We start from the raw sequence: 66,774 nt of genomic DNA on the forward strand, positions 1-66,774 counted from the left end.
CACCCTTGGTGACGTTCGAAGTCTTTGGGCCGACTTAGCTGCCATTCCTGTCAAATCGTTAAGAATGCGAAGTCTAACCCTACTGGCTGCGATCTGGTGGGTGGTCTGGAGGGACAGAAACAACTCCGTTTTTCAGACAACTACGCTCGATGCGGCCCGCTCTCTGGAACGTGTTAATCTTCTTACGAACGACTGGACCGTGCTGACATGAAGCGACATTAGGCTTACTCTTCCTTTTCACCCTCTCCTCACATCTTTTTTTCCTCTTTGACCTGTTATATGTTTTTCTCTCGAAGGCCCAGGCTGCTTTCATCTCTGTACGCTCAATTCATTTTACTTAATGAATGAAGCAGGTAGCTCGCTACCTATTTTTCAAAAAAAAAAGAAAACTGTATAATATAAAATGTCCCAAAACATCTATACTCTGTGAATTTACGCATGGAAAAAATGTAGATGAAATCGGACTCGAGAAACATTAACGTACTCCGGCATGTGACTACTGAGAGAATGATTCGGAGTTCTTAGATTTCCTGCTTTAGGACCAGCTTTTGCATGGAAATTAACACCTCTGATGAGCTAGAAGCAGGAGCCGCAACTTTTATCAATCATACCATTCAGGTTTGCTTGGCTGTGGTGTATCAATTATTTGTCCCGTGAAAGATAACATTTTTCGGAGAATATTTCTAGCGTGATTTATATATCTCGTCAACATAAACTCGTAGATTATTTTTTCGCAGTTTAAATTTTTTAAAAATAAATAGTTATTCTATATAGTGTCTGAGCATGAGATTTTAAGTTTTAATCTAAATTATCAGACTCCTAATTCAATTTAATTTATATGAATAGATTAATTAGAAGAGTGGCGGGTGGAGTGCAAGGAGGAGGGCAAAGCGCCGCCATGGCAAGCTAATGGCCTCTCTTGAGCTCCCCACATGGCACCATGTGATCTCTAACAATCCTAGATTTTCTTTTAGTTGAGCCTGATCATCGTATATTTGTAAGGGCTCTCACAATTGTTTAAGGCCAAGCCCTTAAGATTAATGAAGATTTATTATTTAGGAGAGGAAGATAACAAAAGGTAGGACACATAGTATAGTATATGTAATTAAATTCACACTAAAGCATGTTCTACCAACACAATATAACTTTTGTTATAGTTTACAACAGCAAAGACGTACGAACAACCGACAACACCTTTAAGCAATTGGGAGTTAATTTGCGTAATTTTTTTTGTAATAAAGTGTTGCTTAATTTGCATGTGTAGCTAATTAAGGATCAATATGTAGGCATGTAGATGTAGATACCCCCTTCTTCTTGTCCTTACCTTTTGACCACTGCGAGAGGAATCCTTGCATGTTACTTTACGCCCCCACAGTGTACTCCCGGTAATTACGGATTGAATGCATAATCAAGTAGTTACAAATACCTAATTTATAATGGCACCTAAAGTTAGTTGGATTGTGTGCAATAGCAAATTAAGGTTGGTGGGGGAAATTCATATTTTACAAATGGGTCCTCATCAAACTAGGATTATTCGGGCGGTGTTGTTCCATGAAATAATGACAACTTTTTCAGTGTTAGTCCCAGAAAGTTTACCATAAACTTCAAATTAGAATTATTTTTTTTGTGTCAGAAGTCTGATTGAAGTTTTCATAGACAAAGATACAATCATACGGAGTGCAGATTTTTTTTTTCTTTTTTTTTTTTATATAAATGTATGACTATTGCTGCTTTAGTGAAAAGTTGTTTCACAAATCAAGCTAAAAAATGGGCACCAAGTTAAATTAGTTGGGTTCACTTTGCTACCTAATCAACTTAATCCATTCCATAAAAGGTTTGGACTTAATCCCATCTCAGCGAGCCTATATCTAATTATTCCTTCGTTTGCTTTGTCGACCAAGCAAAGAGGCTTGTTATCAGGATGGGCTGGGAACATAGTCCCAATCCACATTTGATTTTCTTTGAAGAAAATGGGCTTGGCCCAGTTAAGGTAAGGATACATTTGCCCATAATTATTAATTCAAATCAATCAACTCTCTTTTATTTGAAACAAAAAAAAAGAAAGGGTCTCGAGTAACACACGAAAGAAACACAAACAAAATCAAGGTTACAACTAATAAACAACACAAAAAAGAAAAAAAAAAGGGGGAAAAAAAGGAAAAGAAAAGAAAAATAGAAACCAGCTCAAATGAAGTGATTCTTTGGCTTGATCTCACAGTCATCCATTAGTGCACCAAGAAAGACACCCAAGCTATTCGAACCGCGCAATTTGTGCCGAGATCAACATTTCGGAAGGTCGGACGGTGGAGGAGGCAGCTTCTGGCTCGGAAGCCGCCCGTCGTTGACCACCCACGCCATGGTCAAACCCCAGCTCAGGTGCACATCCAGGTGGCAATGCATGAGCCACACACCTGTCACGTGACATCAGCGTCCGAACATTTAACTTTTTAGAACGTATGGAGAAATTAATTATATTTATTTAATAAAATAAAGGGGAATCAAATTAAATTTTCATTTACAATTATCTTTTATATATACATATTTTAACACAAGTTTTACAGTATTACAGTATTGCAAGAATATACATGTAATTAGTTTCACCAAGTACGTACTTACCCGGGTTATCGGCACGGAATCGGATGGCGACCCACCCGGCGGAGGGCACACCAACGGTGTTCCTCTGAACCGGGTCAACCAGATTGAACCGGATCGGATCATTCTCCGGGTCGTAATTCCCGAACCCTTGACCCACCACATAAAAGTTGTGCCCGTGCAGGTGCAAGGGGTGGCTCTCCGCACCTTGGATACTCGTCCCCTGCATCACCAACTCCACACTTGTATTGTATGGAAGCATTACAGTTTTTGTACCGAATGTTACGAATGTATTATTCGGGAGAGTTCCGGTATAATTGAACTCGTGCCAGGGCTCGTACGGGAGATCTGTTGTAAATACCCCCATAGTTTTCATGGAGTAATGTGCTTGCAAAAGTGCAGTGGTGGGAAGCACGAAGGAGATGTTGTTGATCGATGCTGCGAATTTTGTACCATTTGGACCCTGACATGTGTGGTTTCTGGGGCAGGGACTCGTCCCGAGCCCGACTGCAAAGAAGAACCGTCGGTCGACTTCACGTGGCACCACTGGTGGGTTCAAGCTACGGAATTTGGCCGTAAAATTTGAAACCGTTTGCGTGTCGTTGAATAAGGGCAAAGTGGGTTTCACAAGGGGGAGGTTTTTGTTGTAGGGTTGGTATTCGAGGAGGGCGGAGACGGTGGTGTTGTCGAATGTGCCAGGACGGGCGGTGGTGTAGGGGGAAGCGGAAATGAGGAAGGCGGACGCAGCAGGCACAGAAGGGGCAGCGGAGAGGAGGACGTTAGTGGTTTGGCCAGGGGAGACGAGGAGGGTGGAGGTCGAGAAGGGCTTGACGTAGTTGGCATCGGCTTCGACAACGGTAAGGGTGTGGTTGGCTATGCTGAAGAAGAGCTCATCGTTGAGTGCAGCGTTGATGATGCGGAGGAGGTACGTTCGACCGGGCTTCACCCTCAGTTTGAAGGTATCTTGCCAATATCACAACATACAAACATTTATGTTAGTTATGAACATATATTTAAACTTATTATGTTTTAGATTAGAATTATCTTCATAGTATTAAGTATGTTTTCCTTTTCTTTTATGGTATATAATTCGGCTAAGTAAGTGAGATTTATACCTTTTGCTGAACAGTTGTACGTAGGACCAGGTAGTCCATTAACTGTATAGGCATCAGAGACATTTGGGCCTGCACCAGTTTGAAGGGCTTGGGCAACTACTGCTTCAGGATCCGCATTGAACCACTCTCCTGTAATTTGAAACAAATATTATCATCACTTTTGTTTTTATATAGTTCGACATTAATTAATGTTGTTATATTCAGTAACAGATGCATTATATTAAATCAGAATTTAAGTCTTTTTAACCTGTTATTATTATTATTATTGTATGCAATTATTTCTGTTGCTTCTGTGGTTACTTTGGACCCACAAAACTACACATGCAGGTAACAAAATCCTTAATGAAACAAAGTAGGATCTCAAAAAGTAGTAAAATTAATTTGTCATTACCCAGCATGATGGGAACTTCCTTATAAGGCTGGGGAAATGGGTAACTAACACCAAGCTTAGGAAGGATAATGAGGGGTCCATATAGAGTGACCCTTAACCATGACGCATGAGCGTGCCACCACAGTGTGCCTCTTTGCCCCACAATCGTGAAGTTATACACGTAGCTTCGGCCGGTTTGGATCGGGCACTGGGTCACGTACGACGGACCATCGGCCCATTGACTCCGTAGCTGTCGAATTCCGTGCCTGTACGTTCGTTTTCGTGCGCATCGGTTAAAACTGATTAAAGTAAAAGAGAGAAATAACCAGCGAGAGTGAAGGATTTTGTTGCTAAAGGATGAGAAAGAGTTCATACCAGTGGAAGGTGACATTGTCCTTGATGTGGTTGACGACCTTCACTATGATCCGATCGCCTTCTCTCACGATGATCTTGGGCCCTGGGAATTGCCCATTCACCGTCGGGATGCTCTTCGTTCGGCAGAGTCGCGTCACGTTCTGCAACCTTATCTGCATGCACGAAGAATGTATCGCCAATTCATGACATCACGTTACTTAATTTACTAGACATTTTCATTCAAAACTACTGAATTGTTCGATAATTTTGTCAAAAAGCACTTTCACAGAAATTTCAGCCAAGTCAAACAGGCGTACATCGAACGTGTAGTGATGCGTAACACTAGCGGAAGCCGCGGTCTCCGGCATTACCAACACAACAATGAGAGCAAAGAGGAGGGGTCGAGTGAGAAATGATGAGCCGTGGAGTGAATTAGTTGCCATGGCCAGATTATTTTTGTCGCTTGGTATTTTTCACAAATGTTGCGACGGTGAGATTGCATTGTGAGTTGGAATCTATTTATTAGGCCATGATGGGTGGTAGGTCAAATGTATGTATAGGGTACCATTGAGTTTGATTTGGTTTGATATAAATTAGGTGGGATTAGTATATTGATTAATTATTATTGCTTTATCTTGGGGATGGATTGATCGTTGGGTCGAGCAGAAGTTTGGAGTGCTGGGAAAGAAAAGTTATTTATTTATTTGTATGATGTGACCATATTGCCCTTGGCCACTTCACGATTTGGAATGTTGGTAACTTGCTATTTTTGGAAAGGAGCTCTTACCTTCTAAGGGTGGATTTAATCTTTTTAAGAAATTCGTCTGAGGTAATATTTAGTTCGAGAATTTTTCAAACCATGAGGCTCTTTGCATTTTGAGAGGATGATACGGATGCCAATCAACGTTTCTGCCGTATTACCCAATACAACATATCTGTCCTATCGAGCGGGTAGCATACTATCTATCTCTTTCTCAAAAAAAAAAAAAAAAAACATATCTATCCTATTGGGCGGTTGCATGATGCGTAGTAAGAGAAAGTTTGGAGACTCAATCTAAACCGTTCATCTGTCTTTGGATGAGATTGTGATTTATTTATTTATATCTAAAGCAAACTATCTTTTTGGACTCATAGTTTGAAGGTGCAATGTAAGCCATTCATATCTCTGGAATGGCATTAATATGTTTTATTAGTGGCCTTAGTATCACTTGCTCATATAACAATGATTAGTTGATTACTAAGAAACACTGAGCCTATTGATTAATTGTTATTGCTTCCGTACAAGCAGTTATATTGAATCACCTTAATTGGATTGTCTTGTATGATCAGGTTTGGATCTAAAACCTCTTCCTTTTTATGCTTATAATTACTCAATTTAACTGACCGTTTCTAACGCAAGTGGCAAAAGACTTGGTGATTGATATTTGAGTCGCAAGTTCGAATTTTAATTGATTCACATTTTCAGCTAAGTGCAATTACTCAACCTAAACTATCTTTCGTTTTGCTTAGAGATCAACATTTGTGACTTTGAGAAGCAGCGGTCAAGTATTACAAAAACTAAGAGGCAAAAGAGATCTAGCGTAAACTCCAACTCCAACTGTAGAATCTTTGTTTAAAATTTTTACTTCGGTTATACAAATAAAAAGTTGGATAACTTTTGTATGATATATATGTTAAATATAAAAATGTTTAAGCACCGTTCCCTAATAACTTAAACTTTTAGAGTACAACGGTAGTTTCACAATATATACTTAATATACTACTGTTAGAAAACAAAATATTTCCGAGAACACAATAGCAGGTTAGTTAAGTGTGTTGAGCCCATTTACACGAACAATAAAAATATCAGATAATTATCATTCACAAAAGAAAATTCTTTTGAGTTGTTTTTAACTTTAGGAGCCAAAAGGATGGAATTGTAATTAAGCATCGAGGGGAGGATAATTTGATTTTGCTTAGAATCCTACGATTGTTGCAGTGTGAACTTAGGTGCTTTTAGGAACTCGGACGTGGGGGCCCAACTCTTCGACCAATGGCATCTTCTTGTCCTCTAATTCGCCCCACATGGATCAATAACATCATTTTATTTTAGTTTATTTTACCTTGGTAACGAAGTTACACCTATTGTTTAAGGTTAGTTATTAGTTAACCACCCATCTCTAAATTTTCATTGGTTCTAGTGTTTGACACTCATTGCTTAGAACCAAATTTTTTTTTGAGGAGAATTGCTTAGAACCAAATTAAACTAATTTTTTGTTGATTTTTCATAGAGGGAATTCAAAATACATAATCATATTCGGAGGTGAAATATCTTTTTCTAGAATGATCGATATGTGATTGCATTAATAAGTAACTCAGTTTAGCTTTGTTGTTTGGAATAAGAAATGCCTTTGATCCTTGGTAAAAATTCTAGTAATAAAGGCAAAGATGGTTCTTGGAATTAAAAATGGTAGCTCACATATAGTGTCAATTCAATCTGATTTAATTTCCGCTGTGGTTCAATTTATATGAACTGGATTCAAGTCAAATCGATCCTGAACTAGTTGAATGAGTCGGGAGTATAGGTTCGATCAGAGTTGATTAATAGCGTTTCGATCCAGATTAAAGCAAGATAGAGTGAAACCTTGCTTTAGCATTGGTTGTGATTGGATATGTTTTGATTTTGTTGGTTGTGATGTGGACGCACGCATAACATCTAATAAGGTGTAAGCTAGCATCTTCTTGGAGTTGTTGAGCCTTATCATTGCTTACTAGATTCTTAACAAACCACCCAAAGGAGCTGGTAAACCTATTTCCCATATTTAACGCAGCATTTGATTTTACTATTTCCTATATTTAACATATATAGCATTTGATTAAGGGCCAAAAAGTTACTTTAGAAAGTGACTGGAGAACAAATGGTAGTTCTGATGGAGTTCTGACCCCACGCAACCCTACGGGAGATGACATATCTGCTTAGAACATTCAATCTAAACTGTAAACTTTGAATATAATAGCATATACACTGACAATTGCTTTGATACTGCATTGTTAGAATTTTCACATGTAATGATCGCTATTAAAATATCCTACAATATATCAATACTTTAGTTATACAACTATTATTCTACGTAAAGTTATTTTCATATGTAAATTTCTAATAAATTTGGAGTATAGGATTGCGCTAAAACAAAGATGAAGAATTTTTTATGCCAAAAATTTTCAAATGAGGTCTTGGAGGGAAGGGTTTAAGAGGAGTATTAATTAGTTTTATAAATGAGGATACGCTTCCACATCATGCCGTGGAAGATACTAGTTTATTTTTAACAAATAGCGGGGATTTTTTTTTGAGAAAAGGTAGCAAGCTACCTGCTTCATTCATTAAGCAAAATAAATTAGGCATACAGGGTGGAAGCAGCTAAGGCCTCGGAAGCAGGAGAGAAGAGTAAAAAGAGAAGTAAAAAGAAAAAAGAAAAAAGAAAAGGAGCAAAGAGAGGTAGGTGCGAGTCATAGAAGATCATTCCAAGATTTTGCAAGCAGTTTGGTACGTTCAAGAGCCCGGGTTACATTTGGGGACGTCCCTTGGAAAATAATATTGTTTCTTTCAGTCCAGATAACCCACCAAATTGCCGCCAATAATAACGGGCCCTTAGATTTCATTGCTGAGGCATGAGAGGTAGATGTAGTAGCCCAGAGGTCGCTCACATCCCCCGAGCCCGTAATGGAAACCTCGGATTTTGCCACTGTGAGGAGGAGGTATCAAAATAGCGGGGATTTGTGGAGTTTAACGATCGAGAGTCGGCATTCGAAGGATGTTGCTATTGTTTCTCGTTGAACTCGGTGCCGACTTTTATAACTTCTTCTAATTAACAAAAATGATGCAAAGACTTTAGAGATAAAGGATCTGATAATAAATTCTGACTATTTCAAAAAAAAAGAAGAAGAGAAAAGTAATCAAATTGTATCAATTGTTTAGAGTGCATTCACGTATCATAAAATACAAGAAAAAAAAAGATGGCCCCAGTTAAGCGGGGGATGATGATAACTCTTCACTTGGTTTCTCTTCTTGAAACTCTAGCTTGAACCGATTGTCATTTGTCGGTTCACTCCGGAATGGCCGCTCACCGAGTATACGGAGGAGGTCCTCTTGATGGATTACTTCCTTCTCGAGCAATAGTTCCGCGACTTGGGCGATATGATCCTTGTGCTCCTCAACAAGTTGAATTGTTCTCTCGTATGCACGACCGACAAATATTCTGACCTCACTGTCTATTAGGGCCGCGGTTTTGTTGCTATAGGGTTTGGTCGGCTCATAATCTTCTCTCTGCGGGAAAGAAAGGAGTCCGACTTTGTTGCTGAAGCCGTAGACGGCGACCTGGGAATAAGCCATCTTGGTCACTTTCTCTAAGTCGTCCTGGGCACCGGTCGATATCTTCCCTAGTAAAATCTGAAGATAAATGCAGTATAATATCATTGCTCTAAATCCAATGTGCCACAAAATAATACAATTCGTTGCGAAAAAAAATAAAATAAAATGATACACAGTTGTCTGAGGGAAAGAAGAAAATTAGCACCACATATGTGGATAGACAAAATAGATACAGGAACTCTGGTGTAATAGCAGAGACTGAGTGTCCTGCAGCAAGCCAATAAGCGGGGGAAAAGATAACATAGACTTGCTCAGTGAGAGGTCATTCTTCTATAAGTTTACAGCGGCGGAGGATAAAATGTTGACAAAGAATTGGCCGAGTGTAAAGGAAGCAAATGAAAGTATGGCCGCAAGAAGTTTTCACTGACGGCATCAAAAGTTTTTGCGTTATGTTCTCTCACTGTCAAGGCAGGTGTTTTTTTAATCTATGCAGAAAGGTAAAATTAGATGCCAAAAGGTCTGTAAAATCATGCAAACAGTTGAAATTTCCACATGTAACTCATGATATCATGCAAAAGGTTTTTGAGTTTTTATTATTTGTTTAGTTAGAAACTACAAGAAGTAGGCGTACCTCTTCAGCCGCACGGCCACCTAAAGTCATACAAGTCCTGTCGAAGAGTTGCTCTTCAGTAAGCAGAAGATTCTCGTTGGGAACATACTGAGCAAAGCCCAGAGCTGCCGTTCCACGAGGAATAATTGTAACTTTGAGAAGGGGGTCTGCATGCTCCAAAAACCATCCCACGACGGCATGGCCTGATTCATGGTAGGCAACAGTGCGTCGCTCTAACTTGCTAATAACCTGAAAGAGGAAAACAAAAGACATAAATAGCAACAGAGGTGAACTAAAAGGTACACAGTTGAAGGGGCTGTTACATATATATCCTTGCTAAAACATATATTTACATATAAACTCCTATACGACTTGAATTTTCATACATACCATGCAAAAGGACGGATTCTTACCCCCCAAAAAAAAAAAAAATTGCCCCATAAAATTGGGATCATCCACTTCATGCAAGGAAGTAACTTCTTTATTAGAAAGGCATTTTAACAGAGAGACGTTTCTGTAAGTTAAAGGGTACAAATATAAAAGATTCATTCAGTTTGTGTTCGTGGATCGACAAGTGCGCTTGCCTGCATGTTTGTGCATTAGTTTGTGTCCGTGAAGAAAAGTTCGCAGGGCAATGTACATAAGTAGCTATATAAAACAACAAGAAGGGTAAGTATTGTTTTAGTCAATCGATTTGGCGTCAATGAAGTTCCGACCAACTTCAGGATCAAATGAATAATAAGACTATAGTTTGTCAACCATCATCTCTATAAGCAAATACAACGGGCATATATGAATAATGTTGGAGTGTGAGGGTATATGTCGGTCGTTATGCATCAGAGTTATGACAGAGGATATAGCTAATGGTGCTGAAATCAAAGTTACCTTATTTTTCTTCTCCAAGCCACCAATAACCCTATCAATAGCAGCCTCGAAATGCCGCATTGTGACCGAAGTTTCATCACTTCTTGCGGCAATCAAAGCTGCTTCGTTGCACATATTGGCAATATCAGCTCCAGCAAATCCTGGCGTAAGGACGGCTAATCTTTGAGAATAAAAGGAGGGGTCAAGATCCAGCTTAATCTTCTTCAGATAAATGCCGAATATCTGTTCACGGCCTTTTACATCCGGCTTATCAACCACTATCATACGATTGAATCGACCAGGCCTTAACAAAGCCTTATCCAAGATATCGGGTCTATTTGTGCCGGCAAGAACAACGACCCCTGTAGTTGTACAAAACCCATCCATCTCTACAAGGAGCTGATTTAGAGTGCTTTCACGTTCATCATTCACCCAAGCAGAATTTCCATGATTCCTCGCACGACCAATCGCATCAATTTCATCAATGAAAATAATACTGGGTGCGCATTTTCTAGCTTTTTTAAATAATTTCCTTACTCGGGAAGCGCCGACACCCACATACACTTGCACAAAGTCTGACCCGGATATGGATAAAAAGGGTACCCCAGACTCTGCCGCAGTGGCTTTCGCAAGGAGCGTCTTTCCCGTGCCAGGGGGTCCCGAGAGAAGAGCACCTTTCGGAATTTTGGCCCCCAACTCATCGTATTTCCGTGGATTCTTAAGGAAATGTACAAATTCCATGATTTCTTGTTTTGCTTCATCGCACCCAGCTATGTCGTTAAAATATACCTGCATGACATAAAAAATGTTAACTAAAGGCACAACACAAAATTTTCTCATGTGAGAAAAAGAATAAAAACAGCGGTTAAACGTAGATATACTCCCTCCAATATCCGGAATAGCGACTTCAAATTTTTACTTGAAAGCTTTAGTCCAAGAACTTTCTCAACCTATGCAGTCGCATTCCAGGCCGCTAAAAATAAAATTTACCTTTTTAACAGTGTTGCAGTTACATTGTACCAAATAGTCATTTTACAGGAGCAAAGTGATCATTCTATAGGAACAGCTATTTTTTATTTTTATTTTTTTTTCGTCTGTCCAGAATGGTATTGCAACATGTGAGAAAGTTCAGGGTAAAATGATTAAGCTGAGAAACCAACTCACATAACAGGAAAAGAACAGGGGCTATCCATAAAAATTTCCCTAAAAACAACAAAGAAATAAGACATTAAGAGACGAAAAAGGCAACCTTATTTTTGAAGTTCTTATCCATCTTTGTCACATCGGCCATTATTATATTGTTAAATGTACTGAAAATTCCCCATTCAGTCACATCAATATCCAGCAGTTGCATTCGGTTTAATATAAGGTCGAATATAAGAAGTCCAACGATAGCAGCTCGGACAAAGCTGTTCAGTAGTTGATACGAAGTTTTCTCAGATGGATAAATAACAGGGACATAATCATGCGGATCAATTCGCAAAGCTTCTTGGGCTCTCTCCAACCTTTCCTCGAAAGATTCGGGATTTCTGATGTTAAAATGGAACTTCAATTTACTAGGTGCTGGTCTAGTAGGAACAGTTCTCGAGTCACTTGTAGTATCATTATTTTGGGTTTGACTCGCCGCCTGTGGTGAACTCTTGATATAAACTTTTGCAACTGATTTATCGGAAACAACGATGCGATCAACTAAACCAGGTTCCAACAGCTTATTCTTGAACTCTTGAAAACTAATCTGGAAAAGGCAGCAAAAGCAAATTGAAATATGCAAATAACTATGTGAAACAGTTTCATTACATTGATGAAACATAAAGCGCAAAATAGAGCAACAATAATAGTTCCAGTATTGCATTAAAAAACTTTACCAGCACATCAAATATCAACAGATCATTAAAAAAGACATATAGTAAAATTACATCGGCAGTATCATAGGCGATCACAGTTGATGATAAAAACCTTATCCGACATCTTATCCAAATATAATAGTATACAAACAGTTAAAAATAATAATTTAAGCACTTCATTAATTCTTTGTTTATAGCAAATTTCATTATTTAAAATAGAAGAAATCAGACCTCCTGAGTTGCCGAGAATAGATCAAAAAGCAAACCACAAAGGCGGATTAATGTGAGCACAAAAAGGACTTTATGTAACAGCCTCATCGCGTTCCCCCGGAAACTTGCTTGATCGTCTGTACTTGAATCTTCTGCAAAGCAGAATGAAATCAGTACGCATACAATGTGAAATTCTTTATTCCCCTCAGAGGATTGGTTGCCTATGACCAAAATATAATGCCACTGGGGAGATCTTCTTAATGAAAAATTATAATTTTGGTGCGGCACCTATTTAGTGATGCAGGACATATCAAAAGTACCCAATTCATCTTATACAAAGGAACCTTTTAAAAGGGTTTACACTCTCTGAGAATACCAAAAAAGGGGTTGAAACCGGGATTGAATGTTGCAGAATTTAACAAAAAAAAAAACATAGAAACTTGAGGAAAGAAGAACTTGCCGATTGCGACAAACTCCGAAACGCCAATACTGTTTCATCAAAGTTTCATACAGGCTGCGCTATTTATTTATAGTTTCCAAATCCTAATCCTACTCATCATAATAATCCCTTAATTTCAGAGATTTTATCTTTAAACAAATTTAAGATATATATATATATATATATATATATATATATATATATATATATATATATATATATATATTATAAAATCAATATTCTAATTCAAAACAAGCTTTTAATTATTATTCTTAATAAATTTTAATACTGCGCAACATGCGAAGAAACTTTAAATTACGTTTCGAATCCGACTTATATATATTCCTACTCGCTCTCGGAATCGGCTTCTGATCCTACGGATAGTATAGTAGATGATAAACGAAAACAAGTTGATAATTTTCATGCAAATACCAGATGTTTATCTAAATTAAACCAGAGTTTGAGAGCAAAAACCTCGCATCGCCCTCGGAATAAGTGTTAATTGCTCCTACGGAGGCCAAATTGCTTGTGAGAAACCCCGACGTATACATACGCTTACCCTAAACAAAGCAAAATTTTAAAATTTGCGACATGAAACGCATTACGCGAAGGATGAGAAGAAGGAGAAAAGGGGAATTAATGGGGAAACAGATGAAAACTTACGTTTTGGGATCGAGGATTAGAGGATCCCGAGAGAGAGCGCGCGAGTTGGGAGAAGCTCATGGTGATCAAATGATCGATCCTGAACGAGGAACTCGAAACAGAGGGAGAGTAAGCGGGGAATAAGCCTGTGCGTGATTTGGGCCGAACCGGTTCTGATTTTGGGCTTTCGACATTTTGGACCGCGGTCCAACAAATTATGTCTCTATTGCGGCCCAAATTTAACGGGCTGTCGACACGTTCAGCATTAAGGAAAATTTTCAAATATCACCCTGTGGTTTTGTGTTTTTTCATTTTCATACTCTATACTTTAAAATATATTATCTTAGTATTCTATAATTTTATTTTTCGCTTTTCATTATTTCGTACGATAAGTTAAAACTATATGGTATTAAAGTGAAAATTCTGTAAACCATAAAATACTAAAGTGAATATTCGATAAATCATAGATGCGGTATTTAAAGTTTTTTGTATATGATTTAATGGAGAGTTAGCTAAAGTGTTGACAGAAGAAAAAATAAAATAAAATTACAGGGTACTAAAGTGAGAAAACGCGAAACTGTAGAGGTGTTATTTGAAGTTTGTCCTTTATTTAAATCACCTCTTTTCACATGTGATTTACGTATTGTGAATCATTTCAAGGATTTTCAAATTACTAAATCACCTCTTTATTTAAATCACCTCTTTTCACATGTGACTTAAATCATTTCAAGGATTTTCAAGGTGTTATTTGAAGTTTGTCCTTTATTTAAATCACCTATTTTCACATGTGATTTACGTATTGTAAATTTGGTTTTAAGACTATTAAAGTTGAATTTGAAGGATTGTTCCATAATAGAATAAATTCAGAAAATAATTTCTCACAACTGAGAACATAAAAATAAAAGAAGATCAGTGGAGATAGCAAAGAAGAAGAAATTAACTTTTATATATATATATATTCAATAGCAGCCGAATGTATTTTATTCGATAAAAAAATTTATTGGTACAATCATCAACAAAACCGACGATGTAGACAACAAGTAAAGTGTTGCCACGACAGTCAGAGCCAGCGAATAAGAATCGGCCACGTGGATCCTAATGGTCAACTTGGTCAAGAGAGAGCTACAAATTTCCTCTCGACCATAAGCAACTTCAGCGACCACACACCAACACAAAACCGAAACACGCACCAAAATAAAAGCACACGTGCAAGCAAGTTAATGGAGAGTAGAGATGGACGGCGGAGATTGATCGGGCCTAGCATTTGGGGAGATCGGACGGTGGAGGTGGCAGCTTCTGGTTGGGGAGCGGTCCATCGAGGACGAGCCACGCCATTTTCAGGCCCCAGCTCGTGTGCACCTCCAAGTGGCAATGCATGAACCACACACCTTCATGGACCCCACAATTAATCCCAAGTCAATTTATTAGAGACCATAATAACATAATAATCATCATTAGTTAACTCCTTAATTATAACTATCTCGTTACTTATAATTAAGATTTTTCTATACTGAGCTTCTTATAAAGTTTTTGTAGAAAATCAACAACGAGATCGAAAATATAGTTACCAGGATTATCCGCGCGGAAACGAATGGCCACCCACCCACCGGCGGGCACTCTGACGGTGTTCCGCTCAACGGGATCGACGAGATTAAACTTTGAGGGGTCCGTCGCCGGATTATAGTTTCCAAACCCTTGTCCCACCACAAAGAAGTTGAATCCGTGCAGGTGCAAGGGGTGGCTCTCCGCACCGAGAATGCTCGTATCTTGCATCACCAACTCCACGCTCGTGTTGAACGGGAGCACCAACACCTTTGTTCCGTTGCTCACGAAGGTGTTGTTCGGCGGAGTCCCCGTGTAGTTGAACGGCATGAGAGGGATGATCGGAAAGTTTGGGGTGTATACGTCCTTCGACTGGCCGAAGAAGTGCGATTGCAGAAGTGCAGTGGTTGGCAGAGCAAAGGAGACGTTGTTCATTGTTGCCGCGAACTTGGTCCCATTTGGTCCCTGGTGTTAAGTATATATTACTGGTTTTATTAGATTAATAGATTGTATACTGAAACTCCGAAAAAAAAACAAGGCATAAACACATGATAAATAAAAGAATTTTTTTTCTGACATATTATATTAAGAGCTTAAGCTTTTAGGGGGAAAAAAAAAAGAAAAAAAAGCTATATTTAACCTGGCATGTCTGATTCTCAGGACACGGGCTCACGCCTAATCCAACAGTGAAGAAGAAGCGCCTATCGATAGTTTGCGGCACGTTCGCAGGGAACTGAGCCGTCGCCAAACTCCGCAACTTGCTAGTAAAATTCGCGACAAACGAGGTGTCGTTAAGCCCCGGGAGAATCGGTTTGTACAGAGGGAGCTTCTTATTGAAGCCCTTCGCAGGGAAAGCGCTTCTGGGGTTCGTGTACTCGAGCACGCCCGCGACGGTGGTGTTGTCGAACGTGCCGCGCCCCGTGACGTACGGCCGCGCGGCCATGAAGAATGTGGCGTTGGGGAAGGTCGGTTTCGTGCGGAGGAGCACGTTCGTGGTTTGGCCGGGGGCGATGACGAGGGTCGGGGTGTCGAAGGGCTTTACGTAGAGCGCGTCGACGTCGACGACGGTGAGGGTGTGGTTCGCGACGGCGAAGAAGAGCTCGTCGTTGAGTGCAGCGTTGATCATGCGGAGGAGGTACGTGCGGCCGGGCTTCACCTTGAGCTTGAACGTATCTGCCATACATGCATGCATGCACGTGCCACAGTGTTAATTATACTTAATTTTATTTATATCATTTTTTCAGGGTTAAATACGTAAAATACCCACCTTTAGCAGAGCAATTGTATAATGGGCCTGGGAGCCCATTAATGGTGTAGGCATCTGAGACATTTGGGCCTCCACCAGTTTGGAGAGCTTGACTAATCACAGCCTCTGTATCGGCCTCCCACCATTCCCCTGCATTCGAAACCATATTTTTTCGCACCAATCAAAACCACAAATGAGAAAAAAAAAAAGAAAAGAAAAAAAAAAATAGAGTGATATAATTTTTATACCCAAAATGATGGGAACTTCCTTGTAGGGCTTGGCAAATGGATAAGGAACACCAAGCTTGGGGAGGATGATAATTGGGCCATAGAGCGTGGCCCGTAACCAAGATATATGCGCATGCCAAAAGAGAGTTCCACGTTGGCCCACTATGGTGAAGTCATACACGAAGCTTTGGCCCGTTTGGATCGGGCATTGGGTTATGTAGGCAGGCCCATCGGCCCAGCCGCTTCGTATCTGTCTCACTCCGTGCCTGTTTTCAGTTAAGCAAAAAGAATTATATTATGTGATAATATCATAAAAGAATGTTTTACGCCAAAATTTCAACAACAAAATTAACTATTTTCATGTATAAATATATATAGCCCTGTAAAGCCTTAGTTTTTCATGTTGTTGATTTTGTTAAGGTTTTTATTAGATCGAATTCAGTTGGTAAATAGTGACGAAATTTTGTTTAATATCAAAATTAGTTCTACTATTTAATATATATCATAGTTCTTAATTTGATATTGAAGAAGATGACATACAGTAAAGATCACGCGAGCCGGGTTACGTACCAATGCAAGGTGATATTATACGGTACATGGTTAGCCACCCTCACGACAACGCGGTCGCCCTCTCTCGCGACGATCTTGGGGCCCGGAAACTGCCCGTTCACCGTCACGATGCTCTTGGTGCGGCACAGACGCGTTACATTTGCCATTTGTATCTGCCATTGATTAATTAAGATCCATGTAAAAGAAATGTGCTAACGATGTTCGCAAGTATTGCAACGTACGTTGTAAGCGATAATATGAACTCACGTCAAATTTGTAGTGCCTAGTAATGCCTGTTTGTTGGGCTCGTATCACAATGGGCATGAGAGAGAAAGTGATGGTTGAGAACAACAACACGAGGAGATATGAACGTAAAAGAAGGAACCCCATGTTATAGCTAGCTCAAGAGAGAGAGAGAGAGAGAGAGAGAGAGAGAGAGAGAGAGAGAGAGAGAGGTGCTTAATTGAAACTTGGTGGGGATGGAGACAAAAGTGCAAGAGATATCTATTTATAGGGGTAAGCTAAACTATAGATATATACTGGGCATTTGCATGGTTGGTGAATGACCAGGTTCACTTGCAGATTTTGTTGGCCCAGTTTAGCTTTAGAGTGTGGCTAAAGTCAATCCAACTGTTTAATCTCACTACATTAATTTTGCTACTTTTGCTTAGGTAAATATATTTCTCATCTTTTACACACTCAGACACACACATATGCCTGTAAAATTGATATGTTTACACCTTCAAATTTGCTTAATTTGAGAGAGGAGAAATTTGATCGAATGTAGAATAGGAGAAGTTACTTAATTTGTTTATTTTTAAGAATGAGGGTATAAATGAAATATTCAAATTTTGAGTGGTACTTAGTAAATAAATATTGTTTTGGAAATTTATATTCATGAATTAAATGCACTTGGCTACAAATGGTACAAAGTGAAAGCTATTTTCTAGAGAGTCTCCATCTATTTTTTATTCTATAGTTGTGGGCTCCTACCGTTATACTTAGATCCCAAGTGAATGGGACGAACTAAAACAACTATTGACACAACCTACGAGCCTAACAAAGTCCTCATCCATTTATTAAGCCCAAAGATAGAGACAAGAGCAAAACCTTTTTCTGTTGTGTCGTCTCGCAATTAATTACATAATAATAAGCAATACTTCTTGTATACCTATATAGATATAAATATAAATATGACAATGTAATCTTGATTTATTCACTTATTTTATCAATATTATTTTTAATAAATTTTTAGGATCATAGAGTATGAGATATAGATACTAGCTATAAGACAGTGAACATGTAACATTTTTACTTGTAACCGCAGAATGAAATTAACTTATTGATCAAAAAGTTATTATTTGGTGGGTTTGAGAGGGTTGGTGAATGCATTTTCCCTTTCCATGTTTCTTCTCCACCTCTCCAAGCAAGAGAAGGATAGGTGACCCGACTCACTTCTTTAAGCTATCCTTTCTCATGTATATAATATGTACGTACGTTATTATTTTTTTTCCCCTAACTATATTTATATATATGTACAAACATTGATAAATAAGTAATGCCATTTTTTAATGATAGAGTCATATATAGAGGCACCATGGCAAGGAAAAGCTCACCACCCTTTCTATTTGTCTTATGCTTTTTATTTGTGCAGTGTAAATCGCAATTATGTTATAGTAAGAAAGTTGCATGCGGACTAAACTTAAAAAAAATTAATTTGCTAGAACACTAGAGTACATTAGTGCAATTAATAACATCTAATTCTCTCTCTCTCAATATATAGTTCGACTAAAATACTATTAATAGTATATAAATAGTGATTACTATTTACTTTTCCATTCTTAAATTATTACTATTCTATTTCTACCAACTCCCCACTAAGCCCTGGGCATTTAATGATCAAAAAGTAAACAGTAAATACTATTTACATATACTATTAACAGTATTCTAGTACAACTCTTTTTCTCTCTATGTATATATGGCTAAATTACAGAAAATTCTCTTGTAATAAATTGCTTTTTCACTTTTCCTTCCTGACATTTAAAAACCTACACTTTGTCCCCCTGTAAAATAAAAAATGTGCACTTCACCCCCTACCATTAGGGTTTCGTTAAAAAATATATTTTTATGCCGAAAATACCCCTCCGTCATCTTCCTATTGCTTCGCCTCCCTCCGGCTCGCCGCCTCGCCGCCTAGCCGCCTCGCCGTCCTCCACTGTCTCGCCCTCACCTACATCCTCTTCGCCGCCTCGCCTTCGCCTTCTTTGCCCTTCTCCTACTGTCGCACACCTTGGTTTTCTCCTACTGTCGCCGAAATCGAGGGTGGCGAGGGTGCAGGAGGAGAGGGGGGCATGTGGAGAAGGAAATGGAGAGAAATCGCGGCCGATTGAGGTGGGAATCGCGGCCGAACGAGGGGGCGGCTGAGGAAGATGGGGAAGCAGACGACAATGGCGAGGGTCAAAATGGTCATTTTACACACCGTAACCCCCCTGTGAACATTTTTCATTTTACAGGGGGGCAAAGTGTAGGTTTTTAAATGTCAGGGGGGAAAAGTGAAAAAGCGAGTTATTACAGGGAGATTTTCTGTAATTTAGCCTATATATATATATATATATATATATATATATATNAAATAAGCGTATTATAATTTTTTTCTTTTTTGCTTTAAAAAATATTGAAAGTTTACGAAACCCCAGAAAGTTAAATAAAAACTATCAAATACCTAAAGATAAAATCTGTAATAAAATTTTATATTGTGAAATCAGATGTTAATACAAATATGTATTTAATATATATATTTAATAGAATACTATATTTTATAAATATAATTAACAATATACCTATTGTACCTGCGCGAAGCACGGGTACATCACTAGTTAAAAGTTAAACAAGAAGAAGAGGGAGATGCTTGGAGGGGAGCAAGAGATTTATTGTTAGGTAGGGAGAGGGCCAAGGGGCTTAATATTAGTGGCCCGCAATAAGCGCGTGAGTCCAAAACTTCATTAATTAGGATTGTTAGCGCCCATTAATATGGATGGCAAATGTTTTTAATCACATGTGTTTATCAATCACCTAGTTAACTCTAGGGAGCCCACATCATCCTAATCATATATTTCTTAATCTAAAAACTAAAAATTTACGAGCACCAATGTTTTGATATTTTTAAAAATATAAAAACTCAATTATATATATATATATATATATATATATATATATATATATATATATATATATATATATATATATATTTGTACACACACACTACATTACTCTTTCGGATTCAATTACATTTAAATAGGATTGGAAAAGGTGAAATTCAACAGGCACCTTCGCTGCTCTACCAAACACTGCTCTACAAACATAAAAAACTTTATGTTAATCAAATGATTACACTAAATTATATTAAAATAGCATTGGAAAAGGCTAAACTTTACAGGTACCTTCACTACTCTACCCAACTTAGGCTAATCGAATGATTACACTAAAATAATAATTGAATCATTTCCCCAAAATAACAAAAATTGCAGTACATTAGTAGCTAAAAGTATAGCGTCTAGAATTTAATAAATCATTGCACAGCCCATTTTTCCCGTTGTTGGCCCAGCCCATATATTGCTAGTAGTCACTTAAGGCCACTCAAATGGGCCCCCTTTACACAGTTTTCTCAAGCCTACTGCATCCAAATAATAAATAAATAAATGAAACAAAATATCTAATCTTTAACGGTCGGATCCCATCTCGCGCCACGCTCTCGGCGATGGCCTCGGCGCTCCTCATATCTCCTCCCTCGTCGAAACCCTATTCTCACCCTCCCTCTCTCTTCGATCATTCCAAATCGCTCTCCGAAGGTTCCAGATCCTTCCTCCTCTTTCCCCTCCGATCGCCGCGTAGCGTCGCCTCTCGCACTTCTCAAGTAATCTCCAAACCCTAGCTCTAATCGCTTCTTTTGATGCAAATTTTAAGCGAATTGGTGTCGGTTTCAGGGGGAGATTCGTCGGTTTCCATGTAGTCGACGGGAGGAAGTTTCAATTCAGAAGCGCGTAGATGGTAGTGGTTATATTTTTGTCTCTAATTTGTGTGTGATTTTAGGTTATTGTCGTTGTTTACTGTATTTTTGGGACTCGCAGAGGAGGAAATTAGGGATTTCGGGGTTAAAGTAGCATTGTCGATGCTCAAATTCTACAAAAGTAAGCTCACTAAGCTCGATTCTTATTTACCATGCTGTTTACGTTACATATTGTCTTGTTTGTTTGTTTTTAGGGATTTTGCGCTAGTATAAGAAATAAATATTAATGCTGTGAAGTTTTTTAGCTAATTGATTGTAAAGTGCTTAAACTGGAGAGCATTGATTGTGCAGGAGAGATCTCGCCGTTGTTGCCTTCTAGCTGTCGCTATGTTCCTACGTGTAGTGAGTATTCGATGGAGGCGTACAAAAGATATGGTTTTGTAAAGGGAACGATCTTGACGGCTTGGCGTATCTGCCGTTGCAATCCTCTCGGTATGTTTCTTCGCCACTGTTCTAGTTAACAATTAAGTATACAGAGTGTTTAAAAATGTGTCGTGATTGGAAATGGATGTGTTAGAGCTCATGGATTATTGTTACATTTAGGTGCAATGGAAGTTTAATTATATAACATCTTGAGGATAAAGTTCCTCCAGGCTGTAGGTCATCTATTTAGGGGTCGGAAAAATGATTGCTCAACCATAGGTAGGACAATTTGTTTATGGATGAAGTGAATGATTTTACATAGTAATGTTAACCTGCAAGCATAATAGTGTATCTAAGACTCGCTACTCTCTGGTAACCGGGATAGGCAATGAACAAATGATGCAGAAAGGTCTATGTGTTTCTGGAATGACCGTGACGTAGTGTTTCTGATGTAATTATTCTTTTCTGGCTACATGTTTATTATGAAAATCAATAAATTTTGCTCTCCGCTATTGATCGAAATTGTGGTTTTATTAGTTTTCTTCCATTGACTAATTGTTTGTTGTATGAAAAGAATTAATTGTTTTCTGAGTTCAAATGAGTCATTTAAGCCTGTATGTAATGCCCTTTTTTTCTATTGGTATTTCTCATTACTTTGATTACCCATAATATGAGCTTAAATTGCTAGATTATACAGATTTACTTTTTGAAATTTGAATTTCAAAATAGTCTATTCTACTCTTGGAATGAGTCCACTGAGCATCTCTTTTCTATTAGCTCTATCTTTATTCCTCCTGTAGAAGGCCTGTAAAGCTCAACTACTTGTAAGACAGGCTCAGTACTTGAGATATAATCCATCGTCTTAATCACTGCACATGATGAATCCTTGACTTAGGACATCGGCTTCTGTTAGCAACTGTATCTTCAATGTAGAAATATGAAAAATCAGACTTTGCAAAGGGTACATATAAAAATCGATGTTTGACAGGAATAAATATGTAGAGCCCCTTCTTGTTAATATTTCTTAATCTTTTTAACTAGAATTGCGATAACTTGTTGCAGCTTGATATGAAAGGATATTCATTCAGTAATCTCTGTATCTTCTTATTCAAGTTCCACTAATTCTTTTCTCTTGTTAATTAATGCTGATTGAACTTTTTTTCTTATGACTTGATGCTTTGTCTAAATACACAATACGATGTGACGTAGGTGGATCCGGATTTGATCCTCCCAGGTGGTTTGGCGAGCAAGAGCCATCTGAACAATGATAAAGCATTTCTCAGTATCTAAAACGACACACTTCAATGAAATATTTGTCTTCTAACTATATTTCTAAAGTGGAAAGAAAGGTTTAAGATCTTAATCGGGCAGTTTCTCGCTTGATAAATTATTGCGTCTTTCTGTACTAACCTCGCTTTAGTTTATGTTATGATCATAAATTTAGAGCTTTTGTCATGGAGATAGCTACAGAGTTGTTCTTAATAATCATGTGATGCCATCAGCTACCATGTGTTTCTTCCACTTGATTTTAATGGAATACGTAATAATATAGTAGGAAAGTCATTCTAAACTAGCAAATGCTTCAGGAGAGAACTCCTGTATTATTATTTTTATTTTTTATTCCATTCAAATTATGCTCTATCCTTGTTGGAGAAGGTCTATAAGATGTGATAGATATAAACTTGTTACAGCACATGTGCACCAAGTAAATGCAAAATAATGACTACAAATTATGTTATTATGATAATAATTAACAGAAAAAGTCAGGAGTATTATCTGGTGGCCTATGCAACCTACTCTCTCTCTCTACTTGCTTTTTAATTGCATCTTCTTTCAAGGCTACTTTCCTGTATCACCAATTTTGCCGTTGTTATTTAGTCTCTCATCTTCTATCAATACATTGAAATTCTCGTGTATACTTTCGTTAGCTGCAAGTTGCTTTTAAACGTTGAATCCTCTTTTGCTAGTGCCAATTATTTTGGCATCTTTAATTGGTTTCTAAGCAATTCAGATGAGGTTGATTCGCCGAACCTCTTTATGTGCTGAATGTGCGCTGCATTTCTCAGGTTAGCTCTTTGCCCAAGTAAATAATTCTGTATCGACCATGTTGATCTTTCTTTATGATGCTAGATAATCGTAATTTACATTTTCATACATAAATTGTTCATATGGGCCATCATTATTATCAACAATTTTTTTTTCTCTTTTTAAACTAATCACACTATAAGCCAATAGAGAATGATGACAAGGATGAATGCGACATACATATACTTAGCTTATCTATCTGGGAATATGGTACTTGGGTTTTGATGCTATCATGATGTTTATGTTTTCTTGAGAGTTCTAATCGAAGAAAAGTGCTAGCCCTTTGATGTGATAACTGATAACCCTAGAATTCGCCCACAGGATAGACAAAACCACGTTTCTTGTGTTACACATGAAAAAGATGTTTTTGCCGGATAATTAGTTGACTAATTCCGTTTACACTATTCAAAGAACAAAATGGTCTTAGCTTGTTTCGTGTGGGGAGTACTCGAATCTATTTTGGGTCACGCCATTTGTACATAGGTTTTTGGCTTCTGAGAGGAACGATTCTACACCTCAAATAGCTGTAGTCTCAATGTGTGGTTGACTAAAATGCAGCGGAGCTTTTGTTATGATTATCATGTTTTATTCTTATTCCTTTTCACTTAAACAGTACTAGTGTAAACACTCTACTTACCAGGACTAAACAGGCTTGTATTTTTACTATTTTGTAGGGAATTTTGACAGGTACCTCCACTCTTTACGAAAATAGTTTCCGAATACATTAGACAGGTGAAAATGCGTAGACATCTGATTAATTGAAAGTAGAGTTTAGTTAGAATAATAAAATATTTCTTTAAAAAAAGTATAATTTCATACGTAGAAATAAGGGATCTCCTTCCCTCTCATGCTTTTTTGAATGTAGCTAATTGATTATTATTTCTGTGGCCGCCTACTGATGCGAAGCCAATTAAATCAGAGGACGGTTTTTTTTTAGAGAAAAATGGAGAAGAGATTTTAGCGCTGTGGAGGGCATTATAAAACCGAGAAGAAAGAGAGAGAGAGAGAGAGAGAGAGAGAGAGAGAGAGGAAACAAAAGAAGAGCGAAGTCCAAAGGAGCGACAGTAAAACGAAAATGGGAGATGACGCACTCCATAGACATCGTTATGTTATTCATTGCATTTAATTTGAGTACGAGGTCAACCATAATAAAGGTGCACTAGCAAGCCACTTGCTGCGCAGTTGGTCCAAGGATACATAATGCACTAATCCATGTCGAGCCACTCTTCAGTGACATCATCGACCCCTCTTCTTTATGGGAGGGGCCAAATAACGCACTATCTCATTCTCCAAACACACACACACACACACACACACACGTGCACGCACACGCAACGCGCGCACACAACACGGAAAAGCACACGGCAAACACGCACATGCGCACACACAACACAAGCAGCGCGCATACACAAAAACAACCTCCTTAACTTCACTAACAAATTCGGTACATTAATAAGAACTTCGAATAGAATTTGCAAAAACTTATTATTTGAATAGAATTATTTGGAACTTTAAATTGACATTTTTCAACATTGGATAAATTCAATTTTTGTACGTTCAAACATATCATCATTACTTTTTTTTATGACAGATCTAGAAGTTGCTTAATAAAACAAAGCCAGCCCCACCCCTAAATCTCGTAAACTTTTTGTCGTCAATAATTGCATTATCCAGTTGTATCTCATCATCCGCAGGGATTCAAGAACAATCAACGCGGACTGGGTATCGAAGGTATATTCTAGCCTACTAATCCTAGCAGATCCCTTTAGACTGTTTCATCGCGGACCGCTAATCAATTCGGCATGTCACAATTTGCGCCGCATCCTTATCATCATTTCCCTGTGCAAGGGTAACAAACGTCAAACCCATGCCCCTTTTTAATAGATTCCCTTGAGCCTCACATACGTATGTTTGAGCGGGACATGGAGCTAATAATTTCAAAAGTAGCCATCTCTTTTATAGTTGTAGATGGCGAATAGATAGCGAACACTAACCAACAACCAAATGCCCATCCAATGCATTAGATGGTGTGTGGTTGCACGTAAAGGGGAATCTCCGACGTAGTGAGATGAACTACTCATGGATAAAATTGTTAAAAAAATAAAATGATAAGAATCAATGCTAATAAGACCAAATGAGAAAGATTAATATAATAGATCATTACAGTGAATGCTACACCCTGATCTACAAAAACATGGATTCATTTAGCAAAAAGTTTGGACTAAACTACTGAGAGGAATAAGCTAAATGAACTTCTCTGCTTCCCCTTCCCTATGTTGATCAATAATAGAAAAAACTAGCAATAAATTCTGATCATTTTGGAAGCTTCATCCTGCATTAACACCAAAAGACCTGGAATAAGCTTACAAATCATTCTTAGATCAAAATCACCGGACAAGAAAAATGCAAGGGATAAGAGTTGAAATTACCCTCTGTAATTGGTCAGCGGGATCACCGTTGGTTTAGGTGGGGAGGTGAGACTAAACTCCATTTACAGCATATACTATGAATGAATATCGTCGAACACGAAGAAGAATCAAGCTAAGAAGCAGTATTTGATTTCCACGTCGATAGGGCGTAGATGATCCGGCCCTTCCACCCCAGCAGAAGCCACCGATTATCCTGGTCGATAACAAAATCCTTGTGATAGCATGACGTAACCTTGTCCGTCGCCTTCCTTACGATGTCCCCATTCAGCGGCAGCTGCTTGAATCCCGCTCTCAGGGTCCTCACCTGCCACTGCTTATATGTCTCGGGCCTCTCCACCCGTTCCGTCCCTTCGCAAGATATCACGTTCAGTGCCTCCCTTCCAAAAAGATCCCGTTCGATCAGAAGCCTCTGCTCATCCTCTTTAGGGACGTTCGTTTCTAGCATGTCGAAGAGCGCAGAGAAAAAGAAAAGGGCTTCCCGGAATCTCGTTACGAAGAAGGGGGCGCTGTACGACCCATTCACTATCCCGTGAATGAAGACATCAGGGTTCATCTTTCTGATGGTGTTCAAGACTGCATTTCTAGGGCAGTCCACCGTGACAGTCTCGTCCAACAGATTCCTGAATCGGTAGAGGCAATTTACGATCAGGACCTCGTCTTTATTGATATTGAGATCCTCGATCCGTATCGTATCCCAGCTCGCTGCAATCAAATGATACTCGAAAGGAACTTTGAAGGTTCGAGCGTAGTCAGCTAACCGGCGGCCCGTCTCTTCAATCCTCTCCGCGGGCCGGAAGCCTGGTTGTGGTAAATCGATGGCGGTTATCCGAAGCTTGGGAGGCCCACCAGGCCGGCTAGAGAGCCGTTGCATGAGGCAGGGCCATTGGAAGCCGTAGTAGATGCCATAGTCTATAATGTGCACTGTTTTGGCTTTTTCAGCGGCATTTAGGATGGTCTGGTTGGAGAAGAAATGGGAGACCTTCTTGAAAGGGGATGCAGCCATGTAGAGCTGGTAAGCTTTTAGAATGTCAGGGACGGGGGTCCGCTTTGCAACGAGCGATTGGTAGATCTGGCTACCCGTGCCGGCCAGACGGGCCTCGAGCCCATTAGCGAAGCACTCTGCCAACCGCTCGTTAGCATCTCCTTTAGGCGACGAGTGTTGCCTGATCTGCTTTAATAACTCCATTGCACTTCTACGGTCGTCGGTGGCCACAGCTTGTGCACAGTGAATGAGAAGAGTTCTGAGATCCACCACCTCTTTCTTCGAATGCTTCTTTCTGCGGCCCTTCCCATTGCCCGACCCCTTGGAATGACTCCCGTTGCTCGGCGAGTGCTTCGTCGCTTCACTCCGCAGTGCTTCTCGAAGCTCTTTAACGCCCTTTGAACACGTCTCTCCGTTACACAGAAGCACCTTATCGAACATCTCGCGGACCGCCTCTTCAGTATAGATGGCAGACTGTTTATTGCTGCGCCCTTCTTCGAATTCCAAATCCTCGCTGTGGAGGTGCTTCTTCCCCCTGTGAATAGAATATTCCTCCTTCTCGGCCTTGACCTCGACCAATTTAGTTCTACTTTCTTGTTTGATTTCCGCAGGTAAATAGAATCCATTTGCCTCTAGATCGATTACCAACTTATTCTCATCAGGAAGGAACCTGCTTGCCTCCTCTAACCCTCTCTGGAATTGCAAAGCAGGTTGAGTTTGGATTAAGAGATCGGGAACCGGATTTGTGCTCAACAGAGTCTCTTCTAAGCCCTCTAAGGGATTTCCATTACTATTTGTGGAGGAGAAAGAAGATTGAGAAGAGTAATCAATAAAAAGGGGGTGAGTTTGTAGCTCATAATACTCGACAGGATCATAAGGCCAGGTGTTGTTGTTACTGCTATTATCTACCACAAAACCACCACTTCCTACACCATTGAGGTTCCCATTGGTGTTGCTTGAGCTATCATTAGGGCTTTCGGAATTCGAATACAACGGCGGCTGATCGGGCGAGGGTGGGAGCTGCTCACCGAGGATCTCGAGGAAGGGCTTCTCGGCGGCGAGAAGCGCAGGGTGCTCCGGGTACTGATCGAACTTCTCGTCGATGTCCTCCTCCATCAGCATCCGGCCTATGTAGCTGAGGACGATGTCGGAGAAGATCTCCGAATCGTCGGAGGGATCCACCTGAGGCCCCGAAGCGGCAGCAGGAGGGTTTGGGGTCTGAGAAACAGGGGTGGAGAGAACGGGAGCGGGATTGTGGTCGAAGAAGGTGCTCTGAGGTACGATATGCTGGAGATCGTCGTAATCAAAGCCATTGTTCATGGCGAATTGGTGCGAGAACGGGAGATCGTAGTCGAACCCGGAGACGACGCCTCGGTAATCCCCCATCACCATCGATCTCCTCCGCCTCCTCCCTCTGAACTTCGATTCCTAACCCTAATCCCACAGCTTAAGCTATGAGAACTACTAGTTTTCACGGAATCAAAGCGATTGAAACAAAATATTTCTAAAAAAAAAGCGATTGAAACAAAACGAAGGATCTCGAACAAGTGAACAAAGATGCATTAAACTGCGAGACTAAACCCTAGAGATCGATGAAGAAGACGAGAAATCGAATGCAACAACGAGCGAAGTAGAGACCGATCATGTCGAAATCCTTCGGTTACTGCTACGCCCGAATCGAAATCATGTTGATGGTGCTCGAATTATGGTAAAAAGCGAGGAGAAGAGAGAGAGAGAGAGAGAGAGGGAGAGAAGCTTACCTCAATGAAACCCTCGACGACGAAGAAGATAAGGTGGAGAGAGAGAGAGAGAGAGAGAGAGAGAGAGAGAGCGCACTCGGAGCTTCTCTGTGGAGGGAGCGGCGAGAGGCGTCGCACGCCTATTAATAACCAACAGCGGTTGATTAAAAAGGGGTCTAAAAAAAAAAAAAGAAAAATCCCCGCTCTCCTCTCCCTCGAAGCTTCAAGGAACCTGCCGCTTCGGGGAAATCTCCGCCGTCTGATGAAAGGTCACCGGCTACCGCCGGTGGCATTGTAAACTAACCGGTCACCGGCGACGCAGCCCGTGTCTTCATGCGACGGGTCCGACCACGAGTTTGACTTGTTACTACCCGCGCAGGCCCTGCATTTCCTGGGCACGCCGGTGAAGTGGAGAACTAGTTTCATGCACCCGGTGTATTTTCAATGTCTCATGAACTAGCATATTATCCACCTTATTTATTTCATTTAGAAATAAACTTAACTAACAATGTGAATCAATTAGGATTCGAACTTGAAACCTCATGTACCAATTATCGGTTGATTAATTTTAAAGTTAAAATATGAGAACTCTGTGTTTTCTAATTTAGTCGAAGCCCCATGTATTAAAAGGCACCACAGTAATTTAGATCGGTGGAACTCTTAAACTACAAATCTGATATAAGGCATCTAATTTAATCATATTTAAAAAATATTTTAAATTTTTTATATTAATGTAAGTTATTATTGTCAAATAAATAGTACTTCAAATGTGTATCAACAAATTATGAATTTGATATGGTCCTTTAAATCTTACAGAGCAAGCGTTTATAAATTAAATTCTAATCCTAGAGTTTCCTTTTTAGAAATGCGATGTACCATGCACCAGGTGCATGCACTTTACTTTTCTTCATTCAATGGCTTGCTCGCCAAGATTCTTCTGGCCACGTGACACAGCGCAGTTACCCGCGCCACGTTCGCCGCGGGTAAATAGTGATCCGACGGTCAGCGTGGACCTGATAAGCAAAGATACGCGAACGGTAATTGACACGTCCTTGTTCTGGGCCCCACTGTGTACACGTGTCACGGTGACGTGGACGTACGGGTGACGTATTCCCCCGCTGATGACACGGATACACCGTTACGGGTCATCACCTGGTATGTAGAGGGTAGAAACGTACGCGAACGTATCATGTGCACGTGCGTAGGCGATACCCCAAGATTCCTTCTAGAAGGTCTCCAAAAATATATTTTATTTTATTTTTATTTTATTTTTATATTCCGAAATAAATAAATATAGACATGTGGCAGAGGAATCTGCAGATTAGGCCTGCCTTTTTTGTTGCCTCAATCGTGCTTTACAATCCCATTTTAATATTTTCTATTCTAAAAAAAAAACAAAGTTGGTAGCTTACTATTTTTTTCTAAAAAAAATTATTTTAAACTGTGCGAGCTGAGGTACGTGGTAGAATCACAAATTCAGATAAAAACATATTAATTGTAAAAATTTTTGTACAGTTAGTATTTGATCAATTTTAATGAATAACTTATTAGCTAAATAATTATTAGTGTACGTAGTTGGTACGAATAGCGTTCTCATATTACTTATAAATTTTTTTCTTTTATGATTGGTATCTGAAAATTCTAGTTTAAAAAAATATAAACGTGCAACTGAAATAGATATATAAATTTTTTTTTAATATAGTTAGAAAATTATTTTGAAAAGCAGCATATTTTCGAATTTTGGTGGCACCCAAACATAATCAATGAGAAAGAAATTTCAAATTGTTGTAGAATATTAGAGGTTTTTGTGTTTTTTTTCCTTCACCTCTGTCTTTCAAGCTGTATAAATTAGAGGTGTATTTGCGAAATCTAGCTATTTAAGTAGTAATAATAAATATTATTAGCTAGTCAAACATATATACGGCAACGCGTCATCTTCTTGAATAGTGCAGAGAGATTACTAATAATGGTACATCTAAAAAAAGTCCAATTTAAAGCATCTTTAAACCTTAGATAACATGAGACATAATAAATGAAGTTGAAGGACATTGGAAACACATAAACAATACTGTATACCTAAGTATTAAGACCATAATTATGCTTATTAATTAACATAGTAATCTATTGCAATCTATATACATGGGCCCCACTTATTGAAGATGCTGTCCCTGGTTGGTCAGGGCCAATACAATGGATTGGGGCTGTTACCATCACTTGCATGCATAGGAAAGGGTTGGACTATTTTGCAGAGACAAAGCATTTCTATATTTAAGAAAATATAAATATGCCTAGTCTTAGGCTTAGTGCCTTCATTGGGATGAGGAAATTTTACCAACAAAGTCCATGTTCCCCACAGGAGATCACAGTGGAATTAGATTATATAAATATATATCTCAACTGACACCAATTTTTTAATTCTAATGTAGATCATGGGATGATTGTAGCTATCATTAATATATATAATGAGTGATATTTTAGCTACCCAGGAAGGTACTATGAATTGAGCCAAAATATTATCATTAGCACCTACCGGTGCTATTGAGTTTTTGGCTCTTAGATCAAAGGTGTTGACTATGGTCGCTCATAATGAGCTTCCCTTATTGTTGCATGATTAAAAGACTAAAGCTTCAGATCTAAGGGCCAAAAACTCCATAGCGTTACATGTTTGATGGTTACTAATAATAAACAAGTCAGACTCATGGTAATACATCGATCGTATAATGAATGAGTCGAATTTTGAATATGACATTTCAGCTAAAAATATTTAAATACGCCGTTTTGGCTACATTTCTGTCCCTATTTTAATTGCATTTACTTCTAAAAGTTCGGTAAATATATAAAAAGACTTTAAATATTCGCCACCATGAAAAAATTTTGAGAATCCAAAATGTAAGCTCCAATGTAGAATTTTCAAATGTTCTATAAAGAGAAGCTGTACTAAAGGATTCTGATCTAGGGAGATTTGTTTAATAGTACTTTTCACTTATTAGATCTTACAATTATAGACTCAAACCAACGTCAAGGAATATTAAAAATTAGAGAAACCCATTAATTACCCTACAAGTTATGAATTCGAATGTGACTCATTACTACGGTATGTACATTTTAAGGACCCATACTATTACTCATACTATATATATTGGTAATGCCTCTCCTCTCATAGCCAAAAAAGTAATCTCATGCATGGTGCGTTTGTGTAGTAGTCGTTATCATGTGACCACCTAGTAGGTGAAAATTTTGGCTTTGGCACTTGTTTAAGAGAGAGTACAACCTTGGAGCTTGACACATCCTCATAATATTGCTTGTGAAATTTTTTTGTATGGACCCAGTGAACCACGTCACCCATGGACCGGACCACCAACATTGCACAGGGATGTGATAAAGTGATGATATTCACTGTTGCCTAATGTTTTTTGCCACACAGTTGGGACGCGTTGATTTGCGATAAGGATGGTCTAGTAGACCAGGTCCACGCAATAAAGTTTATAGGTGCAATGTAGATATCAGCAACATGGTTAGACCGGTTAAATTGGATAACCCCTAAATTGGACCATTTTTTGTGTTTGTGTGTGTTTGTGTTTTCTTCTCTTTTTTTTTCTTTTTTGGTTTTTGTTTTGCCAACTTAATTAGGCTAAAATGATAGGTCGAATCTTGACCCGATTATTTGGCCCAGTGCCGTTTATATATATACTTGACACGTTATCAAAACCATGCATGATGAGAGCATGAGAAATTTTGTTTTGATGTAAAACAGGGACATATACCGTATTTGAAAGAAGGAGCTATGAGAAATTTTGTTACAATCACAAAAAAAGAGAATTGTGAAATATATTATAACATATATATATATATATATATATATATATATATTAAGGCGCAAAAGCAGAAGCTTCAAGTAGGAATTTATAATTCTAGTTACATACAGAAGAAATCGAGAGGATTTAATGCAATATATATATATATTCACATAATTAATATCACTATTTAAATACCACTTTGTTGAAAAATAGCTAAACAGGCTCCAAACAAACAAAACGCCCGCGAGTGACGACCCGGTTTGCGAAATCAATGCATATTGGTGCATCCTGATTGGTTGGTCCACGAGTGACGACCCAGTATACCAAGTATATTTCAGTATCTAATTTAGTTTCTTCCTATACTCCATATGAACAATACTATTTGTATACTCAAAAATTAATATAAATTTTACATCTTATTTATCCAAAAATTATTTTTACCGCACTAGTTATATCCCAATCTTTTTTGTGAATACTAAAAATAAAAGAAAAATTATATGGATCCTTTGGTGAGTAATTTATACAATTTACACTTTGCTTTTGAATGTACATATAAGATTTTTCTACTTCGCCCTCCACCATGCATGCATGCTTGTGCTTTCTGCATGTTATTTCCTTTTCATTGGTGCAACTCCCAGCTAGGCATCATTAATATTGGTGCATACATAGAAGCAAAATAGAAACTTCTAACTTCGTAATAAATTGTATTCTAGAAGGTCTCCTTCTATTCTTTTTATTAGCTTACAATATACTCTAAGTTAATTGCTTCCGTGTTAATTAAGATCATCTGAGCTTGTTTTTCTATATATACTATCCTAATTAATGTTCATGATTTTGACTTTATATATATAAGAAGGGTATATAGATATTGTAATGTTTTCTAGTTTGAATATAGTTAAAGCTACATGACTTTATCTGGTCAAGAACTTTATTTAAGTACTAATAATCACATAAAACCAATTATTTAATAGTAGTTGGTATGATAAAACATTCAACGAGAGCAGATAATGCTTGGTCTCTTTGGTTAAACAACTATATATTCGACCTTTCTATTAAGATTGAAGAGATGGTTTTGAACCCTTAATTTAATTTATAGGATCGATGTAAGAAACATTTAGACGACAAGCAGTTTACTTCACTTTAATTTGAATGTAAAAATAGATATATAATAGAAACCAGAACTGTTATTTATTAGAAGTGTCTCTTCGACCCAACTTCTAACAAAATTTTTTTTTTCTTTTCAATAAGTAACGCTTAGCAAATAAAAATTAAAACTTATAGCAGAAAGTTAAAATAAGTTTAATCACAAAACGAGCTTCTGTTAGAGCTGTTTGATCCGAGTGAAGACTCTATACAGTATTTTTTGAGTAGCACTATTTAAGAACCTATCTTTTTTCAACTAAATTACTCCTTTATTTCATTCATCTAGTACATGTTGGTAGGGAAATTGTTCACAAGCCAAGCCAAAGTAACCAACACTCATTAACCTTGTCTATTTTTAATAATTCAAAAGTTGGAACATATAGAGAAGAACATCAAGATGTGTATATTAGTTAGGTCAAAGGAGAGCATATATGCATGCCAATTTCATTAGCCCACAACTTAGAATAGTATTACATATAGGAAAATCTCACAGAAATAAAAAAGAATAGCTTAGATAATGAAAGTGATCGGCTATTTTGAAGTGGCTATGAAAAATAATGCATGATATATATTAAAGTCAATTACACAATGACAGCACGATTTTTTTTTTTTTGAAGGATGGGAATACGAACATATATATAGAGGAATGATAAGTAACTAATAATTAAATGTAGGTAGGAGCCACTACTAATATATTTTACTAATTTTGATTGNTTAGTAAATAAATTATGTCAAAATGGACGGTGGGAATTGAATACTCTTTAAAATTTGAGCATAGGACTTTTAAATTCAAGATCAAGAATGTTAACCTTAATCTATATAGTTTAAAGAATTTTCTATCAAAATTTGAAGAAATTTAGATTCTTCTACACCGTTAAACTCCAAACTCGTCATAATAGCCATTGAAATTTGACAATTTTGAAATATTTTGATCATAAAGTAAACTATGTCGAAAAAACTATAAAATTTTATTTCTAAAAACTTTAAATACCCTAAATCAGTTTTAACGGTGTGGATCGTTGATTTGAACGCTCGAAGATCGAAAACAACACTATAGTACGGGAGCTCCCGTACTATAGATAGTATAGTAGCCGGACTATATATATATATATATATATATTAAGGTGCAAAAGCAGAAGCTTCAAGTAGGAATTTATAATTCTAGTTACATACAGAAGAAATCGAGAGGATTTAATGCAATATATATATTCACATAATTAATATCACTATTTAAATACCACTTTGTTGAAAAATAGCTAAACAGGCTCCAAACAAACAAAACGCCCGCGAGTGACGACCCGGTTTGCGAAATCAATGCATATTGGTGCATCCTGATTGGTTGGTCCACGAGTGACGACCCAGTATACCAAGTATATTTCAGTATCTAATTTAGCTTCTTCCTATACTCCTCATGAACAATGCTATTTGTACACTAAAAAATTGATATAAATTTTACATCTTATTTATTCAAAAACTATTTTTACCGCACTAGTTATATCCCAATCTTTTTTGTGAATATTAAAAATAAAAGAAAAATTTTATGGATCCTTTGGTGAGTAATTTATACAATTTACACTTTGCTTTTGAGTGTACATATAAGATTTTTCTACTTCGCCCTCCACCATGCATTGATGCATGCATGCACGTGCTTTCTGCATGTTATTTCCTTTTCATTGGTGCAACTCCCAGCTAGGCATCATTAATATTGGTGCATATATAGAAGCAAAATAGAAGCTTCTAACTTCGTAATAAATTGTATTCTAGAAAGTCTCCTTCTATTCTTTTTATTAGCTTACAATATACGTACTCTAAGTTAATTGCTTCCGTGTTAAGATCATCTGAGCTTGTTTTTCTATATATACTATCCTAATGTTCATGATTTTGACTTTAGATATATAAGAAGGGTATATAGATATTGTAATGTTTTCTAGTTTGAATATAGTTAAATCTACATGACTTTATCTGGTCAAGAACTTTATTTAAGTACTAATAATCACATAAAACCAATTATTTAATAGTAGTTGGTATGATAAAACATTCAACGAGAGCAGATAATGCTTAGTCTCTTTGGTTAAACAACTATATATTCGACCTTTCTATTAAGATTGAAGAGATGGTTTTGAACCCTTAAAAAAATTATATCATTAATTTAATCAAAAACTTCTATCCTGTACACAAGCAGAAAAATAAATTAAAATCCATATGATTAGTTTGATATAAATTCTGCATAATCGAAACTTAAAAAAAAAAAAACCCCTATAAGAACAGTATTTTATACCACACGATCAGTCCTAAAAAGTAAAAACAAAAAATATCTATATGTAAAAAAAGGAAATTAAAGAGAAGTAGACGTAGTTACCAACCGTCTCTAGAGCAAGTGGCAAAGGGCTTGGTGGTTGGTACCCGAGACCCAAGTTCGAATTCTAGTTGATTCACATTTCTAACTAGGTTTATTTCTAAATAAAATAAACGAAACGGGTAGCGTGCTATCTATCTCTCAAAAAAAAGAAAAGAGGAGATTGATATTTTTAGATGTATTCTTGAAGTAAAAAGTCTAAATCATTGTTAGATATAATGTATCTGCTCTGTCAATATCAAATTTAATATGGAAATATTATTTCTATGTCTAAATACAACTAATTTAGTAGTGCCCAAGCTTTATGGGTCCCTTTTCTTGTTTTTTTGCCCTTTTCTTTTTCTCTCTGAAATCGACCGTGGTTCGTTGACGAGGGGGGGCAAGTAAAGTTTGACTACGATTCTCTCTGACTCTTTTTCTTTTTAAATTATTGCCAGATATGTGTTAAGATGAATGTGGACGGAAAATGACGCTTGTGAGATTTGTATCTGCGCTTCTGGTCTAGGAACCTCCCCACGTTGAAAGGGAATTTGTTCACACGGAAAAGGAGTTGAGGTTTCTTTGTATTTTTCTCACGTGCTAAAATGTTAATTGAAGTGGAAAGTGTATTAATATATATATATATGCATTTTATTTTGAGTGCAACTAATAATAGAGGTTGAAATCATTTCCTTTTTTTGCTTCTCATTCCGTGCTGTAAAATTGTGGAGACTGACATCACCGGAGAGACATGCCATAGCATGTGAGGAAAAATAAAAGCGCCGGTAGACGTTCAAAATATTCTAGATCTCGTTTGATAATGCGGTGGCTAAAAGTACCGTTTTATATTTTAGAAGACTAAAACTTAGTTTGGCATTGAGATCTATCTAATACCATTAGATAAAATAGAGTTGAGAAAGAAGCATATAGGGATATACTTCTGCATTCTCCGGTGGAACCGTAGAAAATATATCATAATCGACTCATCGCAATATGCGAAATGTAATATTACGTACGGAAACAAACAAGATATTTTTCCAGCATACTTTTTCACCGCACGTACCGTAATTTTTCCGCAATTCCAAACGAAACCTAACAAAATTTAAAAGTGATTTTAATCTTTCTCCTTCTAATATTATAAAATTGCGATGACATATGCACGCCACTAGACGCTTTTGGCAACTTAATCTTGAACTACGCCAGATTCATAGAATTAGTGATATTTGTGCTAGAAATCTGACCTGAGATTTTAAATCAAACTTTTTTTTTTTTTGTTTATTATATGTCTCACAAGAAATGATTGAAAAGAGACACAAAGATGAACCAAATGAAACTTTTGGTGTGTTTAGCTTTAGCCCTACTACAGCAGGGGGTACAAATATTGTTTGGTTGACGCTATGTTAATAATAGTATTAGCAGAAGAACTATATTAATATAATCTCAACAATTTTTCTTTGTAGCAGAGCCAAATTAAAATTTTTGTTTTTATTTTCGAAACTTGGAATATCAGTTGAGCTTTCTGTTGCAGTTAGAAACTTCAGATTTATTTGCATCGCCCAATAATGTATAAAGACAATTGCTTCTTAAAGTAAAAAAATAAAAAAGAAACCAAATAAATGAATCAAGCTTCTATACTTTTAAAAGTACTAAGTGATTAGTGCTTGTCAGTTTTCGACCTTCAGATGAAGATTTGTAAGATTAGGATAGTAATGATTTTTTAAAGTTGAGTGTGCAGTTGGTGAAATAGTATAATCTAAAGAGTAAAATTATGTCAAAAAATAGATCTGATGGTAAGGAACTTACAAACATCAAGTACTTTGTGTCATTTTAAAAGTATTTGCTAGACTCCCAATAGAATCTCTTTTTTTTTTTTTTGAGAGAGAAATGTAGTATGCTATCCGCTTTGTTTATGTCATTTAGAAATAAACTTAGTTGGAAATGTGAATCAACTAGAATTTGAATTTAGATCTCGGGTACCAACTATTAAATTCTTTTGCCACTTGTGCTAGGGACGGTCGGTCTCCCAATATATTCTTATTTTATTAAAGTATCAGTTTTGCCACTATATATAAGTATTCCTTCTCTGGGCCATTTTCAGTGACACTATGCCAGGGTAAAGGACAGAAAAAGGTGGAGTCAAGCAGTCAAACTTGACTCAAAAAAGCCCTATCGCCATCTATGCAGAGAAAGCTCTGACTGATTCTCCACCAAATCCTACCATCTAATACAGGAAAATTCTAGGCCTTTTCTTTAATTTATTATTTGTTATTGTAATGTTACTTTTCATACATAAAGATAATAGTAGACAACCTCAATTTTACTACTACTTTTGTTTTCAAACATTTTCTGCAATTTATTCCACTCACGATAATTAAATTCATCAAACAAAAGAAAAATAAAGTAACAATAGTAAACAACGCACATGTTCAATTGTACGAAATTATTATTGTTTAATTTGAATTAAAATTAAAAGTTTTAAAATTTTTTGCTCACCAAATGTCATATTGTGTGAAAAATTTTGAAAAGCCCAAACCATGAGCCCAAAGTTGACTTTGGTTAAACTAAATTACAATCCATATGCTTTTTATTTAAAGGCCCATTACATAATATTTTAGGCCCATGACAATTTCCTGTATGTTTTAGCTCAGAGGCCCATTTATACGTTCTTAGGCCCGGCCCAATAAGCTTCTAGAGAGATATTTGTGTTAGGGGGTAGCGCCGTAAATTTCCCTCACACGAGGGGCCATTTGCAAAGTTCCCGCATCGTCTTCTCCCTCCGGCTTATCGTCTCCAACACTCTCCCCGAAAACCCGACCCAAAACCCTGGCTCTACTTTCTCCATGAAACCCTAGAATCGCTCCTCTCCCTCACTCTCGCCTTTTGATCTTTGATGAGAACTCCCATGGCGAGTAGGGCGGTGAGCGGTTGCTCGGCCCTCGCCTTCTTCCACCTCCGACCTTTGGTTTTCCGCGGGAGCTTGGGATTGTCACGTTCGCCTTTGAGCTCTCGTTGCGGTAACCTCGCCCTCCGGTATGGCGACGGCGGCGGCGGTTGTAGCGGGTGGGCGCGCCATGGCCACAGCCTCGTCGACTCGGTCATGGAGGAGCTCCGAGCTCGGAGGAGAATTAGGGCCTCCGTGAGGTAATCTCCTCTTTCTTTTATCTCCTCGATTTTAGCCATTAATGATTAATGGTGTTGTGGTGGTGGCTGTTAGGATGGATAATTTCTTTTTAGTTGATATCAAGTTGCCATTTTGATAGTGTAGAGTAACTAGAATTTTCTTTGTGGTATACTTAGTTTATAATTCTAACTTAGTTTATAATCTAGTTGTGCGGAGTATAAAAATGCAATTGAGTGAAGAGTTTCTACAGCAAAAAAAGATTTACATGGTGTTAAAAAACTTCTTCGAAGATGATATCAATGATCCATACTTTGTTTTCAGGATGGAATTACCCAGCACTAAGGAGTTTTCTGAAGTTAAATTAGATAAGAGAACCTTGCAGAAAGGTCTCTTGCTTGAATTTCGAAAAGATTCCCAAAAATCATTGCTCGCAGTTGCCCAAAAACCGGATGGGAAGAGAAACTGGATGGTGTATGATCAGGTCTTAATTGAAACAACTCTGGCTTGTTAAACACTAGGTGTTCACTCAATTTTCATTTTTAGCTCAATCTTATATTTTATTGTTTAGAAAAGTTTATGTTTATCTCTACTTATAATGTTCTTTTGGTTGATGAAACAGAATGGGATTATGTCCTCAATAAAGCCCCAGCAAGTTACATATATAGTACCTGGTATCGAAGATTTTGACAATGCAGATATTGCCGATTTTGTTCAAAGAGCTCACGATCTCTTGGTAATTTTTGTGGCGTGAACTTGTCATTCTAATTAGCGTCATCATTTTTTTTATATATTCTTTTTGATGGTTTGTCGAAGGACCCGGCAATTTTAGAGTGTGCTTGGGTGGAGCTTCTGGAAAAGAACAAATCTGTGACAGCCGAGGAATTGGCAGAGGTACAAATTTCTTAGTAATTTTGAGAGCCTCTTCAAGTAAATTTTTTTTTGTCCTCCTTACCTGTCCTTACTGCTACATGTTTCTTCAGATCATATATGGCAGCAGTGATCCTCTCGAGTGTTACTGTGCCCATCTCCTATTATCAAGAGATGAGATGTACTTTAACGTGATAGAGAGCCGAGGTTCATCTGTTTATGAGCCTAGACCAACTATTCAGGTATAGTTCTTGAGTAGAAAGCCCAACTTAAGTTATACAGCCTAGACCATTTCAAATTATAAGGGGTTTTCCATAGTTTAGCTCAACTTTTTACACGTATATCATTTCACCAAATGACTAATATTTATTAATTGATAGTAGGTGGAGGAACTTTTACACAGGAAACATGTCAAGGAGGCATCTGAAAAAGAACTTGAAGAATTTGTTCATTTGCTTATGTCAGCAAAGTCAATGCCTCCACAATCAAAGCCTCCTAAAAGTTCATGGCTTACAGAAGAGAAAGTCAGAAGGAAGATTCTGTCTCTTGAAGCTTATGCCATTGATGCATGCAAGAGTGATGAACAAAGGAAAATAGCAGGAAATGTAATTTATCCAACTGTTACTCTATAAACTTTGTTTGTATAATTGTGCCTTGCTTTATGTTGTTTTTTTTTTTCTTTTACTGTAAATTATGTGGACAGTCCTTGTACTGCTCCTGGTACTGCAATTTATAGTTCCATGAACTTTTCAGTTAAACACTTTGCTAAGTGAACTTTCTCCCATTTCAATTTCATTACTAATCTTAAATAATCCTTTTGTTTCCCTATAATATCGCCGTTTTAACCTGTTGAATTATAATTTGTTTCAATGTACTTGAACTGGGTTTAAAAAGGATTCTATAGGAAAAGTCATATGTTTTCAGATTTTTTGGTAGCCACAGATGGATTTGCACTATATGAGGAAGTTTATCGGCTAAATCGAAGGGAACGATTTAGGGACTAAATCACAGTGTCATGACTGTACAAGTACTGTCCATACAATTGCTCTTTTTCATGACAGCAGTAAGTAAAGCGAATGATTTAAGCATTGCTTCATTCTTTGTTGGTTGCTATCATGACAGATACTAAAGGCCATGGGAGTACCGAAGACCACATTTGCTGCAGTAGACCTTCTTATTGATGTCGGATATTTTCCTGTACATGTCAATCTTGATCTCTTGAAGTACAATATCCGAACAGAATATAGTAATGAAGTTTTATTGGCTGCTGAAGATCTTTTGGCACATTCTTCTGATGCTGATGAGGTAGGATTCTTAAATATCTGTCAGGTTCCTTCTCTCTCTGTAAATAAGCGTCTTCTTTTTATATTTGCTTCCAGAAAATCAGGAAAGATCTGACATTCTTGAAAGTGTATGCGATCGACGTGGATGAGGCTGATGAGGTATAGTTGATAACCTGTTTTTTTGGAAAGTTTGCCTGCATTCGTTAAATGAGTTGGCGCATAATTATGTGTCTTTATACTGTTAATACCCCAAATTTTCAGCTGGATGATGCACTAAGTGCCACAAGGCTATCGGATGGTAGGATAAGAGTCTGGATTCATGTTGCTGATCCAACATGCTTGGTTAAACCTCAGAGCATTATTGACAAGTAATCACCTTTTTTACCTATCGTTTTTCATTTTTCTTTTTGAATATAATCGTTAATGAATCTGCTTCTGTATAGGATATTTCTTTGAGGCATGAGTTCTATAACAAGATATTGAACCTATTGATCTATCTATTCATGCCTATTTATTAAGCTTACTTCTTGGATACCCAAAGAATATAGAAATAGAATAAGGATCCTTTTTGGATAGAAATGAGAAATAAATAATATTCTGAGATATCTCAAGAAACTTTGAAGGAACTTTGTCTGTATTTATTCCTTTCACTAGAAAACAAATTGGATTCAATATGATCCCTTAGCCCTGCCCTGTGCAGCCTTCACTGTTGACATAGCAGAATTGGTGGCTATGGTGAACTTAATGATTATTCATAGAACGAATTTTTAACAGGTTCAATGTAATTGTTTGGCTACCGTTTGGTTCGGGGTTAAGGAAAAACTAGTTATTCCAGGGATAGGGTTAAGTTTAGGGTTAAGGTGGGGTTCAAGTATTTTTGTGTTTGGTTGGAGGTTAGAATTAAGCCAGGATAGTGAAAAATAGTGTTTGGTTGGAGTAGGTGGGATAAGAAGGATAGTGGGTTATTATGAATAGAAAATAGTGTTTGGTTGGGGTTTGGTGGGGTTAGGTGGGGTTAGCTAACCCGGGATAACCCATTTGAGGTGGGGTTAGCTGGAATTAGCTAACCCCACCCATTTTTAGAAGTGTTTGGAGATGAAATGGGGGTTAAGGGGTTATTCCACCCCTTAACCCCCAACCAAACGGAGGCTTGGTGACTATGATAGAGCTCTCTGTCTATATCTGAACCTTTCTTGCTCAACTGTTTTTGCAGATATTCATGTGATTGAGATGAGTGTTTTTTTTTTTTTAAACTCCGCATAGGGAGGCAATGAGAAGAGGAACTTCCATATTTTTGCCAACTGCTACCTATCCAATGTTCCCAGAAAGGCTTGCTATGGAGCGTATGAGCTTGCAGCAAGGGAAACTCTGTAGGGCTGTTAGCATATCTGTCACTTTGCAACCTGATGGAAGGTAACATTTGGAGGATCAAGTTCTCCGTATATTTCAAGGCTCTTTCTTCCCTGTAATTTTTTCTTACATAATGCAATTTCACCATAAAACTCTTGTCAACAGTATTGCAGACTATAGCATAGACAACTCAATTATCAGGCCTACATACATGCTGACATATGAGAGTGCATCGGAGCTGCTCCACCTAAACCTAGAAGAGGAGGCTGAACTAAGGCTTCTTTCAGAAGCTGCTAACCTCCGTTTACAATGGCGTCGTAACCAGGTATTGCAGCCCATGAAGTACGACACGTCTTTTTTTGTTTATGTTGAAATTACTCATTGATCCCGAAGATTTCATTTTTGTGATATTGGCATCTCAAAGTACTTGAACTGTAAATGTGCATTCCATATGCTACATCTTTACAAATAACAGTTGCATCTCATGTATCGGTTGTTTTAGGTCAAAATAAATGGTATTGCAACTTGAATTTATGTATCATGCAATTAAAGTTTAGCGAGAGTATCTACAATGCTAAAGAAATTAAATTTAGAGTTTTCTGAACATCTTAAGATTCTCCTATTTGTCTGTTCATATTACTAATTGCTATTCCTTCTGGTAATTGTCATATTAGCTGGGTTTTAATTTATGTATGTGTTGAAGTTTTGAAAGTATCATTTTTTTATTAATTGTCTTCAAGAGAGTATTCCAGTTTTTGATCCACTTGATATTAAGGTAAGAGACCTACAGTAATTTCTTTGGATTTTTTTTTTTTTGTAATTTAATGTGAATATATTAGCGTTATTATTGTGAATGTTCAAACACTGCTTGACAGTGGCATTCTATTATCTTCTAGTCCTCTATACAACCTGCATGGCATGATTGGATCTGTTTGGCCATACCATACAGTGTAGCCTGTTTGATTTAGGTGCTGCTTGATTAGAGAAGCAGTACATGGAAGTCCTCTAGCAGCTTTGCTGTGCAGCAGAAGCAAAATTTCCAAATTGGTCCTTTTGCTTTTTTGGCTCAAAATATTAACCCCATGGCAGCAGAGGAAGGGGCTAACGGGCAATGACACACAACTCGTGTCTCTCTAGATTGTGTTCTCTATATATTCTCACACAATGTTCCTTCATCGTGTGAGATAAATAACATATCGAGTTCACAGGGTGCAATAGACACAGCCATGATTGAGCCCCGCATCAAGGTGGCAAATCCCGGTGATCTGGAACCTTCTATCACTCTGTACATTGAAGACCAAGCCAATCCAACAATGCGACTTGTATCTGAGATGATGATACTATGTGGAGAGGTTGTTGCCACTTTTGGTTCCTTCAACAATATCCCATTACCTTATCGAGGGCAACCTCAATCAAACATATCCACGTCAGCATTTGCTCACCTGCCTGAAGGGCCTGTGAGGAGCTCTGCTTATGTCAGAATAATGCGAGCTGCTGAATTGGATTTTAGGAAGCCTATTCGCCATGGAGTTCTGGGCGTTCCTGGTTATGTTCAGTTCACATCTCCTATCCGAAGATATATTGATCTTCTAGCCCATTATCAGGTTTGTTCTGTCCTAGTTGTCTTCTTGTTGGGCTTCTTTTGCCATTTTCTTTATTTGCTGCAACTTGAAGGAAAAGATATTAACATGGTGTTATTAACACATACATGAATGACTTTTTCTAGTGCTTTCTTGTACTTGTTTCTTTTTTTTGTTTTGACCTTTAAACAATCAAGTTCGTGATTTTGCAGTGGAAAGGAGCAACATGTGGGTTATTCTTGCAGAGGTGCATTTAATTAATGTTTTTTACAAACCCCAGAGACAAATCTAATCAAATAATATTGTTTGAAATGGGGAAAGACTATAAGGGAATTTGGCAGAAAAGCTAAATAATTTAATTTACAACTTTCGAATCTACTTTGCTGTTTTGGACTACCGTCTTAGCCTTTAAATTCCTGTGCTCCAATGTGCAAAATGGTTGCATCATTACTAATCTTTCCAGGGCTGCAACATGTTGGTTTAGTAGTGCTTAAGAGACAAAGACAGCTGCATGTTATATATCTTGACATTTATTCATTTCATCAAATTTCGCATGGCAGCTAATTATCTCATTAATCTGTTTTCTTTTTCAGTTATACGCTTTGACTTCTTTTTTTCCTTTAATTTGTCAGGTTAAGGCATTCCTGAAGGGTGAACCACTTCCATTTACTGCAGGAGATTTGGAAGGAATGGCATTTCTTGTAAATATGCATGTTAAAGTAGCTAAGAGGCTTCACAGCAGCAGCCTTAGATATTGGTTATTGGAGTACCTAAGAAGACAACCCAGGGAAAGAAGATATACTGCCTTGATTCTCAGATTCATTAAAGACCGGTTAGCAGCGTTGCTTTTGGTGGAGGTATATGCTGCTAACATACAATAAAATTTTGCTTTCTTCCTCTTTGGCTCTAAAATTACATGCCCAACTATCGTAACTCTTTTGGTCACCGCATTTTGTGTAATATTTCCCGACCTCTTGAAGAATATAGTACTAGCTATAATGCTTCATCCTATACTTACCCATCTTTCTCAAGCAGACATGTTGTGGTAGAGTTCAATTACTGATACTTGTTTTCAGAAGATAGGCGATGAAACTTGTTGTTGCTCTCTCTTATGCATCTTTATAGGTTGGCATTCAAGCTTCTAGCATGGTCTCAGTTGGAAAACAGATTGGGGATGAAATCGAAGTTGTTATGGAAGAGGCTCATCCACGTGATGACGTCCTTTCTTTAAAAGAGGTATAGAGGGTATTAAAAGGAGCTCAGATGGCATGTTTCTCTATATGCTGAGATCTTCCTGGGCAACTAATTACTGGTAAGTGCATTCTATCAATTGGATGGACATTTTCCTTAGTACTGCAAGGTGATTTGTGACTAATGTGAACGGTAGCGTTCGCAGGTACCTCGAAGATGTGCTTTAGACAAGTGCTCTTTCATGGGTGGTTCCATTTTGGGTCTCAAGCAAATGTTGAGCACCACTTTTGATTCTAACTTATGTTTCTCGTGCCAAATCTGAAGGATCTTCAATTTACTCGATTTTTCTTCTGAATTTACCCAACATGGTTAAAGAGGCAACGTACAGGTCTCGATGAATCCCTGAGTTGTACTATTCACTGCTATGATGCGGGACGTCAATCCAACTGAACAACAAAGGCAACAAAGAAATGGAGGTGGAATAATTCATCATTTGAAAAGGCGGCACGCTGGATCTGTTTTCAGGGCTGGGCAATTGAGTCTGTTTTTTTTCCTTTTTTTTTTTTTGTTAATTCCCTACTATGTTTATTATGTAAGGGGTCCTATCCTCAATGCATATATGTAAGTACACGGAAAATGTCTTTGTTTCTCTCTGTTGTAACTTATGCATGTATCGATATAACTTTTTGTAGCTTTCATTAAAGTCTATCATGTCAAAAGCTCTACAAATGCAAATGGAGAATCAAGGTGATTAACATCTATCAATTTTGAGAACCAAACGTTTCCAGGAGGGATGGAGAGAGATGAGAAAGTCCGAAAATCGACTTCTCAACTGAACAGTATCAACATTAAAAATCAGCCCGGCCCAATAAATGTTGGCCCGAAACAACAGTATCCAGGGCAAGAGTAGAGAGGCCCGGCCCAGTTAAAATTGGACCCAATCCATGAAACCCAGCCAGAGCCTAGCACGGCTCAGGAAAACAATTGTTTCAGGCCGGCCCAAATGAAATATTAGAACTACATTGATAAATCCATCACAAGCCCACAATGGCCCGGTTATATAAAATTTAAATCATATTCTACCAATAAAACATTGGGCCAAATCTACGCCCGCTGATACGATTATTCATGACTACGAAGCAGCTACACCACATCATCTATATCCAACTAATTATATTTTTTTTAAAAATAAAATATAAAAATATATTTTTCATAATATCATGATGGGTTCGGTGAATCTTAGGGGAGCAATTTGATTAGATAGAAACGCTATGTCGCGCCTATATGACTGCTGCATTTTAGATTTTTTTTTTTCAGAACTACATTCAATTTTTAAAGGCAAATGTCTTATCAAAATATTACAACACTATCCTCTCGCAGTTTAAACTTTTAGAGGAAATCGATTATTTATATTATTTTATACAGCATTAGAGCAAAAGGTTATCACTTCCAGCCTCAATAGGTTTCTAGCTTCATTCATATTTTTTCTATTTGATTATTCCATAATATCTTGGTCATACTAAAATATCTCCAGCCCAAGGTACAATATTAGATATAAATAATTATAAAAAAATCTTGAATCTAGATGCAACGTTGGATATAAACAGTTATTAAAAGGTCTTCAATCTAGAATAGAATATTAAATATAACTATTAAAATACCATTATTTGTCACCTTTAAGCTTTTCTTAAAAAATGTATAAGATATTTCAATTGCATAAGTTTTAATTTCATATGGTGTTTAAAAATGCCCATTTTAACTCTCCTCACTATTCGAAACCTCTCTCGAGTGTTAGCATCTTTCTTATGCTTTTCTAATTAAAAGGTGTCGGTTATGTTGCGAATTCGTGCGTCCAACTCACTCCTTGTGTGGGACTTTTAGCATTATGTTTCTGAGAGAGTACTTAAATTAACCTTTTCATTATATGTATATAGTTTTCTCTTCTTTTTAATTTACTACTTTTTGGAACATTGCTGCTCTCTAAAGTTGTAACATTAATCTGATCGACCATACATATTGCCTAAAGATTGAAGCACCCTTTTTTTAACCCTCATGCAAGGACAAAGATTTTGGTAGCCCAACTTAATATACAACCCGACATCCAGATACTGCTACGCTAGAGATAAATAATTAAGTTGGCCAGGAATGAGGAATCCAAGGTAGGGGTGAAAACGGGTCGGATAATTTTTAAACTCTTCCAATTATGGGTCTAGTTTTTTTTTTATCCGTCACTGCTCGGATTCGTATCCGTATTCATATCTGTATCCTAGTAAATGTCTCTGGTCTGAAAATTACTATGCGGAGTACTATTTGGAACTATGTTTTAGAGAATTTTTTTTAAAAAAAAACATAATAAAGTAGTTGCATTGTATGTTTGCAAAATATACATTTTGTTAATGAAGTGTCTAATCGATTTGTTATGTATACCGTTTGGAATATTGTAATTAGAAATATAACCAGTATACATATGCTTCCTATTATCCATACCGACATTTAATAAATATGGTTTCAAAAATTATAATATGTCATTTAACATATCCTTAAACCATTTTTTGTGGAGAAATGTGTATATGGATATGGATATGGATATGAGCCAACAACTATTGGGAGGTCACTATTCTAGAGCTAAATTGTTTAGCCTTATTATAGGCTAATTTGTAATTATATTTAATAATATTTTACCTAAGTACCCTTATTTTTTTAGGAAAAGAAAAACTATGTAAGCACCTTCAATGTTTTTTTCCCAAGTAAAATAGGCAACACCAAATTTAATTACATACTTTTAATTAAGGTGCATTATCTTACTTTTATTTTCTAATAGAGTAAAATTTTAAAATCTTTTATTTGTTAAATATTTCAATTGTTGGTGTTTGAAAATAGGGACATTGCTTATATGACCTCTATATACGACTACTCAAAATTTTCAAATTTACTCCTCCGTTTTCAAAGTATCCTTCTAAATCCCAAATTCTGCTAGCAAATTAAACTCTAATAAGATTAGGGAGATATTTGAAGGTATTTATTTTTTAAATATTAATAAGAATATTCTGATCAACCAAAAATACATCAAATATTTTTAAACTTTTGAAAAATATATTAGATATTATTTTCTTGAAAGAGAATAAATCTTTCTTTCTATGTATCTCAATGATCAGCAGCATGTATATATATATATATATCATCTATTCTTATTTATGTTTAATAATTAACCTGCTAGTGTGGCAGAGTGTGTATGTGGTTGTGTGCGGTCAAAATTCCGACTTCCGAGGCACACCTGCAGCAAAACAGATGTGGACGGTGGAAAAGCGCCAACTTCTGATGACTATGGTACACATCTGGGTGATAAGGAAAGTGTGTAGGTTGACTCAAACAGCCAAACGCTTTTATTAGGGTTTCTTTTGCGACTATAATTAGAGTATAGACACGCACATAAGTCACGCTATTTGCAGTCACTACTCACCTGCTACAGCTGATATATTTAATTTTGATATATTTAATTTTGATATATTTAATTAATTTAGCTGCTACACTCATATAGAGTTTTATAATAATAAAGAATAATTTTATACCACTTTATGTGAATATATCTATGCAAAGTTTAAATTTTCAGATTTATTTTTTCAAATATTTAGTGATGTTTATATTTATCTCTCTGATTTGTTAACGTTAGTTTACTGTTTATTTTTTAACAGAAAAAAGTGACATATCAATTTTGTCGTCGCAAATATGTCCATCCAAAAATGTCCTCCCAAAAAATCTCGTGTGGTTATTTTTTTTTCTATAAAAACTAACATAATCCATCATTATTAATTACAATATCTTTTCTACCTCTTCTTTCACTCATTTTTTTCCTTTCCGTATTTAACATTGATTCGCCGAAGCAACATGCCTCCGGATGAATGGGGATGAAGAAATCATAATTACGGATTCAAAACTAGCATGAAGCAAAGAGAGAAAGAGAAAGAGAAAGAGGGAGAAGAATTTCAATTATTAGAGTTTTGATCGAACTAGAATTTTGATTAAGAGAATAAGGTAGAATATCGGAGGAGTACAAATGTCAATTTATCTGACTCACTAACCAAAGTTAAATATTTTAACTATGGATAATTATATTTATCTAATGGATACTAATGGTATAGATATATTTGAAATCGTAAAAAAATTTTAAAAAATAAATTTAAAAATTTAAATTTTATAAAAATATATTTGCTATTCGATATGTTAACAGGGTGCTGTATGAAATTATCCCTAATAATAATAATAATAATATAATGATGAGCAGCTTATGTTAAGTAAGAATGGGAGCAAAAGTAAACAAAAAGGAATCCTTGGATCCATTCCCTTAACCCTTTCCATTGTCTTGATCTTTTAGCTACATACGTGGTAGAGCAGGTCTACAAATTACCTCACCAGCAGGGGTTTTCAAGGTATCTGAGACACCAGTACATTGGTGAAATTATAAACCTTCACTTTAACCAAAGCTCTAATTCACTTCACCCAACCTCTAGGCCTTGCCTACGTGTTACCCGATCGATCAATTAATATAGTAGGACATAGTTTTATTCACACATATGATGGATATATATATAAAATAAACCATGCCACTAATTAACTAAGAAGAAAACAAAAGAGACGATGAGATGATGAAAGTATGTGAAAATCGAATTTGGAACCCCTCTTATAATTAAGGAAGGTATTTAGAGCTAATTTCCATACCATGTTATCCAAAATACCGATTTAGTAAGAAACATGGTCGCAATTTAGTCTTAATGTTGACAAGTCAAATGAATTTCTAAATTTTTTTTAATTAAGTAGTAATTTCAATTTGAAAATTCTATTTGTAATTTACTGGAATGCATGGTGGCTATTTTTGAATGTTATAACTACAAATTTATTAACATTTTTACAGACAGTTCAACTTACGTGACACTTTAACTTACACAACATCTTAATTTAGAAAAGTTCTGGGTCAAACTAAACAAGTCCAATTTGTGCTTAGAAAACGTTGAGAATGGAAAAGATAGAAAATTAATTATTTTTGCATGGCCACCATGTGAAGATAAGCTAATTCTATGATTTAGGTGCTGAGTTTACAGTTCACGTTAGACTTTATCCACGCCTAACTTTGTACTAAGTTCGCATTCGTTGACTAATACTCTCTCTCGATTATTGCTAATTATTAGCAATGGTTCTCCCCTATAATAATAATAATTAATTAATAGGTCAGCAAAATATAATTAGAACATTCACTAAATTACTATATTTAATTAGAAAAACTTCACATGATATATATTAATGTATGCGGTAGGTTTTTTTTTTTTTTTTTCAAGTCTCATTATGTATATATATTAATTATAGAGTCCGGCTACTATATTCTTATAAGTATAATCTCTTTTGCACTCATAAATTTTTGACTATTAAATCTATATATCTTTTTGACTATTTTTATCAATTATATCATACTATTCAATCAACCACCCAATCAATCCTAGGGAATAACTATTATTCTAATCGGAGATAACTACCATCCTAACCGCATATCTTTTCATTCAACGACTGAAAATTTATGAGTACAAATGACTCTATACTCATAAGAGTATAGTAGTCATAGTCTATATTATATATGTGAACCCTATTTGATAATATATTCTCTTGTATTTGGGGTACTCGGGTCCTCGGAGGGATCAGTTTGAGCACGAATTTTGGCGCTGAGGTGGAGAGATACTATCGCATGCACACGTGATCGATCCTCGCATTAAGATTAGCACTTTTGCATGCGCACCCGTGTATGTACGTGCGCGCGTATGTATTCATTGCGTTCACGTAGACTCATTGGCACCGGTTTAGTAGTGCTGTTGGATTCGGTGGGTGGTGCAAAGCTATCCACTCTCTCTCTCTCTTCTCTCTCTCTCTCTCTCTCTCCTCTCGCACCTCCGCTGTCGTTGACTCGCGCCAAGTGTCGGCCACGTGGACGTGTGGGCCCACCTATAGCGATCGTAATCACGCTTCGCACGCTCTCCGTCTCCTTCCCCTCATCCGTCCCAATTAACCCCAATCAATGATTAATGGTTCCATCCTCTTTTGTGGCCCAATCAATGCCTACTACGGCGCTAAATGCGGTACATTTGGTGTAACTACTCCCACTACGACAGATCATATATACCATGCATTGTTAGTTAGTAGTTTAGTGTAAGATATATATATATACTTGAGTCTCCGAGTTTCTGTATTGTTCTCTATATATGTTAACATAATATGAATCAGTATTTAAAATAATTCTCTAATGTACGGAACCTACGTTCCAGATTAATATACCAAATCCCTAAATGTCGCACCCATATTAATTGTAAAGTATGCTTCTAATATATTTTGGTTTTATTTGAATGCGTGAATATTTTGTAGATATATTTTTTTGGGTTAATTATATTAGATTCTTAAAGTAAATAATAAATATATTTCTACAAAGTTCAACTTAATTTCATATATTATACTTACAAAAGTTTTAATTTTTTCAAATATGTTTCTCTGATTTGTTACCGTTAGAGAACTATTTATATTTTTAATTTTGTCATCACAAATATATATTCTTTAAAAAGTCATAATAATATAATATAAGAGGGATAAAAATATCAAAACTAATCAAGATTAAGTATTTAGCCAATGGTTAACTAAATTTTTCTACGGATTCTAACGGCAGAGATATATGTGAAAACATCAGAATTTTTACAGAAATAACATATAAAAATTAAATTTTGTTGAAATATATTTGTTATTTACTATATTTATAGTTTTACTTTTTTTTTTATTTGTATAAAAAGGTTGTAGTATTTGATATCACTGTACAACATATGAGAGCGGTGCATGGTCTCTGTGTATGTGAATGTGAAGCGCGATCTACGGACCGAAAAATGCGGATGTACTATTTGAAGGACCACGCTGACGTGGACGGCTTACTGCGGTTCTTGTTCATGATAATATGCATAAGAATAAAAAAAACACTTATTAATATAAATATATCCGTGTATACTTATCATACACACACCTAAAATACGTATGTCTACAAGAAACTTCTAATTACTTTATATACTCTCTCACTGCATTAATTTGGTCCTCCCCTTCTCCTCCCTATATAAATACCACTTCACCTTCCCTCTCTTTTCTCTACTCTTAGTCACTCTCTCACAGACACACACACATATACGTGTTACACACACACACAACACAACACAATTAATCAAAATGGCTCTCCTCTGCTTCTTCTTCCTGGGTCTCTTCCTCCTGTTTGTTGCGCCGTCGACCGCTCGCATTCCGGGAGTATACTCCGGGGGGCCGTGGCAGAGCGCCCACGCCACCTTCTACGGCGGCAGCGACGCCTCCGGCACCATGGGTACGTTTACATATACATGCCTCTCCATGTGTGTATGTACTTCTCCCTTATCTATATATGTTCTCCATTATATACAACCATCTACACTTCTCTCTGCTGTGCCACTCTTCAATTGGAAATTTCTCTACTAATATCCATATTCTTTATGTATTCTCTTCACCTCCTTAAGGAAATATAATATATGTTTTTTTTTTTTTTTTTTTTTTTTTTTTTAAAGGAGGGGCGTGTGGATACGGAAACTTGTACAGCCAAGGATACGGCGTAGAGACGGCAGCGTTGAGCACGGCGCTGTTCAATGAAGGGCAAAGCTGCGGCGCGTGCTTCGAGATCAAGTGCGCCGACGAGCCGCAGTGGTGCCACAACGGCAGCCCCTCCATTTTCATCACGGCCACCAATTTTTGTCCCCCGAACTACGCGCTCCCCTCCGACGACGGTGGCTGGTGTAACCCGCCACGGCCGCACTTCGACCTCGCCATGCCGATGTTCCTCCACATTGCCGAGTATCGCGCCGGCATCGTCCCCGTCTCCTACCGCAGGTAGATAAGATTTATGCTATCGATAGTGCCAAGCGCTTATTACTACTAATGAGTTTTCCGCCGTAAAATCTACTCCTTAAAATCATTTTTATTAGTTAGATCGTACTATTCAACCACCCACTTAATTATAAATGATCACTATTATCCCAACCAGAATCTACTGTCATATAAGGGTCGACAATTTAATCTAAATTCAAAAACGTTTTGAAGCTTTTGTATCTTGGATGCTCCAAATAAAATAACGGTGGAAACTCTATTGGGCCTTGGCTTACACTTCGTTTGGAGAAGTTTGGATCACTGAATCCAAATTTACGACGTTTTGAGATGATTTGGTTTCAGCAAGTATATATATATATATTGGACTCTTTGAGGATGTAACGTTTAGATATATATACGTGTATCTTTGTTGCACGCATGCAGGGTGCCGTGCAGGAAAAGGGGAGGGATCCGGTTCACGATAAACGGGTTCAGGTACTTCAACCTGGTGCTGATAACGAACGTGGCGGGAGCGGGGGACATCGTGCGGGCGAGCGTGAAGGGGTCGAGGACGGGGTGGATGGCGATGAGCCGGAACTGGGGCCAGAACTGGCAGTCGAACGCCGTGCTGGTCGGGCAGTCCCTCTCGTTCCGCGTCACCGCCAGCGACCGCCGCACCTCCACCTCCTGGAACGTCGTCCCCGCCAATTGGCAGTTCGGACAGACCTTCCAGGGCAAGAACTTTAGGTTCTGATCATGTTGTTGTAACCTTAGTTCTCAGAGAAGTGTAAAGAGATCTAAAGGAGCGGAGAGGGAAGCGCACGCTTGATTTTTAAATTTTTTGAAGACCTTCCCGCGCCTTTTCAACTTGTTATAAATTTGGTCCGTTTCTTTCTAATTTTTTTGTGCTAGGGTGGGAAGTGTGGTCGGTATCGATTGGGCTGTGGTCAAAGGATTTGTGTTTCTTTATTATTATTACCGAAGCAATTCCGTGTCAAAAGAAGTGCAGCTAAAAGCAGCTTGCATGTCTCAAGGATGATGATTGTGTCTCGACATATAATAATATAATAAAATAGTGTTGTGCTTTATCTGATGATTGCGAACTATGCCTAGCTTATAAATTGCTATTGAGTTCTTTATGCCTTGCTTATAAATTGCTTTTGATTTCTTCACCTTGATGTTGAAATCAATTAACTTTCTAGGTTCGTCTATTATGGCTTTTCCAAGAAAGCGAAAAAGAACCAAAGCCTAATTCTACATGCAGCTCACGTAGTAATTTATTGTTCGTTCACCTTCGTAAAGCAGCTTAAAAACTGCCATATTGAATGAGTGCAAGACGCAACCAATAATAAAAAAAAAACTACAAAACACGAGATTAAAAGATACACAACTTAAAATTAAAGCCATATGTCGGAGATAACACAAAATTACTCTTTGAAAATGATGAAGAGGGGAAACACAACAACTGATCAGAAATAAAATCAGTGCAAATTATACTCATCCTCTACTGCTTTATGACTTTCACCTCTAGTTCCAAGTTCCAGGTGGAAGACTACTACAAGCAGTTAGACATTGAAAAGCCTTTTATTCAGATAAAACACAACATCTGCTCATTAACTGGTCTGACGTTATTATGCAGATGACTTGATTGTAGCAGATTTGATAATGTCCACGAACTCGGGCTGCAAAATAAACAAATTCAGATTAAAGCAATCGCCAGTAAGTTACAATCAGCATACACTTAAAGAAGAAAATGAGGGATTATTGATGGTGTTTAAAATAGCATGAGTTTAAAATATACGCTAAGTCCTCAGTAAGCAAACAGATAGGGGAAAAAAAATTACCTTCAAAGAAGCACCACCAACTAAGAATCCATCAACGTCAGGCTGTGCTGCAAGTTCTTTGCAGTTAGCAGCAGTTACAGAACCTGTAAAAGTCATGAGAAATCATTAGTGGTTTAGAGCATGTTAACGTGGACAGAAATTCTGGTCCATCAAAAGAGATATGAGATTGATGAATACAAAAGTAGTGCTGATGCTATATGAAATGAGGTAACTGTCAGGAAGTAGAGACATTTGTAAAGTGGAATATGTACCTCCATAAATGATTCTAACTGATGCGGCCACATCAGGGCTGACATTAGTATGAAACCATTCCCTAAGAAAGGAGTGCACCTGTTGAAAATTTTTTTGCAGTCGGTAAGTAACACAACCAACAATGAATAGAATAAAAGATAAAGCCTCAAATGTTTAGACGCTCTCATAAAAAAACAAGTGAAAGATCATCTGATTCAAACCCTCCACATCTTCTGATATAATTGTCAAAGATGATTCAGGTGGCTGACTATGACCCAGTAAGCTTTTGATGTAAAGTTGTTATGATCTCTTAAGGACAATACTACAATTTAAGCACCCAGCTGAATGAAGGAACAACAATCCCATTTAATACCATATTACGGTCCTAATTTTACTTCCAGCGAGTCACAATGCATTAAGTTTAATATTAATATACAGATCCTTAAATAGCACTAACTACATACTAAAGTGATTAAATATTTTGATAACTCGTAACCATATAGAGATGCGGTATAGGTCATATTATAAGTTTATATCATGAACATCTTGAATTAGAAAAGAAGCATATGAAGCAGCTAGCTAGTCAGATTTAATTGTGTCTAAAGAAAGATAAAAGCAAAAGGCAAAAGTAAGAAATAAACAACAGGTAGGCATATGCAGTGAAGTAAGAAGACATACTTCCTGAGCTTGAACAGGGGTTGCAACTTTGCCTGTTCCGATGGCCCATACAGGCTCATATGCGAGTACGACATTAGTCCAGTCTGATATCTTGTCTGTCAAACAATGAAGTGCACAAAAAGAATAAGAGAAGATATTCAATTAAGGTTCTGACTGTTTAAGATATCCTGAAAAGAATAAAGTAACGAACAATCTAAATTTGAGTTAGAATTATTTAGGTGAGAATGCATTCCAATTCACACAAGCAACCCATTTTGCATAAATCGGTCAAAAATTTGTGAAGTATGACATCATTTGTCACAACTTCAAAGAAATTCATCTTACATTCAAACAAAAGAACATGATCACAGCTGTATAAGGTTATTCCTTGTCGCAATATGAGCTTTCCTAGCAATCTTCATGTTTTACTTTATACAATCCCTTTTTTGATAGTTGCTATAATTTCCATATTAACATATCTACATCTCATCTCCACATCTCGCAAACTTGTGCACTGTAAATGACAAAAAAAAAAAAGAAGACTAATTGACTAAAAACAATATAGGCTCATATCATCATTAGTTAGGATGAGCTTCATTAGGGTAATTGGGTAATAGTCAAATGCTTCAACTGAGTCTACGTCATGAAAGAAAGATATTTGCACATAACAAGGAAAAGACCATTCATAAAAATTTCCTATGCCAGCCATGTAGATTACATAGTTATTTTAAGTTTCCTAAGTTGTCACATTGCTCCGAACAATAATTATCGAGGTAAGCAATAGAAACTCATAAGCGCGAAGGTATAACATAAATTGATGAACTAGATAAACAAAAATAATGAAAGGAACACAAGCAACTGTATCATGTAGCAGTCCATACAACATCTTATGAGAAACAACGCTAGTAAAGTTTGTACGATGTCTGCTAAGTAGCATGTCAAAAGCATCATTGGTTTATTAGTTATAGTGAAACTGAACAGAAACATGCCTGCGATTGCTTTAGTTTGCGCAGCAACAACATCCATAGTTTTCCCTGCTTCCCTTTGCTCAAGTGTTTCACCAACACAAGCAATCACCTTTAAGCCTTGAGAAAGTGCATATGCAACCTTATCTGCAACAAACTGCCATTTGATGAAACAGATTAATTAATACTATAAAAGATAAAAAATATAATCTAATTACATATCTGAAATTAACTACTATCCACGATTTTCAAGCAGAAATCATGTCCAAAAGGTTTATACTGCTAACATTCACTTCAGTTGGTTTTATTAATATTTCTTGCCAGAAAAAAGTAATAATCATTAATTTGTCAATAGGGATAGCAGAACAACCTTAATCATACATGGCGGAGAACAAACATCACAGACATCTTAAAAGAAAAAAAATAGAAAAAAACAGCTTAAAAGAGAAGACTGACAAGTGGTAGACCACATTTTCCAGGGGAATAACAAAGTTCGATAACTGGATGCTTTATGCACACGCAAAGGTCTATTTTGTCTCACTGTGAAATGTTTGCAAAAGTTTATTCAAGAATCTATACTGTAAAACCCAAATATTTCATGTCGAAATCAGATATTTAATGTTAACTTGTGAATTACTTTGTTGAACAAACACAGTTGAAATCAAAGGCTATTACAAACTGATATACACATATAACCATGTAATGTAATCTTACACAAATGTAGCTTTGCCACATAAGGAACCTACCTCATTTGATTCACCTAATAGAAGCCGCCGCTCGGAGTGGCCCAAAATCACCCAAGGAATGCCTAGATTGACAAGCATTTCAGAGCTGCAAGTAGAAAATGAGAAGCAGTGTTTTAGATGGTAAACATGACCAACTCCCCTTATTCTCAGCTGGAGATAATGCACTGACAGTGAAAAATAAATTTGTTCCTTTTTTTTTCCTTGCACGATTACATTTTCAGACTTCAAAGGAAAAATATCAAAATAATATCAAAACATTTAGCATAAAAAATGGAGAGTATTATTGCTGTTTAAACAACCAAATGGATGCAAGAGAATTTGTGAATCACATTACTTAATCTTTTAGGTTGGTTTGCACAGAAACCAGAGTTTCAGGTATAATTGCCTCGCATGACAATAGCTCTCAATCATTTCAGCCCATTCAATTTAACAAAGATCTAATTCTGAATAGCCTAACATTCTAATTTTACAAAAGTAACTAAGGGGTTTAATATGGATCTATTTGATTAATCTAATCCAATCCAACTTCACTTGCAGTAGAGCCAAAATGTAAGATTAGAAACACCAACACCAGACTATGAGCAGGTCCAAAAATCAAATCCAACAAGCTATCACATTATTCAATGAATTTTAGACTAAATATTTGATGTCAAAATGGTACCTATCGTTTATTGAAAGATTGCAAAGCTCAAAATTGACCTGATCTCACCGGTGAAGGCACCGCCTTTCCTCACCCAGCAATTTTGTGCTGCGACACCAAAATCCGAACGTAACAAGCTTTTCACCAGCGGAAGGAACACGAATGGTGGGCTCACAACAACCTCTGCAATGAACAACCAGTTCTCATCAACCACCAACAATAAATATCACGTCAACGCCTACGAAATGCTCCATCCACAACAAATTATGTCAGAAAAATGCGTAGATCCCCAAGATCAAACTACGTACCAACTACATCCTCGGAGGGAACCTCAGCTTCATTCAGTGTTGAGACGATCTTCTTAACTTCGTCCGCAGTGCCATTCTAAACACAAATACCAATCCAAAGTAAACAACGAATCAAATCACCAAAACCACAAGCAAAATCACTGCCAAAAACAAGCTAAAAGATGCATCGATCATCCAAGTCAACAGAACACTAAGATCGAACAGATCCAACACACATCAAACCAATAAATCGAACAAAAAACCGATCTGAGATAGAGGGATTACGCATTTCCAGTTGCCGCCGACGAAGAATTTACGGCCCATAGCGATGTGATCGGGATCGGAGATCGGAGAATTGGGAGCGATGAAGGGTTTGAGATAGGAGTATCGCGAGGGTTAGGGTTTTTATAGGGAGGAGGAGTGGAGGAGAAGTGGGAGCAGGTGATCTGATGATAAGACGAGCTCGCATCCACCGCTCAAGATTCGTGCGGCCGAGATGGGCGGAATTGGAACAACGTGGGTTTTACTCTTTTTGAACCCGTGGGCGCATGAGCCCATAGTTTTGGTGGGCCTTTTGACTGGGCCTTAGGCCCATGAGATGAATGTTAAGGGGCTTTTAAAGCCCATTACAGCGATGGAGCGGCCTCGTATTTAACACACATTCGCGGGCTGCTTAGATTTTTTAGAAAAAAAAAATAGAGTGATAGTGTGTATATATATATATATATATTGCGGGACCGCAAAAGTTTTATTTCATTTCAATTTGTACAATTTTTTGTGCAATGTTTTATTAAATGAAAAGACAAAATAAAATATAATACTTTTCTATCGTGCAATTTTTGCCTGCACTTCATTTGCATTATCTACAATCCAAATGAAAATTAAATACGTATAGAAGACCATAAATATATAGTTCCTTCCTTGACGCGAACTACGTCAAAATTGCTGATGATATGCTCTTTCCAAAACTGTCATTTGACTAAAAATCCAAAATTTAGACTATATATGCCTTGCATTTCCTCTGTTGTCGATGGCGGAGTCCATACTTTTGTTCTCAGTAAATATTCGGGTTGGCGAATTACAACTATATCGATCCAAACACATGCGTTTGCTGCGTAATGTGTAGCACAAAGCATCTTTTAGTACATACTCGGTAATATTAGATGGTAATTTATTTTTCTTGGGCACCTTACGTTTCACAGATCCGTTGAGCAATAAACACAGCCGGAATAAAGCTCAAGGAGAGAAACCCAAACTGTGAGGATGCATGTTCTACAACTCCTTTGCCTTGTCACTGTAGAAAAAATGGAGACAACTACTTATCTTCAAAAATTTAAACTTAAAGAAAAATTTATTTTACTCGAGATCTTCTACTTTAATACCATATTAAAAAATATATAAAAGAAATAGTTACCTTCAAAATTTAATTTTTTATATAACAAACGGATACACGGATACATATTATGGTGGCCCGGATAAAAAAGCACATGCACGTGACTCAGGAATATTATATTGATAATTTGATATAGCAATTTAAAAGCCTACTACAACAAACAAAACGCCGACAATAAGTCCACAATAATGCTTCATATACACGCCAAAAGAGCTAATCAAAATTGATAGGCATCCAATTGTTAGCTGTTTAAAGGGAACTTGGTTTCAACGTGACAATTTGAAATTTTCCATTTTCTAGATACGGCCAGTCTCCATGATAGCTAAATGCTACCTAGATGTCTCTGCGTAGCATTCAGAATTAAATTAAATACGATAAAATACAATGATGCTAATATGAAAGAGATAGAGAGTTTAGCCTCATAGTAGAGCCATTAAGGGCTAAGACAGATAGAGGTGGGTCCAGTATTTAAATAATTATATTCAAGGCGTCGAACTCCTTGTTTTACTAATATGATTTATTCATCTTATTCTATCTAAATCCAATATTTCATTCTAAATTGATCAAGGCTCTATTTTGGAGGGGGGGCTCCGGCATGTTGTAGTTGGTAAAAAAAATTCTCTCATAAAATCGATGAGATGTATGATTTATATTCTAAAAAATGTGTATGGGCGTGAAATGAAAATTAATATACAATGACTCCTAAACCGCATGCGGGCAATTTGGAAGTACGGCCCTCAACAGTTTTTCTTTCAGTTGATATTTGTAAAAAAAATAAATTTTGGAATTTAATCAAAGTAATTTAGATCTCGTTTAACATTGTTGTTATATATATATTTTTTTAAATAAAATTTCTATATAACTTGTGATTTTTACGTCCTAGTTGCTTATTTAGCCACACAAATAAAAACCTGACAAAATTCTTTATTTGTTTGCTTATGTCTTTTTTTTTTTCAACAAGTTGTCACTACTCGGTAAGAATGTATTGCAAGCTAGCTAATAATAATAGCAAGCAAAACGTCCCTCCATCAGTATTTTAAATTATATATAATTAATATTTAAAAAATAAAAAAAATAGCAATAATATCAAACAAGAACATAGCATTTTACTAAATTTGATCATCTAGGCTTTAATAATTAATTATGCTTTATATTTAAAATTTAATGTAATATATACGATCTGCATTATCTATAGTTTTATATACAAAATAATAATAATAATAAGTTATAAAAGTTCATAAGGAAATCATCACAATTTCTTTCCTTTTTTCGAGAGAGAGAAAAGGCAATTGCACATCATTTGTTTGTTTTTTTTTATCTTGTGGATACTAACTTAATTTGCTACGATCTGGATTATGATGGAATCCGAACCCATCAAAAAATCCGCCGCATGCATAAGAAGTTTCGTGTACACGAAACGTCTAAATCTGCAAAACAGATAAACAACTGATATTAGAACTGAAATGAAACAACTAAAAATCTGTAGCAATACTATACATATTATTAGGACTGGCGAGGCTAACATTTTGTATTTTTTTTTTTAGCTGTGAGGGGTGGATGATGTATCGTTTTGGGATATATGGTGTGCATAATGTTTCATTTCAGCTCTAACTAATATCTATAGTTGTAGTAATTGTTTTTTTTGCTTTGCTGATTGAGACGCTCTGTGTACACGGAGCTTTCTGTATATACGACGGATCTGTCGGTGAGTTTCAAGTTCCGTCCTAATCCTGAACATGCATGACAGATCAAGTATAGGACTAAATTGAGTTAAAAATATAAATCAATTAAGTTTCGAATTTGAGAGTTCAGGCGCAAGCACGCACGGAGGGTTCGGAATTTGGTATTGATGAGGGTTGTCTCTCGCTGCAGATTTCCCCTCAATTGAAAACGCGAGCGCTGTTGCGATGGGTCGTGCCAAAGATTCCAGAGTGTTGAGTCCAGTAGAGGTATCACACAAACAGCAGCAGAAGGAGCAGCAGTAGCAGCAGCAGCAGCAGCAGCAGCAGGAGCAGGAGCAGTAGGAGCAGGGGACCAGAGGGCGCTGCAGGGCGCATGCAGCTGCTCCTCTCACCTTTCTCCAAGCGAAGCGCGGGAGGCGGAGTTAGTGGCCGCCCAGTACTCTACACATTTCAGCAACAGTAGAAGACCAAACTAGTGCACGCACCCGGCGTACAAGTACATATATCCCATCTACCACATGTGTAACTCACTTCTTAAACTATATAGGTTAATGGTTTTGATATCATAGATGACACACTCATCGTTAGTAGTTTAATTTGGACGCTAATTTTTTTTTATATATTATATTGATTTTTATAATTACTTGATGGTTAGTTAGTAGATATTTCTCAAATTTTCTAAGAATTACAGACAAAAACACCTTAGATTCGAACAAATTTTGCCCTTTTCGTAAAATTCTTCGCATTATGAGTATCCGGCCATGAGGCCAATTTAATTTAAGTTAGGACTATAGAATATTAGAAGCTAACTCATTCGCTCGAGTTGTAAGTACATACAGATTTATCTTCGGTATTTAGTTTAGTATATTTAATTTCAACTATTACAGTTTAAGATCTTTCAAGAAGACTCAAATAAATAAAATCATGACTTAAATATAAAGTTATATTATTTTTTTATATATCATGAATAACCTGACCATCTTATAAAAAATATTTTATAACCAGATTAATTACAATTATTACATTAATGCTTTGTAATAAACTTAACCAAAAAAGAAAAGTGTGTACTAAATATTTAATGCGTCCGACCAAAGCCGCCTCCCTAATACGGTGCACGGAGTGCAGGGGGAGTGTTTGTGGGGACTGGGAGAGGAGAGGAGAGGAGAGGGTGTGGGGCCCGCGGGGGAGCAGGGGAGAGAGCGACGTTACAAAAACGCTGACACATGGAGAGGGGTGGGCGGGAGGTCGCGTCCCTATCGCCCCCCCTTGTCCCCTTGTGCCGCGAAAACCGGAGCACAGTCCCATTCAATTGTTTTCTGAGGACCGCACAACCTCACCCCACGCCTCCCCATTCCCCACTCCCCCAGACCCCTACTCCCATGTAAACCTGGCAATCTGGACCCAAACCCACGGGTACCCGCAGATTATCCATAAATTTGCGGATATGAGTATTAATTTTTTCAACCCAAAAAATTACGGGTAAGACGGATAGGTACCCATTAAACAATGGGCATTTTGGGTAATCCACGGGTACCCACAGATACCCGCATATATATTTTTTAATTACAAAATATACTTTTTTAATTAATACATATTTTTTATTTACCCATTCTAAAAATCCTGATCCAAATTCTTATTGCGCGTTTTTTATATTATGAAATATTTTTGCTTTAAGACTTTAAATATTTTTATTGTATATTATGATATTTCAAACAATGAGGTTATATTACGCCTTTTAAACTTATATATATGTGTTTTACATTTAAAAAATATAAGAGCAAAAAAAAAAAAAAAATTACGGGTAACCCGTATACCCACCCGTCCACGGGTGGGCAGGTATGGATAAAGATGTTGCCTACCAAAAATTTGCGGGTAAATTTTACCCATGCCCAAGTAATCCGCGGGTACAATAACCCGCCCGCGGGTTACCCAACCCGTCCGTTTGCCAGGTCTACTCCCCTGTCTCTCTCTCTCTCTCTACACAAATCGATCCGTTGCACCTCTGCGAGTCCATATAAAAACTTTCTCTGGCGATAGCGTATAGACATGTCAACGGGTCGGATTCGGGGCAGATTTTCAAAAATCCGAATCCGAACTTGATGGATTTTAAAAATTCATATCCAAATCCGAATCTGACCAAAAATTCGAAACCCAAACCCGAATCCAAACCCGAAAATTTGAACCCGGAATAATTATTTTTTTCAATATTTCAAAATATATTATATTAAATCTAAATTTTAAAAATACAAATTCAAATATAACACCAAATTTATATATATATATTAATATATAGATATATAAATATATATATATATATATATATATATATTATATTATATATATATATATATAGGCTAAATTACAGAAAACTCCCGGTAATAACCCGCTTTTTCACTTTCCGCCCCTGACATTTAAAAACCTATACTTTGTCCCGTTGTAAAATGAAAAATGTGCACTTCACCCCCTATCGTTAGGGTTCCGTTATAAAATATTTTTTTATGCCGAAAATACCCCTCCGCCCTCTTCCTTGTTGCTTCGCCTCCCTCCGACTCGCCGCCTCGCTGTCTCGCCGTTCTCCACTGCCTCGCCCTAGCCCACATCTCCTTCGCCCTCCTCCGCCGCCTTGCTTTCGTCCTCGTTGCCCTTACCTACCTCTCCATCAACACCCACCTCGATTTCCTCCCTACTATCGTCGAAATCGAGGGCGGTGAGGATGCAGGAGGAGAAGGAGAGTAGGTGGAGAAGGAAATGGAGAGAAATCGCGGCTGATTGAGGTAGGAATCGTGGCCGATCAAAGGGGCGGCTGAGGAAGATGAGGAAAAAGACAAAAATGATGAGGGACAAAATGGTCATTTTACACACCGTAACCCTCCTGTGAACATTTTTTATTTTACAAATGAGGCAAAGTGTAGGTTTGTAAATGTTAGGGGGGGAAAGTAAAAAAGCGTGTTATTACATAGGAGTTTTCTATAATTTAGCCATATATATATATATATATATATATATATATATATATATATATATATATATATAATACAAAATAAATTCGAATTCGGGTCGGGTACAGTCAAAATTCATATCCGAATTCATATCCGTCGGGTTTCTATTTTTGATATCTATATCCGAATTCATATTCATTTAGCATCGAATATATTCGTTTCATTCGGGTTCGGATTCGGATAAAATTTCGAATATCCATACCCATTGACATCCCTAATAGCGTACAACTTTTTACAAATATAGTAAATTATAAATATATTTTTATAATATTTAATTTTTATATATTGTTTTTTAAAATTTTTGATATTTTTTAATATGTTCTTATAATTAGAATCCGTTAGAAAATCTTAGTTAATCATAGATTAAATACTTAACTTTAATTAGTTAATGAAGTGAATTGACTTTTTTACCTCTCTTCAATTAACAGTTGGGATATATTTGTGATGACAAAAAGATCATTTCACATATAAAATATATAGTGTTTTAACGGTAATAAATCAGAGAGACATTTAATTTACAATTCGTTATATAAAAATTGAAATTTGGAGACATTTAACAGTAACAAAAAAGTCATTTTTGCAGGGATAACATATGAAAATTGAACTTTGTAGGAATATATTTGCAATTCACTATATTTGTAGGAACCTATATAAAATTAACCCTAAATATTAAAACATTATTTTCTATTAATTTAATTTTTTCAAAAAATAATTACTTGATATTTATTTAATATAGTATTAAAGTAAAATGCTTTTAGTTCAAGGCTATTTAATTATAAAAATATCTCATAGTCAAGAAGTGTGGAAGAGTATTAAATATAAATATGAAAATATTATTCTCTACTAGCTTAAATTTTTGAAGAAAATAGTTATTTAATTTATATAATTTAACATACAATGCATGCTTATTGCGTGTTGATTCGTGTGATTATTAAGAATTATATTAACTATTAACAAAACTGTTTTAGTAATTTGAAGTTCAAAGTTTTGTGAGTGTGTTTATGTTTGTGATGCATAGGAGTACTAATTCTATAAAGGAGACATTGAGATTAGGGGTTTATAGGTATTCTAAAAAAAAATCATTTTATATTAAATGATTTATCATTATCTATTATTGGGGAGAAAATTAAAAGCAAAGTTTTGCCATGTTTTTTCTTAGATAATAAATAAAAGATTTTTACAATATAGTTGATTTATGCAACTAATAATAGCTTTTAAAATGTATAAATTTTCAATTGATCTAATCAATGCTACATGTTTCGTTTAGTAAATTATTTTTACGATTATTTGGTCAAGACGGCAAATTTTACCATCAGATGAAGCATATTTTGATTTTTTAAAAAAAGACTACTTGTGCACATAAAATTTTAATGAAAATCTTACACTCTCCCGTTCAAGAGTTTAGAGACTTTTTTTTTAAATTGTTAAAATTAAAAATATTGCTAAGACTTGTATATAAATAAGAGCCCTTAATCTGATAGAGCATAAAGTTTAAGTAGCATTGCTGTTTGAATTATGCTTTTACAAAAAATATTAGTATAGAGCTAATATACCGTCGAAAGCATAAAGAATTTAATGCTTTCGATTTTTTAACTTTGGGATTAAAAATTGTAAATTTGGGATGATTGCAGTGCCTGTAAGGTTGAGTACATAGTACTCTTAGTGATGAATAGTCCCATAAGACAATAGTATTAATTCGAAGATTATAAATGATTAAAGAAATTCATCTAAGAACGAACAAATTGAAAGTACCAGATTCTTTATACTTTTGATAGTATAGTAGCTCTACTCAAAATATTAAATCAACTTTTTTTTGACATCTTTTTGTTACAACACACATAAAAGCACCAATCGTTGGAGATTTCTTTCAATTATTTTTTTTTAAAGGTAAACTTTAAATTATATCGTGTGGTTTTGTACTTTATCACTTTAGTATCATATGATTTAAAGTGCATCAATTTAGTACCTTATGATTTTATTTTTTATTTTTCGTAAGGTCCTCCGTTAACATTTCGTTAAATTATATACAAAATACTTTAGATATCCACCTACGTTTATCATCGAATATTCACTATAGTACTTTTTAGCTTTAATTTTGTCACTGATTTAATAAAAAAAAAATAAAGGGAATAATAAAAAGAGAGAAAT

At 36.7% G+C, this 66,774-nt stretch overlaps 8 protein-coding genes across 13 annotated transcripts; 3 read left to right on the forward strand and 5 right to left on the reverse strand.

Moving 5' to 3' along the window:
* LOC109728181 (putative laccase-11) lies at positions 2,013-4,906 on the reverse strand. Its single transcript, XM_020258529.1, has 6 exons — positions 4,749-4,906; positions 4,453-4,604; positions 4,099-4,343; positions 3,708-3,836; positions 2,617-3,555; positions 2,013-2,411 (listed from the first exon to the last, which is right to left on the reverse strand). Exons 1-6 carry the CDS (start codon positions 4,872-4,874, stop codon positions 2,281-2,283), a joined length of 1,722 nt encoding a protein of 573 aa, XP_020114118.1. The 5' UTR covers positions 4,875-4,906; the 3' UTR covers positions 2,013-2,280.
* On the reverse strand, positions 8,316-13,489 carry LOC109728424 (ATP-dependent zinc metalloprotease FTSH 8, mitochondrial-like). 2 transcript variants are annotated; one of them, XM_020258820.1, is made up of 7 exons: positions 13,410-13,489; positions 13,221-13,306; positions 12,329-12,459; positions 11,503-11,988; positions 10,275-11,042; positions 9,411-9,638; positions 8,316-8,857 (listed from the first exon to the last, which is right to left on the reverse strand). In XM_020258820.1, the coding sequence occupies exons 2-7, from the start codon at positions 13,225-13,227 to the stop codon at positions 8,435-8,437; spliced, it is 2,043 nt and encodes a 680-aa protein (XP_020114409.1). In that variant the 5' UTR covers positions 13,228-13,306; positions 13,410-13,489; the 3' UTR covers positions 8,316-8,434. The 2 variants fall into 2 exon arrangements, with proteins under 2 accessions (XP_020114409.1, XP_020114412.1); XM_020258823.1 differs by lacking the exon at positions 13,221-13,306 and having other exon boundaries at positions 13,410-13,478.
* On the reverse strand, positions 14,355-17,414 carry LOC109727808 (laccase-4-like). The gene is made up of 7 exons (XM_020257993.1): positions 17,220-17,414; positions 16,974-17,125; positions 16,425-16,669; positions 16,198-16,326; positions 15,571-16,103; positions 14,957-15,395; positions 14,355-14,776 (listed from the first exon to the last, which is right to left on the reverse strand). The coding sequence occupies exons 1-7, from the start codon at positions 17,340-17,342 to the stop codon at positions 14,646-14,648; spliced, it is 1,752 nt and encodes a 583-aa protein (XP_020113582.1). The 5' UTR covers positions 17,343-17,414; the 3' UTR covers positions 14,355-14,645.
* On the forward strand, positions 20,663-23,020 carry LOC109727810 (UPF0161 protein At3g09310). Its single transcript, XM_020257994.1, has 5 exons — positions 20,663-20,865; positions 20,936-20,999; positions 21,080-21,139; positions 21,310-21,450; positions 22,591-23,020. Exons 1-5 carry the CDS (start codon positions 20,710-20,712, stop codon positions 22,647-22,649), a joined length of 480 nt encoding a protein of 159 aa, XP_020113583.1. The 5' UTR covers positions 20,663-20,709; the 3' UTR covers positions 22,650-23,020.
* Positions 25,589-29,092, reverse strand: LOC109727807 (scarecrow-like protein 9). Of its 2 annotated transcripts, none has more exons than XM_020257992.1 (2): positions 25,896-29,092; positions 25,589-25,818 (listed from the first exon to the last, which is right to left on the reverse strand). In XM_020257992.1, the coding sequence occupies exon 1, from the start codon at positions 28,267-28,269 to the stop codon at positions 26,008-26,010; it is 2,262 nt and encodes a 753-aa protein (XP_020113581.1). In that variant the 5' UTR covers positions 28,270-29,092; the 3' UTR covers positions 25,589-25,818; positions 25,896-26,007. The 2 variants fall into 2 exon arrangements, with proteins under 2 accessions (XP_020113581.1, XP_020113580.1); XM_020257991.1 differs by having other exon boundaries at positions 25,589-25,798; positions 25,896-29,091.
* LOC109728120 (ribonuclease II, chloroplastic/mitochondrial) lies at positions 38,628-46,002 on the forward strand. 4 transcript variants are annotated; one of them, XM_020258444.1, is made up of 15 exons: positions 38,628-39,032; positions 39,334-39,493; positions 39,632-39,745; positions 39,826-39,903; positions 39,993-40,121; positions 40,263-40,484; positions 41,002-41,184; positions 41,259-41,321; positions 41,424-41,530; positions 42,426-42,575; positions 42,678-42,837; positions 43,721-44,116; positions 44,725-44,949; positions 45,218-45,404; positions 45,480-46,002. In XM_020258444.1, exons 1-14 carry the CDS (start codon positions 38,782-38,784, stop codon positions 45,332-45,334), a joined length of 2,355 nt encoding a protein of 784 aa, XP_020114033.1. In that variant the 5' UTR covers positions 38,628-38,781; the 3' UTR covers positions 45,335-45,404; positions 45,480-46,002. The 4 variants fall into 4 exon arrangements, with proteins under 4 accessions (XP_020114033.1, XP_020114032.1, XP_020114034.1 ...); XM_020258443.1 differs by having other exon boundaries at positions 45,489-46,002; XM_020258445.1 differs by lacking the exon at positions 41,259-41,321 and having other exon boundaries at positions 45,489-46,002.
* LOC109728133 (expansin-A4-like) lies at positions 52,461-54,254 on the forward strand. Its single transcript, XM_020258463.1, has 3 exons — positions 52,461-52,670; positions 52,888-53,206; positions 53,627-54,254. The coding sequence occupies exons 1-3, from the start codon at positions 52,523-52,525 to the stop codon at positions 53,934-53,936; spliced, it is 777 nt and encodes a 258-aa protein (XP_020114052.1). The 5' UTR covers positions 52,461-52,522; the 3' UTR covers positions 53,937-54,254.
* On the reverse strand, positions 54,555-58,992 carry LOC109728134 (triosephosphate isomerase, cytosolic-like). The gene is made up of 9 exons (XM_020258464.1): positions 58,838-58,992; positions 58,574-58,649; positions 58,325-58,448; positions 57,626-57,710; positions 56,904-57,036; positions 55,936-56,030; positions 55,278-55,356; positions 55,027-55,109; positions 54,555-54,864 (listed from the first exon to the last, which is right to left on the reverse strand). Exons 1-9 carry the CDS (start codon positions 58,874-58,876, stop codon positions 54,814-54,816), a joined length of 765 nt encoding a protein of 254 aa, XP_020114053.1. The 5' UTR covers positions 58,877-58,992; the 3' UTR covers positions 54,555-54,813.

This window comes from Ananas comosus, linkage group 23 (assembly GCF_001540865.1).
Source record: "Ananas comosus cultivar F153 linkage group 23, ASM154086v1, whole genome shotgun sequence".
NCBI lineage: Eukaryota > Viridiplantae > Streptophyta > Magnoliopsida > Poales > Bromeliaceae > Ananas > Ananas comosus.

Excerpts from the sequence above, each read along its gene's own strand:
- LOC109728181 (XM_020258529.1), bottom strand. The coding sequence starts at position 4,874 with ATGGCAACTAATTCACTCCACGGCTCATCATTTCTCACTCGACCCCTC. Across the intron at positions 4,605-4,748 it reads CGCATCACTACACGTTCGAT|ATAAGGTTGCAGAACGTGAC; the intron begins GTACGCCTGTTT and ends TCGTGCATGCAG. Across the intron at positions 3,837-4,098 it reads GGAAGTTCCCATCATGCTGG|GAGAGTGGTTCAATGCGGAT; the intron begins GTAATGACAAAT and ends TTCAAATTACAG.
- LOC109728424 (XM_020258820.1), bottom strand. Across the intron at positions 11,989-12,328 it reads TATTCTCGGCAACTCAGGAG|ATTAGTTTTCAAGAGTTCAA; the intron begins GTCTGATTTCTT and ends TGCCTTTTCCAG. Across the intron at positions 11,043-11,502 it reads ATAAGAACTTCAAAAATAAG|GTATATTTTAACGACATAGC; the intron begins GTTGCCTTTTTC and ends TATGTCATGCAG.
- LOC109727808 (XM_020257993.1), bottom strand. The coding sequence starts at position 17,342 with ATGGGGTTCCTTCTTTTACGTTCATATCTCCTCGTGTTGTTGTTCTCA. Across the intron at positions 16,670-16,973 it reads TATAATATCACCTTGCATTG|GCACGGAGTGAGACAGATAC; the intron begins GTACGTAACCCG and ends AACTGAAAACAG. Across the intron at positions 16,104-16,197 it reads ATACAATTGCTCTGCTAAAG|ATACGTTCAAGCTCAAGGTG; the intron begins GTGGGTATTTTA and ends CATGTATGGCAG.
- LOC109727810 (XM_020257994.1), top strand. The coding sequence starts at position 20,710 with ATGGCCTCGGCGCTCCTCATATCTCCTCCCTCGTCGAAACCCTATTCT. Across the intron at positions 21,000-21,079 it reads AATTCAGAAGCGCGTAGATG|AGGAGGAAATTAGGGATTTC; the intron begins GTAGTGGTTATA and ends TGGGACTCGCAG. Across the intron at positions 21,140-21,309 it reads GATGCTCAAATTCTACAAAA|GAGAGATCTCGCCGTTGTTG; the intron begins GTAAGCTCACTA and ends TTGATTGTGCAG.
- LOC109727807 (XM_020257992.1), bottom strand. The coding sequence starts at position 28,269 with ATGGTGATGGGGGATTACCGAGGCGTCGTCTCCGGGTTCGACTACGAT.
- LOC109728120 (XM_020258444.1), top strand. The coding sequence starts at position 38,782 with ATGAGAACTCCCATGGCGAGTAGGGCGGTGAGCGGTTGCTCGGCCCTC. Across the intron at positions 39,033-39,333 it reads AGAATTAGGGCCTCCGTGAG|GATGGAATTACCCAGCACTA; the intron begins GTAATCTCCTCT and ends CTTTGTTTTCAG. Across the intron at positions 44,950-45,217 it reads CAGCGTTGCTTTTGGTGGAG|GTTGGCATTCAAGCTTCTAG; the intron begins GTATATGCTGCT and ends GCATCTTTATAG.
- LOC109728133 (XM_020258463.1), top strand. The coding sequence starts at position 52,523 with ATGGCTCTCCTCTGCTTCTTCTTCCTGGGTCTCTTCCTCCTGTTTGTT. Across the intron at positions 52,671-52,887 it reads CGACGCCTCCGGCACCATGG|GAGGGGCGTGTGGATACGGA; the intron begins GTACGTTTACAT and ends TTTTTTTTAAAG. Across the intron at positions 53,207-53,626 it reads GTCCCCGTCTCCTACCGCAG|GGTGCCGTGCAGGAAAAGGG; the intron begins GTAGATAAGATT and ends GCACGCATGCAG.
- LOC109728134 (XM_020258464.1), bottom strand. The coding sequence starts at position 58,876 with ATGGGCCGTAAATTCTTCGTCGGCGGCAACTGGAAATGC. Across the intron at positions 58,449-58,573 it reads TCCCTCCGAGGATGTAGTTG|AGGTTGTTGTGAGCCCACCA; the intron begins GTACGTAGTTTG and ends TGTTCATTGCAG. Across the intron at positions 56,031-56,903 it reads GCAAACTAAAGCAATCGCAG|ACAAGATATCAGACTGGACT; the intron begins GCATGTTTCTGT and ends ATTGTTTGACAG.